This window comes from Galendromus occidentalis, unplaced genomic scaffold (assembly GCF_000255335.2).
Source record: "Galendromus occidentalis unplaced genomic scaffold, Mocc_1.1 scf7180000077547, whole genome shotgun sequence".
Lineage (NCBI taxonomy): Eukaryota > Metazoa > Arthropoda > Arachnida > Mesostigmata > Phytoseiidae > Galendromus > Galendromus occidentalis.
Genome location: NW_003805535.1, coordinates 1 through 55,099, shown reverse-complemented (window position 1 = coordinate 55,099; position 55,099 = coordinate 1). Strand labels below are relative to the sequence as shown.

General features: G+C 49.8%; 4 protein-coding genes and 1 pseudogene across 4 annotated transcripts; 3 read left to right on the top strand and 2 right to left on the bottom strand.

Annotated features, from left to right (window-relative positions):
• The first annotated feature begins 6,497 nt into the window (after positions 1 to 6,497).
• LOC100909187 (gastric triacylglycerol lipase-like) lies at positions 6,498 to 8,995 on the top strand. The gene is made up of 7 exons (XM_003748633.2): positions 6,498 to 6,614; positions 6,737 to 7,059; positions 7,267 to 7,417; positions 7,517 to 7,627; positions 7,748 to 7,930; positions 8,012 to 8,167; positions 8,666 to 8,995. Exons 1-7 carry the CDS (start codon positions 6,498 to 6,500, stop codon positions 8,993 to 8,995), a joined length of 1,371 nt encoding a protein of 456 aa, XP_003748681.2.
• Positions 8,996 to 13,179: 4,184 nt separating this feature from the next.
• On the bottom strand, positions 13,180 to 17,885 carry LOC100909043 (lipase member J). The gene is made up of 8 exons (XM_029112938.1): positions 17,812 to 17,885; positions 17,582 to 17,655; positions 15,858 to 16,183; positions 15,022 to 15,172; positions 14,549 to 14,662; positions 13,911 to 14,078; positions 13,621 to 13,776; positions 13,180 to 13,524 (listed from the first exon to the last, which is right to left on the bottom strand). Exons 2-8 carry the CDS (start codon positions 17,582 to 17,584, stop codon positions 13,180 to 13,182), a joined length of 1,263 nt encoding a protein of 420 aa, XP_028968771.1. The 5' UTR covers positions 17,585 to 17,655; positions 17,812 to 17,885.
• A 2,524-nt stretch (positions 17,886 to 20,409) lies between these two features.
• LOC114828510 (uncharacterized) lies at positions 20,410 to 21,476 on the top strand (annotated as a pseudogene).
• A 16,523-nt stretch (positions 21,477 to 37,999) lies between these two features.
• LOC100908899 (52 kDa repressor of the inhibitor of the protein kinase-like) lies at positions 38,000 to 40,420 on the top strand. Its single transcript, XM_003748631.2, has one exon. The coding sequence runs from the start codon at positions 38,000 to 38,002 to the stop codon at positions 40,418 to 40,420; it is 2,421 nt and encodes an 806-aa protein (XP_003748679.1).
• Positions 40,421 to 46,058: 5,638 nt separating this feature from the next.
• LOC100908757 (cytochrome P450 3A5) lies at positions 46,059 to 48,749 on the bottom strand. Its single transcript, XM_029112937.1, has 8 exons — positions 48,647 to 48,749; positions 48,250 to 48,517; positions 48,016 to 48,138; positions 47,655 to 47,892; positions 47,405 to 47,547; positions 47,066 to 47,292; positions 46,737 to 46,934; positions 46,059 to 46,654 (listed from the first exon to the last, which is right to left on the bottom strand). The coding sequence occupies exons 1-8, from the start codon at positions 48,700 to 48,702 to the stop codon at positions 46,267 to 46,269; spliced, it is 1,641 nt and encodes a 546-aa protein (XP_028968770.1). The 5' UTR covers positions 48,703 to 48,749; the 3' UTR covers positions 46,059 to 46,266.
• Between the last annotated feature and the right edge of the window lie 6,350 nt (positions 48,750 to 55,099).

Below are 55,099 nucleotides of genomic sequence, written 5' to 3'. Positions count from 1 at the left end.
GATTGTATTGTGTGTGTGTGTTGACGGCTCGATGTCTCCGCCGGCCGGTTTCTTGACTGTTGACGGTGGCGCCGTGAGCGGGAGGAATCGGTATGATTGATCCGCGCCGTGCCGAGTGTGTGTTTGTTATCTAAGTGCGCGGCCCAACTTCCTGTGGATTTATTCTTATCTCTCCTGGAGATATAATCGATGCTGATATGATAATAATACACCGAATAATATGGATATGAATAAATATGGATCCTTGATCCGAAGTTCCCCAATAAGTCTCTCTGGTCTCTCTGAGGAAATAGTTGAATGGATTATGGGAAATTAGAATCTGTTGGGAAAGATAGTGTGCTGTGAGTGTAGTGTATGCGCAATGGACCTGGTCCGTTCGTCACAACGCCTATTCAGTCAGGGAGTTGAGTGTTTCTCGGCCTGGTACGCGGAGGAGGAGATCAGTGGCTGCCTGTGCCGTCTCACGAGTAGGAAAGCTCCGCGAAGGGGCGAAGGGGGGGGGTGAATCTTATAGCATGTGCTGCTCTTGATAGAACCGCGAGCTCGTGGGTCCCAAGTTCATAATTGCTCGAGCGATTTCAATGAATGAATTCGAACAACGCTCTGAGGAGCTGCGTCAATCGATTCCTAATCGTTGAAATGATGAACCTCGCTGCCGGCTGGCTCACCGCCCGTCGACCGCCTCCACGATAAATTTCGTCTCAACGACCCATGTAGCACTCGAGCATGACATCTTGGAGTGCAAGAAAATTATTTGAGCCCTGGATTGTCCCGGAGTCCCCGGATGACCGTTCGGCCGTTGGCCTGCAGCATTCAGTTGATCCCAGGAGATGTGGTTTGTATCTCTGAAAAGGGTATCCACGACCTTTTTGTCTGTCTACCCGCCCGCCGAGTGCGTCTTATCAACAAGCACGGACACCTAATCCCGACCACCATGAAGATCAGCGGTTTATTCTCTCAGACCCTCTCTCTCGAGGCTTCGATATCCTGAGCGGGAGTGAGTATCTTAAGGGAGCGTTTCCCAAAAAGATTGAGCGGCATGAGAGTCAGTTCCGCCGCGCTGTAAGGAAATTCTGATTCGACGCCCCGAAATAGTGAGGCTCTAATCATCGCGCAACGATCAGCGGGGCTTAGAAAGCCTAACATGGCTCGTATCGAGCGTTGCATCTGTCGTTAATTCTTATACGAGATCGCTTGCGCGCGTGCGACAATGGTCGTGTTGTATATGTTGTTGGCCTGCCTGCTGATGACTGTTATTGTACCTGCAGTGATCAAAGAACTTCATCGGACTCTCAAACGTCGGAGCTACTCGAGTGTTCCACCAAATGATCGACTCTTTCATATCGAGAGGGCTGAGATCATGGAACTCGGTGCCATTCCAAGCAGTGAGCTGAAACAGCATGAATACGATTTTGAGAACGCCCTCAAATCCGACGTCTAAAAAGCCCGCACAAGGCCTATCTTCTGAGTTCTGAGTGAGTGCATGTTTCCGGAGAAGCTCGACTAAGCAGACTGTTCACAGCTCGGTTCTCGTGGACATGGGAAGGCCCTGATCGACTTGACTTTATCACATAAGGCACTCCGATTGAATCGCAGGGGACTCTGAGAAATGTGAGAAACTCTCCGGAGATTCTCTGACTCGCCTCCTCATCTCGGGAGCTTGTAATAAAACTCAAGTTGAGGTGCTTCTCCATCACTGAACGGTCTTCGTGATCCAGATTGTTCTCAAACTTCATTGATGTGAGTCAGAGATTTCAACTCGGAGGTTCGCTGCCCGCTCCGGTATTCCCAGCGATCTATCGATGTAGGACAGGGGAAATCTCGGTCTGCGAGGCAAGTTCATCTTGCTCGAGCTTTTCCGCGAATAAATACATAAAACTGCTACATGCTCATGAGTCATGACACTCTCCTTAGTGGACGTGAAGCGTCTATCCTATGATCTTTCGTAATGCTCAACAATCGAGTAACGATAATTTTCTCGTGCTTTCACTTTCTCGTGCGAGCCGTCACTGTCTTGAGATCCCGAACGAACCACAACCGATCACCTACGCTCCAACTGTGCCCGAATTCGTTCTCGAGAAAGACCGCCCGAAGTATGCAGTTGCCATTTTCCAAGCTTGTGCACGTCGGGGAATTGGGACATAGTCGGGACTGAGCTCTTCTTCGCTCGCAGTGAATTCTATCAGAGTCGTTCCGGATGACCCTTACCTATTGGCAACCAGAAGGACCATATCCGTCAGTTCTGAGGTATTCTCTCTGGCATCACGTCTGCGCTTTCTAGTATGCAGCGCGACCTTTGAAGTTTTCGCTACCTTGCCGGCCGGCTTGCTGAGCTCTCCATACCGCGTTTACAACGTTGTAGATTTGACACCTTCGGCCGCATGTTGAACACTGAGGAGCGAGTGAAACAAAAGATAAGGATGACAAAAAAATGCCTCTTACTCCTTCGTTGTCACGGAGTCATTCATTTTCTTCCGGAATGAAACCTTTTCCGGAGCCTCGGACCCTAATCCACAAGCGGTACGGAAGCGCCGGGGAACGGACTTTACTTGTGAGTCGAATCAGCGTTGAAAATCATTGTTGAAAGGCGATAGATGCATATTTATTGAGTCACCACGATTATCATCAGTGTGATTGGAAATCGGGTCGTGAGGGCTCCGAACATCCTCAGTTCTCAATCTTCCTTCAAGCTGACCACTATGAGAATGTGTACGATGGGAATCCTTCAATTTCGTTTGCAGCCATCCTCCAAGTGCAACTCCGACAGATACTGCGGGATCGTCGTCCGGAAATAGTGGGTCTTCGAAGGCCCAAGACTTTCCTCGACGCGGTCTAATCTCGCGATGGTCGAATCGTATATTCAGCAGCGAGAGTCCCATACCCAGAGAGTATCGTGGTGACTCAAACGAAGCCCGTCGATTACTTCGGAGTCCGATGTCTTGAGTTTGAAATCGGCTAGAACTTGCCTCGCGGTCGCCTCGCCCTCGGATATGTCATTCGCGGTGATATGCATCACAAGAGGCACTCCAACTTTCTCGGAGTCAAGAGCCGGAGGTTTGGTCTGAAACCATCGATATACTTCCTCAAGATATCCTCGATGAGCTGCATGCTATATGCATGTGATTCATGATTAATAAGCCTCCAGTCCCCGAGGAACTGAGGGGCCGAAGTCCACTACCTGGTTGTACTCCGCGAGGTTGCAGAATCCGCTTCTTGGGGCAAGGTCGTAACCCATCTTGATCCAAGTGTCTCTTCCATATTGAAGAGCGTAGAGATAGCCGTTCATCATTGTCACTCCCACTGGATATTTCGAGAAGTACAGTGCAATTCTCGCCTTCAACGAGAGCATCTCCATTTTTAACACATGAAGCTGAGCTCAGCTGTGGCATTTCTCTACACGAGCTTCCTCACCGATTCTGCCTCCCCCCGATCGCTCTCATTGAGACGATATCCTGGGACACCCAGCACGAGGTTACAAAGCCATCACCGATCTTCTGAAGGGATTACCACGGAATCTGTCCGAGGCTCGAGTCTGGAAGAACAGGTTTGCGGCGAGCGCACAGGCTTCGGGGCTAGGCGACATGCGCTGCTCTGAAAGAATTTCGCAGCCACATTGACTCCGTCGTTCCGGGCGGCGAACAAGCGAGCTCCGAAGAGAGGTTCATAAAATGGCTGCGATCAGGGATTTATATGTCGTATCGATTCAGAATGAAAAATTCGCGAAAAAACTCGAGTCATTCGATCATAGACGGAGCCTAGCGATCCGTCCCACGTGAGATAGACCGGCCGGCTTGATAGACAAGCGAGAGACGGGGAGGCAGATCCTTGCAGCTCGAATGGAATCGGATAAGATTGGATTGTTCGTTCATAAAACAAGTGGAATCTTTGAAGCACGCGGTTGTCAAGAATCAGGTTCCAAGGCGAAGATTATCGCCTTTCGTTGAAGAGGTAGTGGCACAGCAAACTCGCCCGGATTGGAACGCTAGATATTCTGCCTGTAGGCTAGTGCATCTTCGGAGCTATCGATTTCAGGAAACGCCTTGCCTGATCAATTGGAATAGAGCAATTCCTTGGAATGCATCCAATTATTGGAGTCGATATGTGTGGAAATTAGACTGAGTCTGCCTAGGGACCTGGAGCACTTTCTTGAGAAGGCTCTGGCTCGGTCCGATATTCACTCTACATCAGATACAAACCCAAACAGACATCCGAGCCAGTGTCTTCACCACAGAGAAGAGCGAGCGGATAGTGCGAGAGGTGTCCTTCCCGAATTGAATTACAGGAGCAATCGCGGTGAAAGTATTTATCTGCAAACCATCGATGACACAGGAGAAGATTCACGGATCCATGCTGATCCTCCTTCCGTGCTGAGACTGGAGTCCTGGTATTCGATGGGCTGCTAAAGCTAAAGCAATCATGTCGGGGGAAGGATCAGAACTAACCTTTTCATCATAGGCGTGATTCTCGGAGAGAAAAGCGAATTGTATCGTGGCTCCCATCGATTGGCCGATTAGGTGGACCTCATCTTGCATAGTGGTTTCCAAGAAAGCAGGTACATCGTATTCTGCCATGTATTGCCACCTCGAATAATCTCATGTTCAATAATTCAATCCACTTCGCCAATTGCTAGCTTCCGTCCTACCTCGTATGGTTGCATTTGGCAGAAATCTAGACACGACACTCGATCTTCCGAATCCTAATTCCCCTGAACCAGTAGAAAATCCGTATTCGGCACGCGAAAATCCCTCCCGAGAACCGGAATCCACTCATGGGTCACGTGGCCTCGTAGTAGTCCTTCGGACCCGGCTTTTAGCGAAACGGTCATTCTTCCTCTTGCGATTCCTGAATTTATTCGCTCCGTAGTTGACATCCCAAACATCATAACCTCGGTCGACGAGAGTGAAGGCGAGACTCTCATTCCGGGAGTTGGCCATGTAGTCGAAAGAAGAGCAACCGAAGCCGTGCGAGAGATACACCGGCGTCGATAGCGTCGAGTTGAACACTCTCATGTTCCTCACTCTATGGGCTTCCAGTTTCCAGCCATCGACCGTGAGAGCGGGAAGCACGTCCATTCTCATTCCGTGCATGGTGGCGTAGCTGGACTGCCAACACACGGAAAAATTCAGGATACACAACTTCCGAATCGCGAGCTGTCCGGATGGCCTATCACAGAATTTGACGCACTGCTCGAGATCGAGAACTCTCAGTCCGGAATTCTGAACGGTCCAATGAGACAAACGTATGTTGGTGCATCATGGTACTGACACGCATCCGACCATTGAGATTGTCTACGGACGGGGTCCCGCCGTATTGCCAGAAGTTTATCATAAATTGTGAAACTCCGCAGCGTCACGTGAAGCACCAGCGACAGACAAGCTGAGAGTGAACAGTGTTACTTGCGCCTCCGCAGGATCTCGTGGGTTTAGCTCGAACAAATCTTCGTACACGATCCTAGCTCGGAATCTCACATTTTCGAGCGATCCGGAGCACTCTGCAGGTTGCACCGTCCCGACCACTCTCTCGGATACGCTGCGACCAACCTTCACAGGCGCCACGCTCGCGGAGCATCGAGTTAGTGTTGGGAGTCCCACAGTAGTTAATTTTTGCCGGATCGCATGCACCGGAGACGCGGACAATCACAGACAATGGACAGGCATTTGAGCTGTTGCCCCATACCGGATGACCCTGCTCTTGACATTGAAAAAAAATCTATGCGATCGATTCCCAATCATGAAAAGTATGGAATCGAGTCGGTTTTCCCCGAGAAGAGAGGAAACTCTGGGCCGTATGGTATGTGATCTCGGATGCTAGCTGGTTTCAAATATCTGGTCCCCAACATCCCCAAGCTCCTCGTTCTCGACAGACCTCGCGGCACTGTTCAGCCTCAGCCATACCAGGCTCACTGGAGTGGAGTCGGAATGGTGGAGCAAGAGAGCAGACGTCAGTCCCGGATTACTCCAATCGCCTGCGATAAGATCGAAGGACTCAAAAGAGGAAACTGCTACAGCAGGTCCACGCTCATGTTTCCTGTTTTGAGACTTTTTTTCGGGCTTTAATTCTTCGGGGCGCCTTTTCGAGAGCGTCGTTTTCCCTTTCGGCTGGATATGTATGAGCTCGGAACTCGAGTCGGAACAGCATGCTTTTCGCGGGTGCGGTTTGAAGTACTCAAGTAGTGGCGCCCCCTGGGCGCGCGAACTCCGCTCTCTCCACGGAACCCAGGTGAGCACCCCCTCGGATTGCCCTATAAAATCTATTGGTGAATTCCATCAATCTGACGTATGGCCCTTATCTCTCGAAATTCTATTCGATCCGTAGAGGATCATGGGGCCTCACCGCATGTGATGGACCCTTGGAAACACCATCGCGTGTTCTGGAGCGCCCTCGAGAGCTGATCGGAAAACCATTTTTAAAGGATCCAAAATTTAGGTGTTGAAGGAAGCCACTCGCCCCGAAGAGTCCCATCGGACCGAGTGGATCGTTCCCACGGGACTCGCGGAATGTTCGTCAAACTCTCAATTGGCATCATCGGAGCCTGGACTCTCATATGGTCGGTGAAGACATTGAAAGGCATGTCCCTAGAGGAGGATATAGCCGCTCTACGCGCTGATGATTTGGTAAATTAATCCGAGTGAGCTGATCCGTCCTGTATCGGCTGCATCGGGTGGGGACTTGATTCTCCCCACCTGGATTACAGAGTCGACAGATGAGAAAAAAGTTGAGGAAAATCTGAATTTAGGAAACCTTCGTTGCCCTCCGTGGTATGCACTTGGAGAGACATACGGTAATCACGATCGATCATTGGCGGCTCGAAATTCATCGGATCAGGAACAAGCACATCTATAACGAGACGCTATCCTCGCCGGTGATGCTTTCGCACGGCTTCGGGGCCTCGTCCGTGGACTTCATGGTGAATCTTCGGAATGAAAGCTTGGCATTCATCTTGGCTGACTCTGGATTCGACGTCTGGGCTGTGAATTATCGTGCGAACAGATTCAGCAACATGAAATCCGTCGATGGAAAGCTGCGGGTGCCGAATTCCGAGGATTTCTATCGCGTCACGTGAGTTAGAATGAAGTCAGTCTCCCATCATCCAATCTCATCCTCTCATTTAGATTCTCTATTACTCAAGGATCTTAGTCGGTCGAGTCCGGTTGAGATCAAGAAAGAACGTGAAGATCTATGGTGGTTCGCTGTATCATCGCAGCTTCCCACAATGTTCACAGTAGGCGAGAGTAGAATGATTGAGCATTCTGGTGTTCCCAAAAGGTGGCAGTACATGGCCGAGAGGGATGTTCCAGTAATCCTCGATAAAATCCTGGGCCACACCAAGCAAAACCGGATACACATCATAGGACAATCGATGGGCTCCACGGTGCTTTCCGCGTTTCTCTCGGAAAATCATGCTTATGATGGCAAAGTATAGAATGCAGCAAGTCTCCTCCCGAGCGATAGACGTTTGATATTTGAATCCTTGCTTATCGGGGTTTCATTCGATCCCGCGATATTCCTTCCCCAGATCGGACACTTGGTTGCGATATCGCCCGTCATGAGATTTGGAGAGGACACTTCGTCCTACATCAAGACGCTTTTCCGGATGACGCGCGCCCTACCGAAAGTAGCTAAAGGCGTAAGAAGCAATCATGATGCGGACTACGTACAAAGAGGCATCGAAATACGACTCGGGACTTCGAGCGTTATTCCGAGTGATCTGCGGAATAATTCGGGTTCTTGGTCTCATCCCTTGCAGCCGCTCTTTCCGCTGGTGTTCGGAGAGCCGCTGTATCCAGTGACGAGCAGGATAACTCCTCTGACAGACTACTGGCGGACCGCAACGTGTCGCTTGATTCCATCTCTTTGCCGGTACATATCTGATTTCCTCTTCCAAACCGACTTCAAATCGACAATCGCGGGAGACCCGCACTTGAAGAAGGTAAAAGAGATCGGATTTAGGAGAGGTGTGTTCGGTTGGCAAGCCATCCTGAAACTTCAGCTGCCTTACATCTACTCGTAGGAACGTATGTCTCTGTACTTGATGAAGTTTCCTTCCGGAGCAACGATGATGAATCTATACCATTTCGCTATGCAATTCGGTAGAAGCCCCTGGACCAAAATGGACTACCGGAAGATTCCGTCGACGGGAATAAGCAATCGGGGCGAATACTCTAGGGTATGTCTCCCGTGCTGATTGAAAGAACCTATGCCGCAGGGATGGAATAAGTGACCGTTCCAGGATCGATTAGCTACCGTAAATATTCCAGTACAAGCCCCTCTCCAACAGTAGCCCGTCTCCAATAGAAGCCCCTCGGTGGGATTCTCGAGTTGTAGAGAAGCCCCTTTCCAACGGAAGCCAGTCTCGGACAGGAGTCCCTTCAGGGGCATGAAATCAAACCGGGAAGTTCTGCTCCAGACCATACCTTCAGATTTCACGAGAAATCCAGCTTTTTGAAGTCCCTTATTCCCAATCACCGTCATTGCACGACCGCGCGTAGAGTCATGAGGGGCTCCCCCGTAATAGAAGCCCCTCTGCAATAGAAGCCCATCTCTATGTAAGCCCCTCTGCGCAGGGGTTTAGAATGATACAAGCCCGGGCTCGTATCGGAATATTTACGGTAATCCAATCGAGCTTGGGACAAAATTCTGTATAACTTCTTTCATCATTCTGCAGGACGCACCTCCAGCTTACGACTTTTCAGCCATCAATGTCTCGATATCCGCTCACTTCGTCAAAAATGACGTATTCTTCGGATCGCGAACTGCGAAGTCGATCGTAAATATGCTGGATCTGCGTGAACGAGACGTTCAGTTCGTAGACGGGAATGGCCTGAACCACATCGACACCGTGTGGGGCTGGGATGCCCGATGCTTCCTTTACGACGATATTATCGAGAGGCTCAACCGAGCTGAGCTTTCGAGAAGCCTGAGCCACAGGATCTATCGGACACAGCGGGTGGAGACCCACTTGCGATCCTTGGATTTTGAGAAAGCATGCTCTTGAAGAGGTCAACTTATTGAATGACTCCTCTCGCCACGCTTCCCTTTGATACTCCATTCGGAGAGATCTCTGTTCCTAAAGGGGTGAATCAACGAGAGTAGGTAGTAATAAATCAAGGGATGCATCCATGAAGGATGAGGGCCAGCTAGACACATTATCAACTAACTTTTCTCGGTTCGGTATTTTCTCTGAAATGACTCCCCACTATCAGTGTACCAGAGATATATCTCTAGTTATTTAGTTACCTGCCAATCGGTCAGCATCATCGAGAACCCATTTCTCGGGAGGTAGGCGACTCCCCTGCGACCCGCTCAGGAACGCAGGAGCCGGAACATGTTTCAACCCAAGTCTCTTCTCGGCCCGGCTCATCGCTCGTTGCAGCCCCATGAAATCAAGTTTGTCATCGAACCCAATGAAATCCCCCTATACAATAAAGCAGTAATTTCGGTTCGTCACCGTAGCGAAAATGGGAGTTATCAGCGTGTCAAAGGACTCCAAATTACTCCTTGACGATGCAGAATCATTCCTGCTGGCGTAAGAAGCAATTTTCCACTTGATCAATCGCATCGTTCTCAAGTTATCCCGGAAAATTAGCAAGTTTTCCTCCGGTGTGCGCAGGATGTTTTTCCTCTCCACTAGCTCTCTCCGCATGATGCCCCGACCGTTCCGCCAAGGCGCGAGTCGAAAGACGACGCAGCAGCCTACTGAGTGAGCATGATCGGGGTGATCAGAGGATGGAGAGCGTACCAATAAGTTGCATTCCCTCCAGCCTCAGAAGCTCATTTACTCCTGGAGGTCGCGAGTCAGCATCGCATGAGAATAATGTTGTCATTCACGGTGTCCCGACCGCCCGAGTCTGCGAAACTATGAGGACCGCTCGCTTTGCATTACCCGATGAGCCGATAGCTCCGAGATCGAACGCAGAGCTCTCCAGAATATACTCAAATGATATTACGACTGCTCCGGCGACAATCGCCCGGATCGAATGACGGCGGACTGCGCGCATTCTTCAAGAGATTCAGCGACAAGTACGAGAAATCTAAGCAGTGGCTGTCCGTGATATGGGCTTTCTGTCGACAACTCTCGGCAAACTCTCAGAGGCTTACGGAGCATCTCATCCGGCTCGCGGGCTAAAATGCCCGCGTGCCGGAATTTCATGGCTGGTCAAGCATGGAGGCATAGAGCTTCCGGGCAATCAGGCTTATCTAAGAAAAGTTCGAAGGCTTCATTTTTCATTTTGAAGCGACTCCTTGGTTCGAGGTTCTAGGTGGGAAACCTCGCCACGCTCGCTCTTTCTCGCCATGTGAATCGTGGAGACATAGCTGTGAAGAATCAAGGGAAACCCCGAGGGAGACATCAAATCAAGGTCTGAGCCATGGCATCAAGTTAGTCCGTCTCGGGTATCAGGGAGCTATGGTGAGCCGCGCCATTGCTTCAGGCAGAGGCGCGCACAGGGAGGGGTGGCCTTTGCCCCCCTCTAGAATTCATCGGCCGAAACGCTGAACGATGGTTCCCTGGGAGGCGCGTCACCATTCCGATCCTCACTGTCTCCTCTAATAACATACTATTGCCGTACAAGCCCCAAACTCTTCTCGGGTCTCGAGTATCGACGTCATGAAGAATGGATGAGCAACTGCAGCTGCAGGAGTTCTGGCCCGAAGTTTTCTAGCATCGGATAACTTGGCTTCTGCGGTCATGCGGTAGTCTCGCTCGACTGTCATCTGAGAGAGTGAAACGGGACTCATATTCTGTTGCTCTTTTTCCTGCACATCTTCCCTGAAAACTTGGGAAATCGTCGACGTTGGGAAACGTCGGGATTTCGGCCCGTTCGTAGCCTTTCGTATAGGTATTCGCTTTCATATGTACTATGTGGCAGGTCTGATCCCGAAGCTGCAGAGTTCGGGTGAAAGCTGACTTTACACCTGTCAGTACGTTCTCTTTGGAATTTTCCTACGACCCGGCTCCAGACGGCTTAGATATCGGGGCCTGAAGACTCCTGACTAGAACTTGCCATAGGCATTAACAATCATCAATGACCAGTTTGGTTTATAATTTACAATCACCACAACAACCTGGAACTCCTTCTGGGCGTCAATGCTCAAAGATACTTAAGCCAGCCTTGAAGGTATACGATTCTAGAAATACTTGGGGAAGGAGTTCCTCAATCAGATTTCCTGCCTTATCCCGGCATGTCTTGTCGCGAGAGAGCTCCGATAATAGTTTTTCTTGCAATCCGGATGAAAATCGTAGTGATTCTAGAATGCATGTATCCCGAGAGGAGAATCCGGGGACGTTGCGTTTTTTCGGGATCCTATGGCGTACGGGGCCAGCGGCTTGTTCTTAGGAAGTCGAATGATTAAACTCGGTGAAATAGTATCCTGGTGTCGAAGTCGTCTAATCATATCAACCGAATCGGCTCGTTCGAATCAAAGTAGGTTGTGTAACATACCGAACCAGATGTCAGTCTCTCTCAGGCGGGGTGAGCGATCTCCTCTCTGGAGGAGTACCGGCCATCCTTATTGAAATCGTATTGCTGCGATTCCTTCCTCGAATGCATACGCTGCTCCGGATTGCCTCAATTTCAGACTTGCTGGATACTCGATTCCATCGACGGAGCTGTGACGCCGACGTTCAGAGAAAGAATGCTGTCGTTCCTCAGTGTAGTGTGTTACTTCAGCCAGAGCGCTCTCTTCACTCCATGGTATATGATTAAGGCATCCCTGCCCGGGAGATTACTTGCCTTCGATTTTTGTGAGAATCCTCTCCGATGAACGGTCAAGTTTTTCTGCAAGTCCCCTAATCGTAGCCTGAGATTTCCTTCGATGAAGTACGATTGATCGATCGACAGTTGGTAGATTCGATGCATACATTGGATGATGTTCGGGGTCAGCAAGGGTTTTCGAATCGCGGAATCGTCCAAACTATCATATATCCGTCAGATTTCATAAAAAGAAGGGATCTCGAAGTTCGTCTATTCACCCAACGAATCGACCATTGTGGGGCCACAGGTGTTTACCGCTAATCTGAGAGCTCACCTCGTTTCAGTCATGCGAAATGCGGCTACACCGATAATAACCAGACATACTGGAGTGACTTCCGAATTTGGAAAGGGCTTGAGCGTGTGGCACTTCAACCGCGCGGGGTCGACTATCGGTATTCGCTTGTGTTCGTCAAAGAAGCGCGGGCTCCCGTGAGCGTGATTCCGAATAATCGTTGAGCACATCCCTCTCCTGAGCGACAGACTTGATTTTTGGTCCAATGAATGGCTCAATTGAGCTCGAAATCGCCCGATCCTGTTGCGTGCCTGCATCAAATTAACTTTTCTTCTCTTCCAGGAAGGAAATGCGACGATATCCGATCCCCATGCGGAAATGATCGATTGTCGATTGACCGATGAGGGCAAGTGGCTCAAGGTGGTACCCGCTATGAATTTGAGTGCTTGCAGAAGCTGCGCGGGTTTTCCGTCGAAGACTTCCATCAAAGCGTACCTTGCTAGGTACAGGAAGCCGAAAAACCATGAATCGGACACTGTCGTAAGCCGAATCGGGACTGGTCACACCGAAATATTCTGCACGAGCTCCTGATTAGAGCTAAATGATCTCATTTATCCTCAGCCTATGGCTGCTCCCGATCTCGGCTGGCGTATGTGTTGAATAAGCACCGGTTTTGAATGAAATAAATCACGGTGAAGGAGAACAAATGTGTGGAGTGTGCGCTTTACCATTGATCCTGGTGATATGCATTTGATTGTTTATTGAATTAGTTCGGAGGCTGAGGGAAAACCGGACGCGCGAGCTCATAAGATCTCGAAGAGCGAACAAGTCACTTTAGGATTTGAGATGATCGTTTGAGCTGAACCGAATAATCTGTCCGGAGCTTGCCCGACCGGATGAGACGACTTTTGTTGTGAGGGAGGCTCCCAATAAGCTCAAGCCCGATTGAAAACCAGCTCCGAGAGCGATATTCGCGGAATTTATTGAATATTGCGGATAGAAAGCTCCTCTGTCATACTGCCAAATCGGAGGATGGTCCGAAGAAAATTTCCGTCCTCATGGTGATTAGAGGTGAACGCTCGAAAGATGAGTGAACTCTGCGAGCTATCTGGCACGGAACCTGCCCACGGGCCTAGACCAGAATTTCACTGCTAGGACGGGATTGTTTGAGAACGATATCGCAGCAAATGAGCTTCACGATTCGCCGCTAGCGACGATCTGATCACAGTTATTCTCCAGATTCAAACTTTCTACATATGCGACCGCTCTTCCGCGGTACTCGATCCTCTCTTGACCGCGGGTCATTTCTATGTTATTAAATCTTTCGACGATGTCATCGAATATCCAGCACCGGCTGTCCCAGCCCCAGATCACATCGAGATGGGTGAAATCGTTTACGAGCTTATAATTTTCCGGCTCGATGTTGAGATAGTCAATTACTTTCTTCGCCGTTTGAACCCCCGAGATCATGTCGTTGGTGGTGAAAATCACGCTGTAGTTTACTCGCACGCCGCCGATATCGTACACTGGAGGCTCATCCTGGAGCGAGAAAGAATGTTAAACATTGCTCCTTCTCACCGATGGCTGGCTCGGACCCTCGAGAAAGACTAGCAGAGCTCGAGGGAAAACACTCACGCTCCCGTACTCGTCGATGTTTCGGATTCCGCTCTGAGGAATTGATCTGAAGTCAAGCTTCGCCAAATTCCCCCGAGAATATCCTTGAGTGAAGTGGTACGCAGTCATCAGAGTAAAGCCGCTAGGGATCATTGAGCTCCGGATACCATTCCTCAACTGAAAAAACAAAATGGATTTGGAATACATATGCCGATGGGGAATCGATATGACTCGCCGATTAAAGGAAAGCCAGCACCTGTGCATGACATCTGCTGGCCTGGAGTCGTTGGGTCCCGAAGTTTACCACTCACCGAAGCAAGGTGACTATATCCTAGACCAGGCTGCGTGATTATGACCATGTTGAGGAAGGCTTGGCAGAGCAGCGGGAACATTTGACATTCAGTGGAGGATGTCGAGTCAAAATCCGAGAGCGAAGCCGTCGAGAGTATTTGCCGCCCGAAGAATGTCGTGAAGACGCTCTGAAGAATGGCTCAAGGCTTTTCAAATTTGCTGGTCGAATCTCTTTAATATGTACCTCCGAATACCCCCAAATGAAAGAAAGGGGTCCTCCTGGGATAGGACGCTCATATGAATATATTGAATCTCGCAAAATCGTCGACATGGGACCGTGAAGTTTGAATTCGAGAGTTGCGGAATGACCCCAGCTGATCAAGACGCTCTTTTCTTAGATATGGGATGCTTTTTTGCGTCGAAATACAGCCTGGATGTCCCTGCTTTTTCTTTGGAGATATACTAGAAATTCGACGCTTCGCACGTATAAGGACGAGAGTTCCTGACGAGTATCCCAGGTGCGAGAGTCTTGAAACCATATGGAGGATCTTATATCTTGCTTATCCCGTCGGCAGCTTATGTATTAGGGCTCAGCAGCTTATCCGATGAGCTATGCTCGAGATGAGGGTTAAGAAATTCGACGGAAGTGATGACTAACCTTCGCGGACATCAAGAAAGTTATTGCGGGAGCGATGCTGAACAGAGTTCGCGTCTTGAAAGAAGCATCAGGACCCGTTCTCAACACTGGGGCGAGCGCGACGAAATGTAGGATCTGCGACACAGAAGCTGTGAGTTATGGCTCGAGACAAGCAGCTCGGAAGAAAGTTCCAAGAAACCGGGGCCACGGCGGAAACTGACAGCTTTCCTAGGAGTCTCGTCGATATTCGGTGGAGAGTCGCACATTGGTACCCGGTATCGCGCGTTCCTGTCGGAGGATCGAGAGACCACATCCGGGAGCAGCCGGCCGGGAGGCTGCAGCGATGACCGCTCCACGAGCGCTTATCTGTTCCCATACCTTTTTCGGACGTTTGGGGAAATGAACGGGACAGATAGGTCCCCCCTCTCAGCTACGCTCGCTGCCCTTATGAAAATTTTGGATCGGAGATCGGTCAGGATTTCAAGTCTGCATACCTTGTCATCGTATTTGTGATTTTCCGATAGCATAGCGAACATCGAGGTGCCGCCCATAGAATATCCGACAGCGTAGATCGCATCTTGCTCAGTTTCTTCGAGAATTTTATCAACCACGGCCGGAATATCCCTCTCAGCCATGTATTGAAACCTGGAAAGCGACAAGGGGTGTTGACCTTCAGAGAGATCCTAAGGCTGCAGTCCTTATATCTCACGTGATATTAAATGTCCGAAGAAGCGAAATAATTTTACGATGCGAAGTAGACATTCTTGGAAGATCTAGAGACCATAATGTTCAGGGAGGTATCGAGCATGTGTATGTACATAATATGTACGTGGGTGAACGGTCCCACGAGAGGCAATCTTGTTCTGGCTGATGCCTGAGCGGGTTCATTGCCTCCCTGCTAAGCGTGCGGTAGCCAAGAGGAAGGTTTTTAGCGTTTGATTCTTGAATGCCGGAACCCTCGAAGTGCCGCGCGAATGATACAGTCAAGAGTCGCCCCAAACGAAGGAAGCACTCCGGAGATTATATTCTACATGGAATGAATATCCGGGTACGCGAGAGAGAAACATTGATGATTCTGATGGACGATTCACAACAATGCAACCTCTGGTTGAGCCACCACCTGGGGCCTGGGGTTCCCGACTGTGTTCGAAAAAGTGAGCATTGTGATGGAGGGCTAATAAATAATCGAGCCGTAAATCAACAAAATATAGCACATTCGGGAATATTATATTCAAGATTCGGTGCTCAGAGATCTGGTCCGCTCTATGGAACACAATAGCTGATAGTCAAACTCAGGTCGCAGGTATGGGGAGGGGCTTGCAGAACTTACGATACTCGGAGATAATCTTCCGGGGTTGGCGGAGTAATCGTACGGTCAGATGTCATTTTCCGATTGCTGAAGCGATTCGCTCGAAAGTTGATCATCCACACGTCGTAGCCCTGATCCGCCAGCAAAAAGCCGAGGCTCTCGTTTCGACGATTACTTAAATAGTCGAAGGAGGCGGCTGCGAAGCCGTGGCAGAGCAGGACCGGCGTCGAGAGCTTCGGGTCGAAAATCTCCATGTTCTGCACCCGATGGACCCCGAGCAACCAACCATCCGACGTCAACACGTCATAGGATGTGAGATTCGCACCATGTAGAGCCGCATACGTCCCCTGGAGCAACAATGTACGTACTTGAATATCGAATCCATATTTGACGGGTACGAGTATTTCTCTCTCCACCTGCAATCCTGAGGAACTGAATATTCCAGATGGTTCGAGCTTATTTGAAAGAGAAGTATTCCGAGCTGCGTGATTCCTTTATCCATATCCATACCATATATATTATAACCATATACAGGGTGGGGCAGTATATTCTCCCGATTTTGTTTTCCTCATAAAATCCGAACCAAGAGGGATAGCGAAGTTCTATTTGCGGCAACATGACCGGGGGGACTTGCCCTTTCTGGAAAAGAAACCCTTTGGTCCGCTATTCTTCATCTGGCAGACTAGAATTGGCGAGATAGTGAAATAACGGTCTTCCTGCTGAAAACAATATCAGAGATCAAAAGTCGTCGGCAATGGGGAATGACTGAATCTGAGTTTTGAGAGACGAATTCCGAAGCAGAGCGAGCATTTCGAATATGGTCCCATTTTTTCGAGGTGACTCCGCGAATCTTTGAACATTGAAGCTTGACATTTTTGTGCAAGCTATGACCGACATTTGCTTTCAAGCAAAATTTCCTGTGGAGATTTCGATTGAGAATCAGTTGAGAGCGAAGTGAAGTGACTAGCGAATCAGCTCCATCATGATTGGGACACCCGTTTGCGAAGCTTTCGTGGTGAATCTTCTCAAACTTTGGAGGAGTGATCTCATGCTAGGCCATTCCGTCATTGTCAACGAGCTTGAATATCTTTTTCAGTGGTAAGACTATTATTTCATTATCTCGCCAATTCTTGTCCGCCAGATGGGGGGTATCGGACCGCAAAGGACAAGTTTGTTTTATGAGGAAAACAAAATGGGGAAAATACACTGCCCTACCCTGTATAAACGCCGCGCGACTGTCACGTTGAGGTCTATGGCAGCTAGCCGGAGGAGGGGTTCAATCGGTACCAAACTCCGACCAGGCATCGGAGTGGTCCTCATGACACCGCAGGCCGAGTTGCGTGGAGTACTATGACGTCATCTAATCGCCCTCGCCACACCGCAGTGTTGTCGCCGCTCGCCGTAGCTCAATAGTGGTTCGTTCTAGGAAACATTCCCTCTTGCTCAGTCGCTCGAATTCATTCCCCAATCTGTTTTCCGGCAGAGGGAAGAAATCATATCCACACTCAATTTATAAACCGGCCCCATCGCTCAAAAGCCTATCACAGCTCGAACTTCCTCCCGAAATCTATATGTAGCCTTCGGAAAGGTTCTACTCGCCGCGCCATCGCGCTCTGACGCGATCGATGCCCGTGCTTCAACGGTCGTTCCCATGTGGTGCGTCGGCGTCGCGAAGCGCGCACATCCGCTCCTGTCGCTGACTCCGTGCTCCTCTTCATCTCTGTGAATTACGTCCCTACACTCACCATCCCATCCTGCAGTGCATTCAGCTCATCGTCGACAGAAAAACATGACACAGCGATCGAGATTGGAACAATCACTGGAAGGAGAACGTGATCCTCAGGAAATCATGGAACCCACAGCGCTTCCGACACCCACAATACGTATCCCGACGCCCATAATACCAAGGACAGCGCGGAGCATCGCAGATGACGGCTACTCTGAGCTGACAGGAAAGGCTAATGAAGAAACTCACCTCGTAGAATTATTGTGGAACGATTCTACATAATGTCCAGCACCTGGAAGAGCGGCTCCGTGGCTCTAGGCGCTCTGTCCCGATCTGGGACCGTCAACGCCGTCGTCAGAGCAGCGCGGCAGCTTACATATGGCCTAGTCACCAATGTCCGTGAACTGCTCCGGATATGTGTGTGGATCAGGAAGAAAAGTGTGAGAGTTCTGTGAGAATGTTATTCAGATACGTTGCGTGATTCTTCGAGGAGTCTCCGTGGGACCTACATTGGGCGGCCCGACCCCCGGGGGATCGAGAGTGCGGTGAAGGTCTCCTGTGTTGCTCAAAGTCATCATATACCGAGATAATCCAAACATGAGTTCAGCTTCCGAAAAATAATACCGTTGTGACAGCCGAGTTCTAACTGGAACTCATTAGCATGTTCCTTGTCAATTCACCCATAAAATGGTCTGCCTTCTGGTCAGCAGTCGCGGTCTGAAAATCTCCTAAACCCGTCTGGAACGAAGTTTGAACTTCCGCAGCTGCTGATTGGCACTGGGCACTCACTCAAGACTCGTTACTTCTCCCCGACATCTCAGGTCTACTGCCGCTGATGGGAGACTTTCACAGAGCATTAATTGCGAGATCAGAATCATTGTAACCGGAAGCGAGTGACGACCGGCCGTTCAACCAATTTTTTTCCATGGAGGACGCATACTGCTAGACTCACGCCTCCGGGAATGCAGAGCGTCCAAGGAATCGGTGACCAACTCTTTCTGCCTCATCAACTTACACACATACGCTAAATTACGTACGTGATTGTTGCCCTGACCCTCCAAACAAAGAAACTTCCCGAACTCCAATAGCTCAATGAGGTTGACCAGGAAATTTTGTCCAAAATATTTCCGGGGTCTGATACCCGTTTTGTTCCGACGCCGGCTCAGATACTCTTCACACAATGTAAAGTTCTATCGACTTTGAGACGGAAGTGGAGCATCGCAATACAACCCACCTGAGGGAGGTCCAAGGGGGTTCTATCACTATCACAATCGGATTTTTCTCGGTAGATATGAAAACCAAGAAATTTGAAGGAATTCGAAGAAATTCGAAGGGTTCTGAGGGTACAGTAAGCTCAACCTTCGGAGGAGCCCCTGAGCTTCGGATCGACGTGGGTCCATGTCTTTCTTCTCTTATCACGTTGAAGTCTATCAGCTTTGCTCCGCGAATGACGCCATCGCAATCCGTCTATGGAACTGATGGGCAAAGGACGGTTCATGGCAATTCGAATTATGTGGGAGGCTGTTATTTTCAAAAGCCTCGGAGTACTCCGGAGGAAACAGAGACATCCGTGAGCTCGGCCTCCAAAAGAGCTTCAGAGCTCTCCTCTGGACATCTGTTGGAATCTTTAGGAAGTAGGCGGGATCGGTCTCAGCGGTCGCCGAATTTCCGGCGCAAAACGCTGCTTTGGCTTTCGATCAGCAATACTGATAGCTCAGAATATGCGCAAGGACACATAAGATCTGGCGAACATTTGACGATGCCGGTGGGCGATTCATGCACTATGCCTGAAGAGGGGACAACGTCGACTCGAGCTCCCCCTCCCTTGGGCGCCGAGTCTGAATTTGAACGTCTCAAGGTAGCCTCTTCAGAAGCGTCGAAGCGGATTGAAGAATATCCATATCCATCCATAACAAATTTCGTCAGGGCATCCGAGCGCTCTCCATGGCGCCTCAGGCCATAAATAGGTTCTGAGGGGTTGCATCACGGTGCTCGAATTTGCCCCCAGAAAAGCGGAACATGACGTCATCGAGTGCCCCTCGCCACACCACAGTGCTGCCGCCGCGTTCCGTGATTCCAGTTGCGGTCAGTCCCTGAAAGCGTTTCCCTTCCCACGCATGATTCACCGCCGCGGCCAAAACCGTCGCAGATTCAAGCTTCGCCGCCGCGCACTCTAGAATGACCGCGAGCATTCCCGTCGCCGCGGCAAAATGCGTCGTTGTTTCAAGCTTCCGCCGTTGCGCTTTTAAGGTTGACCGCGGATGATCGCGGAGCATATGGTTCCTACCTTATTTTCCCTCGACACACTCCTTTGTATATCGTCCGCTCGCCGGGCATCCTCTATTACTTTTTCAGGACATTAGAAGAGCTTCCAAGTTTCCAACACGCAGTCAGATTCGAGGCCTAAATGAATTCCTAACGGTTAAGCGAGCGCTCCCGACTCCAAGAATATTTTACTGTTCAGTGCGCCCTAGGGTGTCTGTATTTTTCTGTTCCGTAGTCCTCGAAGAGTTCAGCCAATGGATTCAGCGATCGAAGAACCGATCGCCTCTCGAACTCGCTCAGCTTCGCGTTCTTTTCTGATTCAGGGAGCATTGAGGCAACGTCAACACAGAGGTACACTATCAGCGGAGAACCGTGAACGGATTCGCGAAGCTGATCGCATGCAACATCGACAGAGAAGACGTCAACCGACAATCTTACCAGCACCGCACGCATGGACCTTGCGAGAGACCACTCTTTTTTACCTGGGGCCGATGAGAACACTCTGTGCGTCATGCCGCGCGTCTCACTTCCAAGCGAATCCCCGGCACCCGGACACTCCGTGAATGCTGTGACACAGGCCGAATGGCCTTGCGACTTTTTGAGAATAATTCGGAAGAACTGAGACTTCTTTTCCTGCCTGCGCACTCGGATGATATGGAATTCAGAAACCGTCACAAAAATTTCCACGAGAACATCCAAAACTTCAATTCTGCATTGGCTCTGGCTTCTGTGGGGGCTCGACCCGCGCCGCCCAGAGGACGGGGAGCTTTCTGTTACAGAATCCATGATCAAAATCATCGTGTAGGAGCTTTACATCCAGAACCCGACAACGCGCGACTCTACGGTCGAATCTACATCCTGGATAAAGAGCAGGCTACCGACTTGCGTCTTCAACAGAACAGCCAGTGTCATTCGAATACCATGAGGACTTCGAGTTCTCTGTTGATGGCTGTCAATCCTTACGCGAGAGCGTTCAAAATGTTGAGCGAAATCTAAGCAGCAGAAAATCAACTCGCGCCCCGGGAGCAATGACCTTTTCCGGAACTAACTATGCGCTTCGAGGAGGCAACTTCCCATGGTCTAGGAAGTCGTCCGTACGATTTGCCGACTGCAAACGATATCGCGGTCGTTTGACCTTACTGAGCACGACTACGTTCCTCCGCAGAGAAGCTTGGCTGTGCATCGGAGGAGCGGTACGCTGACACACATATCTTTTCTCGATGACCGATGCGATAGGCTCGCTTACCCATGATTTCTCGCCGCTGGCCAATCGTGTGGGCATCCGAACTTGATGAACTCGGAGGAAACAAGAGGATCACGCAGAAATATTTCTATTCTTGTTTGTTGTCCTTGCGGAATAACGAGTTTATTCCATTGGTATATGGAAGAGAACTCCTGCCACAATTTGTCGTAGACGCGTTTTTGTCAAGATCGAGCAGAATCCACTCAACTACCATAGAACTCATCCGAGAGAGCTCCGCATCGTCACTTATAGTGGATTGAGTGATCATTTCCACGATGACGTGCCGGGACCCTCAGGGAGACGAATCGTTCTCCCATCTTCGTTCATCGGGAGCCCCCGGAATATGCAGCAGAGCTACCAAGACGCGATGGCCCTCGAGGCGACGAGGGATCTCCGTGCCAATTGAGTGAGCAGCTTCGTCCAAGGCTGGGAAAGCCGAGAGCACGACGGCCGCTCCAATCAACTTTCTTCGACTGATTTCGACGACAGTGACGTCGATCGGAAGTTCGGAATATATTGACCTCGAGTTGTGCCTGTTCTTGGTTTTCTCTGGTCATTTCTTAAGATAATCTTACAGAACCATAAATAAGCCATACAAATTCTGCGTCTCACACAAATCACTGCCGTGACAGAGCTACTTTATCGCCATGTCGATCTCAAGATGCATAGGAGGTGATGTTGCGCAAGAGAGAGTGTTAATGAGCATGCGCGCGATCACGAGCCTCTTCGTAGGAGAGATGTATGCCACCGATAGTTCACATCTCTTGTGAATGTTGAGCAAGCGTTACGAGTCGTCCATCTAGCTAGTTATTATAAGGAATCCAAATTCCAATCGATTTGTGATCGTGCTGGTCAGCTCCGTCATGCTGTATTGACGAATCGGTGATCCAGTGGTGACAGCGATTCCACAACATTGAAATTGCGTTCTCCACGGAACTCCGTGATTAACTTCCGACCGGAATTCGCGGGCTTGCTGTGGGTAAGTTCAGATCTCTTCAAAATGTTCACATCTGACATGCGTGACAGCGGCTATACATATCGAGTATAACTCTTCACTGAGTGTGTGAGCGAGTCTGATTCTCGACCTTCTTTCGCCGATCCACTATCCCGCATGTGTGGTGAATTAACGGTCTCGTCTTCTCGCCGCGCTGCTTCTCGAACTATCGGACCTAATTCAATCTCGCTCGGGATTCGAGAAGCGCGGCCGAATCGGTGGAAACTGTCTGATGACTATACGTGAAGTCGCCGTTCCGGACGCTGAGAGATGAGGTCAGAGCAAGTTAGTCTGGCGCGGGAGAACAACTCCACTTCAATACCACGAAGAGCGCTATCGTGGCGCTATTCAATGATGAGAATCGGGGACAGCCGACTCCTATGTACTTCCAGGAAAGCTTCACAAGCGTTTATAGGTATGAATATCAGAGGAAGCTCGGTGTACTATGATATAGTGCCTTGCATGAAATGCAAGGGTAGCCTTCAAGACTCCGCTTCGCTCCGGAGGAGCTCCGTGGTTCTGCGCAAGGGGGAGTGCTGGGGGCGATCTGCAGTGGCCCGATGAGGCCCTGGAGAAGTCCGCTGGAGGAACTGCGCAGGTTTCTACAAAAATCACGGTCGAAGAGAAGCCCAGGGAAGTCCTGCTCAAAGTGTTTCTCTAGCGCCAGGATCATACGGAATCCATCATGCAAAGTCGGCCTGACCGAATTGACCGGCTTAGCGCGACTTCGAGGAGCGCAAGATTTTACGCTCACAAGGAGCACTGTAGATGCGAGAACGGCTGACGGAGCATGGATGGGAGTAGAGCCTTAGGGGTGGAGAATCGTCCGGGTGACGTACATATCTCTTCCCAGATTCCGCCGTGCTCGAGGTCTTGCAGAGATTCTGGCCTCGTCATGGCCTCTTCTCAATGACCCAGCTGCTCCGTGTCAGGCTGAGGGCCAGAGAAGATCTCTGCTCCCGAGTTCCAAACGAATTGAGAGATCCTGGCGTCAGCACTGTGGTCCCTTCTTTCTCGTCGTCGTTCTAATCTTTTCCAGCCCAGAGCCTGAAGATCCGATTCCCAGAGATCAGAGACCGAGATCCCGGTCTCTCGAAAGGGAAGCGAGGAATCTAGTCTGGAGACACCCTTTGGTACGACTGGAGAGCTTCCATCGGAGAAGTCGCTGGGGAAGTTGCGAATGTCCGATCCCCTTCATTGCGGCTCTCTTACCCTAAGACCATTCCTTCTCCTGGACTTCGGTGGTGAAATCAAGCGGGCGGACGGAAACCTTTCGTTTTAAGGTGTAGGTTGTCAATGATGGATCTGAACTGAACCATGACTAGGAAATAGTTCAGGAGGTGGGAAGCCATCTGAAATTAAGGACCGAATCGGAACAACACCTCCAGAATCGATTAGTCCGAAGAAATACTGCGATTGCGAGCGATCTTCGCGGATTACTGATTTCTCCTCCACCTCTTCCTCACCAACTCACCGAGAGAAGGGCCGATAGCCTGAACTCGAGCATGGAGAGCGCGCACGCGGGATGAGCCAAGTTCGCCAGGAGTAGATCAACTTCTCGGAAGAGCTTTTTAGTCAACCGGTTCTTTATCCGTAGACCTCGTATATCGAAACGTATCTCTTTCAACTGGAAGAACGGTTTCCCGGCTTGGCTTTGTCCAGAAATCAGATCGATGGCGAGAAATGATGTTGAGAAATGAGCGAATGAGGAATCCGGGAGACGATCAAGCGAGATCACAGTCACCCCCTACTGATCAGTGTGGGGCAAATTTTCGCCGTGATTATGATTATGATTTTACCGTAATCATACGCATGCGTATGATTATGACCTTAATCATACGCTTGAGTATGATTATGACCGTAATCATAATCACACGTGTGATTTTGATTATAATCATAGTCATAATCACAGAAATCACCGTAATCACACGCTTTCGTATGATTATAATCATAATCATACGTGTGATTATGATTATAATCATACGCACTCGTGTGATTACGGCCATAATCATACGCATGTCTGTGATTATAATCATAATCACACGTATGATTATGATTATAATCATACGAATGCGTGTGATTACGGTGATTCCTGTGATTATGACTATGATTATAATCATAATCACACGTGTGATTAAGAATGTAATCATACGAATGCGTGTGATTACGGTGATTTCTGTGATTATGACTATGATTATAATCATAATCACACGTGTGATTATGATTAGTAATCATACGAATGCGTGTGATTACGGTGATTTCTGTGATTATGACTATGATTATAATCAAAATCACACGTGTGATTATGATTACGGTAAAATCATAATCATAATCACGGCGAAAATTTGCCCCACACTGCTACTGATTACGAACCTTCACTTCGAGATTATTGGAGACAACCAGAGTCACCGAGAGATACAATAAAAAGAGAAGTGCGAGAAACCATTGATGCAGGTCGTCTCGATCGGTAGGGAACAGAACATTAGTGATCAGATTTCGGAAAAGCAAGCCGAGAGAGAGGAGCAAGGTTATGGCGAGAAGAGGAGAAATCGCATTGGAGAATGTAGCAAGAATTCCATGGTATGCTTCAATTATCTCCTGAAGAAAACGGGATGATTGGTTCACTGATGATTTGAATTATCCATGGTTGTCTAATTGAGCCCACTCATTGAAAACCAAGTTTCCGACAAACCTTCAACAAAGATTGCTGTCCCAGTCCGGGTTTCCGACTCATTGAGTCGAGTAAGTCGAAAATCGGCCGAGTACACTCATTCAAAGCGCCGTAAACGAAGGTCATCAGGATATACAGCAGCGCCTGCATAACAAACGCTTCGAGAAAGATGATCAAGGCGAAACCAAACATGATGTTTCCCAGCGCGGATGCGGCCAGGAGATCTTTCCTAGCGGTCTTGATCGAGGAGAATATCACCAAGAAAATTATGGGCAGAACGCCGATCGGAGCGATGAGAGCGATCCTTTGGCGGGGTCGCCCCAACCTATGGACAAGGACTCAATCGTTACTAAAGCCCGCAGGGGTTCCTCCTGTACGTATGTTCCTGGAAACGTGCACGATAATTCAGCCTCCCTTTCGAGGAAAAAGGCCGAACAATGGAAGTTGGGCTTACAAAATCCATAAAGCGTTGAGATCGTTGAATACTTTCACGAAGAGCTTCGTTCGTCGCGTTAGGCCAATTGCGTATGTCGCGAGTAAACACAAAAATAACTCTATCAGGAAGCATCCTGCAGAGTTCAGAGTTTCGTGGAAATCGCTAATTTCCTCGAGAAAGCGGATCGAGTGCCCGTAACAGAGAATTTCGATTGCCTTATACAGGAGACTGAGGGCTACGGCGAAGGGAATCAAAGAGAAAACGAAACGAGGTGCCTGGAAACGACCTTGATGCCACGTCACAGGATGAAGTCCAACAATCCGCGAAGTGAAAATGAGAAAGCCAGAGCCGGGAATCGCCGGAGCTCCCTCTGGCAAGTTCGTGAACATTCCTCGAACAGAGTCTGTGGGTTCGAAGCTTGAGCGTAGGCTCCTGTCCGACGAATCCGCTAATAGTGGACGGCTCGGCTCACTTTGCGGAGGTTCGATCTAGAGCTGGTCACGACGTCGCGTCTCTACAGGTTTGATGACTGATTCTCCGATAAAAGCTTCGCTCCGAGTTCCGACCTCGGCTTTGTGAGCGTGAATAGCGTGTGACTCATGCCGGAATGCCGTATGTATCACGAAGCCGTATATGTTCGCCAAGATTCCAGATGTCTCGTTGTCCGTGAATCGAGCGGTCATCAACTCTCTCCCTAGAGAATCGTTGCCCCGTCCCCCCTCGGCACGCCACTGGAAGCCAGATTTTGCCCTCTCGTTGACGCTCATTTGGCTCAAAGGGTCTCTACATGGCTCGGATGGTGTAGGCCGTATAGCCAGTTTATGAGAAATCCGTCGGACGGCAAAGTCAGCGGCAAGAGATACCATCTTCCGAGAAACTGGATTACGTCTTCCGCCGCAAATAATACTGATGTTTGTCTGATGTTTGACGTTTGGTTTATTGCATAGGAACTGCTTGTGAAGGAACAGCTTAAGTTCTCCAGACGTATCTACATAAAAGTAGTAACACTACCCAACAATAGACTTGACTGACAGACTGACACGATGGGGGACGCGGCTCGAAGCCGGATGCTTTTGCCTCCGTCGTGAATAGTCTGGACGGATCTCAAGCAACCAGTATCCAGCTAAGGCAAGAGCTTCTGCAGAAGTCCTCTGTAGGAGGAAACCCCTCCCTCATTGCGGCTCATCCACACAGTCTCCCTAAGAGTATCGGAAAACTTGAGGCTTCGGCCTTCCCGCTGGCTGGAAGCACCGGATTGTTCGACGGTGCTATCACAAGACTCAACGAAATGCCAGGCCCAATGGGAAAACGTATCCCCAAAAAATACGCGATTTCGTCGTGTCTGGAAACGAAGGCCCCAGTCGAATGGAGGCAGTTGCAGAAGTTCCACGAGAAGGGTCATCTGCTCGGGTTCGCAACGGTTTGGAGCTCTCAGTTGCTCCTTGAAATTCGCCCCCATAAGCTCTGTGGACGTCGGAAGAAGTTCTCCTCGACCAAGCTACGTTCTCACCGGTCGTCGGCAGGGCTCTTCATTCGGAAATTTGAGGATGCACCCCGTAATATTCTGCAATAAGTCAAACTCCTCGAGAATAAACTTACAATGCAAAGTTGTTTGAGCCTAGAATTCCGACTCTTCCAACGCCAAATGATCGTCTTCTTTAGTGCTTATTTTGCATTTTTTTCGCATATTCCGCCTCTTTCTCGTGAATATTCGTTATAATCTTCCTTGTGAATCTTATTTCAGGTATTTTCAATGCTTGAATTGACGCACCCTAGTCATCACGGTTTCCAACTCACTACGCTGTATCTCAAGGAATTGATGAAAATTCAAGTTTCCGGCCCGACGTGAGATGTCTCTTACTCAGGGTCCCGATCCGTCCGGGTCCAACTCATCGCTCCGATCAACTTCGCTCTCGATATTATGCTTGTCTTGTACAGGAGCTCATTTTTCGCGATGAGATAGACAGTAAAGTTTAATTGATCCCTCTCCACCACCCGAGCCCTAGAGCGGGGACCCACGCTGATACTCAGAATCAGCGTCTCAATATTCAGATTCTCGAAACGAGATCAACTCCTCAAGCAGCTGAGTAGTGTTCGAAGTTGATGAGAAAGCGAGACAGAACCGTTCTGAAGTGAGGCTGCACGTCGGGAGAATGAGGTTCTATTCCTTTGTCGTCCCTCGTCATTCACCTCCTTCAGTTCCCCGGCAGCACATAGATCCGGATTACGATCCTTAGACGATTTTCAACAATTATGGGGTAGATTCAATTCTTCGACAAATCGAGCTACCTCCCGGCGATAATTCTGTCTGGCGGTAGTCGAGGAAGCTTCGATGGCGTCGAAGTCTTCGATTATATCGTCGAAGCAAACACATCTGGTAGAGGCTCCATTCGCCACTTCATGATGCGTGTATGTTCCGATATCGTACATTTTCTCGACACGCAAAGCCGCCGCGACCTGCAGTTGGTCTTCGTACGAGAGGAACATGTCGTTCTTCGAGACCGTCATCGAGATTGGCACTCGGACGTCGGAAAAATTGTACCGCGGTGGCTCATCCTTCAATGGAGAGAATTTTGCACTTCTTGATTTTTGCCTTTGACACGCTGATGCTCCTTAATTGGGAAAAGCCGGAGAACTTACACTTCCGTAGAGATCTCGATTCCTCAGACCGGTGAACGGATACAAATCGTAATCTGTTCCAGCGTAATAACCTTGTTTCCACTGCTGGTACGCTGAGAACACTTCCATCAGACTCGTTCCAGCTGGGTACATGCTCCATCTCAAAGCTTCCCTTGACTGAGGGTACAAGAGGAACGTCAGCTACCGACTGCCTGTCCCGGAGGGTCACTCACATCTTTTATCTAGTGAGCCCGAATCAGATTCCCGATGTCTAGGTTTGGAATGACTAAGCAAGTCATTCTTGGACGCATCATTAATCATTATGATCACGCAGCTCAGGGCCATACCAAGTTGACTTGGCCGTCCGTTGCGGAAATCGCCGCCTGGTCCATGGCGGTTCGACACGGCATCGGAAAAAAGTAGCAAGAAACTATTTTCACGATACGCAGGCAGTCACGAAGGACAGATCCCTTGGAGTCCAAGATTTGCATCCCTGTGATCATTCTGAGAATCTATAGGGAGGAAAATTTTCCTCTTCAGACTTCCTGCTCGGGACATTCTCACTTCAAGGTTCGAAAAAAACATCTCGGGGGTCGGGATCAGTCCTTTGTCGAGAAACTTACGGGAGGAGGGAGGAGCAAGACAAATTCGATGAGGAACTTCACCTTGGCGAAGAAGGTTATCTGTATGGCTGGCTGGAGGAAAACGACGGTGTTGATCTGCGGGCGAGTCAAATCATGTTAGCGGCACGGGTATGAGGGCCCTCCCGCGTTTTACGCCATGTGATGATCAAAGTTGTAACGATTGAGAAGACATTTACTCTATCATCGTAGGTATGATTAGTCGACAGGTAGGCCAAAAGAGCCTGGGGTCCACCGGAGTGGCCGATCAGGTTTATATTCTGCTCCTTACGCTCGGAAAGAATGAAATCCATGGTGGTCGTCAAGTCGTAATCAGCCATCGCTGAAAACCTGAAACCAAAATGGCTCGAACTGAGTATGATTCGCAAGTCCTCATTCTGATATCGGATATCAACATCGAATCATTTCCAAGACTTCGTTCCAAGGGTCATTCGATAAGCGCGACCTGTCATCGTAATCGAAAATCTGTGCTCAAGCGATGGTAGGAAGTGAGTGAAGGAATTGAAGGACAGGAGAAATGTCATACGTGATCTTGTAGTAATCCTCAGCTGTCGGTTCTCGCAGCGACCCGTTCACTCTCAGCTTGTTGCTGTACGTGTTGGCTCTGCGATTAAAAATCCAGACATCGTACCCTCGATCCGCCAGCAGGAAAGCCAGGCTCTCGTTTCTCAACTGACTCAGCCAATAATTAGTGCTCCCGATCGCTCCATGGAGCAGTAACACTGGCGTCGAGAGGCTTTCGTTGTATATTTCCATGTCACGTAGTCGATGGAGTCTGAGCGCCCACAGGTCTTGCGTGACTGTTTCATATTCCGTCAGGCGAAATCCGTGATATTTCGCGTATCCTACCTGGTCGTAAATTCCAATCAAATTCGATGGCGATCTACCTCAATCATGCGAGATATCAACACTTTTGATACGAGCGATTTGGGCTCTCGAAGGATATTCAGGCGGCATACGACTACCGACTTCGGTATTCCCTGTCGGGTACTGCAATACCCTTCTCATGTCGGGAGGATCCTCCATCGATTGTCGGCAAGAACTTTCCAAGATTTGCACGCTGATTCTCAGGCCCAACGATAACTCCGGCTCAATCGCTTGACCGGGATCCAAAACCCGAGCATGGGCATCGGTGGAGGACGAATAGACAAGGCTCAGGAGTCCCAGCCATCCTTCCATTGGTTTCCTCATGATTATTCGTTTCCAACAAACTCACCAGGTCATGGGTGAAGAGGTATGTCTCTCGGATCAAGTTCCCGCACCCCGAGGATGACATGAACATCGCCAACAACACTGCAAGCGACAAGGCTCATTGTATTGAGCGCCATGACCACGCGACGCGGGCTGCGAGGACCGTCCGCGAAGATCTCTTTTTGGGCCCCGTAGTCGCAGGGAACGATTGCGCCGGGCCGAAGGAATCGTGCGGCTCACCTTGGCATGTTCGGAAAGCAAGCTCGAGGGTTCGGCGGACACATTTTCGAGCAGCTCAGGGGCTCGACGACAGAGTTCGTAAGGCGTTCCAAGCCCCACTCTTCGACATGAGCCGAATCTCGCGTTCCCTCTGTCTCTTAGAAATAGCACGGGGTCGTTCGCCTTCACCGAACCCCAGAGTTCTGCGAGTTCCGTGAGGAGACCAGCATCCTCCACAGGACATTCGGCGCTTGAAATTAAGGCCTGCAGATCAGTCACTTACGGCGGTTCCACCGCGCATCCCCGATCATCGTTTCCCCCAATATTGGTCCCCCAATTATCGGTCCCCAGATGATCGTTTCCTCTAATGTCGGTCCCCCGATCAACTTTTCCCTCAGGATCGGTCCATTAATCCCATCAATCATTCCCTCGATCGGATCCGTCAATTCGGACGTCTCTGCCAGTGTCGGTTAGCATGGAAAGCTTGACGCTGTACTTCGTCACTTGCTTCTGGAGACTTTTTATTATTCCAGAGAGGTTGACATCGATTTCCCGGACGATTCGATTGAAGCCTCGATGCCAGCCTTCTATGTGGTTTGTGGTTCGAGCTCCGAAGTTCCTATAGTGTTTTCATGAACCCTGCGGATCTACTGCGTCGTTTTCCAGCGACGTCTCTAATGACACTAATGACTGTGAGAAGGCGGCATTGAGCTAGCCATGCGCAGGATACTCTGCGCTTCGCTATTCGGCATCGATTTCCCCGGCGAGCCTTTCACGTTGTTCATCAGGAAGGAGCTGATTGCGCCAAGGGCGCCTGTGCCGCTTCAATTCTCGAACGGAAGAGCTCTTATACAAGGAAGAGATCCGTTGCCACAGAGTGCGCCCTTGCCCGGGAATTATACCGATCCCAAGTCGGTTCAGTGAGCCGCTTATGACATCACTGAGCTCACATGGCTCGACTTCGAGCTTCATCTCTCCGAGCGACGATGCGAAAGAATCAGCTCACGGGCTGATTTTCGGCAGTACCTGACCAGGCCGACAAAGAGACAGTAAAGCATGCGGCCTTTGGCGGCCCAGCCTGCAAGCAGACGCACCGCTCCGATAATAATCTCATGCTCTGATGTCATGTCAAACGAAGCTCGCCCATCCGCTTATTCGAGAGACCAATGAGAGGCCGTGCCGGTCGGCCATCATGTCGACTGGGAGCCGGATGTCACTTGGACAAAGATGGCGGCACATCATACGGATTCCGGGATTTCGCGAAAAAAGATCTACCTCTTAAGCCGCAATAGATGACTCCTAGAATCCAGCGGCCGTCAGTGATTTCATGAAGCTGGGTGAGAAATTGTGATGATACCAGAGACGGAGTACCAGTCTGAAGATTGAACTCCGAGAGAGGTGAAACTCGTCACATGACATCCGCGGCTTCCTTCGTCACTGTTCACCAAAGCTAGCCCAGCGAGGTGTTCCACGTCAAAAGCTCCATAATGGCCGAATCGGCTCTCGGAAGCCAAGCGCTCCGTGGCGTGGAACATAGGAGACAGGAGGCTGACGTAGTTTCGATCACCCATAACTTTGCGCAGAATTTTCTTTTTGGGATGTGGCGTGAAAAATAGGAATGGAATTGGAATAAACAAAGAATGTCTGGTGTATCCCTCGCAATCTCTACGTATTCGTGTTATACGATCACTGAGCCCCACAGATGAGAGCTGATCGTCGCTTGCCTGTATTGAATCTTGGTAGCTTAGTTCGTCATAGGTAGAGCTAGAAGCTCCAGGCAATCGAAACTCGCGAGGTCTGGTGAAGAAGCAGAAAGGCACTTAACAACGCAATATTGGAACTTTAGATCGGCAATGGGCACTGGAAGGAGAGCAAAACAGCAAAGGTCCTTTCAAATCTCTCATCTGACGATTACTCGAAAGTCCAGCTTGCCGTCACGGATCGAGTCTCCGCGGATCAGATTCATGAAGAACACTGAGTTTCCTCATTTGAGTGCTTCCGAGCGTCACCATTGGTCAGGGCACTCCACTGCGGGACCACTGAGAATTCAGAGATGAGGGATCGAAAACATGCAGAGAAGTCTGCTCAAGGGCCCCTGATATACGGAATGTCTACGATATTGGAGACCACAGTGCTCGGGTCGCAACGAGTAAGAGAAGTTAATTATTGGTAGTGAAGAGACATCGACTCTCGACGTCCGTCGGCGTCGTCGCTCACTAGCGTAGGATAGGTGAAGGGTTATCGCTGTGAGCAAGTCAAGCTTAGAACTTGGGTCAGTCGTCGAGCCTCAATGGCTCTCTTGATGATGATGATCGTTTCCAGCCCTCCTTTCCATTCTCTCGAATTATATCTTTAACCTCTACCCCCTAAGCAGAGGTCGTTAAAGAGGTGTTCGAGGAAGGCGAAAGAGGCGAGATGCCTATCGAAAATGGATCCTAGGCAAAGGCACAGAAATCATGTGGGGATTTGGAATAGGCATCCCCAGGCATTCTAGGCCTGAAAGTCCTAGCTACAGGAGAAAGCATTGCGCGAGAAGCATCCCGGTCTGGAGAACAGCTCAGCGAGAAAACTGCTCGTAACTCACGAGCTATTTCACTCGTCGAGCTCAGAATCTGTTTCGGCGGTCTTCTCGCAGCCTCGCGGTTGAGGTAGCTTCGCGCGATCGATGAGATAATTCGCATTGAGACGCATGGGGAACTTATGCTCTGGAAAGGCACCGCACAGTGGGCCAAATGGCCAAATTAGGCGGACAAAAGTCGAGCTTGAAATTTGACACCCCACATAGCGTCGGAATCTCGTCGGAACATGGGAAGACGCGGGCAGCAATCCTTTCCGACTCCGCTTCGATCAAAAAAAGACAGCCAAAGTCGATGATTCATACGATTCTAGAAGAGCTTGTTTCCGCGATTCTTCTCATTTGTGTTTTGTTGCTTCGAAAGAGTATCGACAAAGATATCGGAATGGGAAAAGGAACTCGCCGTGAGTTGAAGTACTCTTTAAGTCCGCATTCAAGACGATTTGAGAGCGGGCGATCGGTGTTTATGGCCTTAAATAGAGTGTTTCTTCTGAACCTAATTTCCATAGAATCAGGAGGAAGTAGATTTTTCAATACAAGACATGCTCCCGTGTCCCCTCGCTGAAATTTTTTTTCAAAGTTCCGGCTCTGAACTCCCCAGAAAAGTTGTTGAGAGACCGCGCTTCGTAGCGCTTCTCGAGTTCTAATGCCCCAAACAGGGGGATCGTAAGACCTTCGAAGTAATTTGCTGTTTTCAGGAATCGAGATTTCTGTGCCGCGGGTTCAATTTTCCGATGTTTGGCGTCAGTGTTCGGATGAAAAGGGTCCAGATTCACTTATACGATGGATTTTTTTCGCAATGCGTGGACAGCGTGGAAGAGTGCCATTGATCAATTGACGAGATTTGAGGCATGAAGTCAGTCGTATTATTTCGGAGCTTCGCAAGAAGCACAAGAAATGCCGTCGAGGCCGCGATGAACTCGTTTGTTTGTTTCGTTGATACTTTAGCATCAATGAATCCGGGCAAGCATCTCATCGTTGTGATAGACAGTAGTGTCTTGTTGTCTCTTTCTCAAAAAGGCGCCAGACCAGCTCCTGGCTTCCCTGTTGAGAAATTCCGAGCTCCGACCCAAGGCATCGAACACAAGAGCTAGATCATATGAGAAGTTTGTCAAGGGGGAGAGAGGGAGTATTCCATTCGCATGATTTCGTTTCACGAGCTCCGGTTCCGTGATACGCGGGGTTTGTGATGAGCGGAGCTCCTAATTCGTGGATCTCGAGCTTCGGAACATCGAATTAGACACTCAGCGTCGGATTCGAAGTGTAAAATAATTTTTCCACGTAATTTGGCCATTTGGCCCACTGTGCACCGTACATACCGATTCTCTGACATGGGACCATGCTCCCCGTCCCAATTTCTCCGATCACTGGTTAGACTTGATCTACCTTCTAGGATTCTTCGCACGAAACAGAGCAGATTCTCTCCTCGTCGTCAGCAGCAATAATGAGGTCCGTATCCTCCGTATCGTCGGGCGACATTAGGGTATGACTGGAGACTTGGGACACAGCTCATGAGTATATGCAAACCAGAGCGAAGCATCCGAGAAGGCTGACCTCGAGCAGGTTACAGCTGCGGAAAGCATTCGCCATTGACAACCTCGGCTTAGCTCCAGACAGGGCCTTTAAAAATATTCCTGATACAACTGAATCAACCACAGCAATTTTTCCTCCAGGGACGGCCTCGGTGGCTGTGGCAAGAGCAATTCGATCCGGAGCTCCGGAGAATTCCTGAATCCAGATCTCAACCTCAACTCGAACAATGAGAGAGATGCGGTGTTCTGGCTGAAACAGTGAAGGAAATCGCAAAGCTTCCGGAGCATCGAGGCTATCGCGAATTTTGAAACAACTCCGAAAGGCTCAAAATTGGACCTGACAGTTATATCTGAATACTTCATTCTCGATTCCAGCTACTTGCATCTGTCCACGAGGATGAGACTTGATAGTGCTCACAATCCGACTGAGGTGCACGTGAACAATATTCCGCGTATTTTCTTCCGCGGAGAAACTGAAATCACGTCTCGTGCTTATCAGGTGGAGATCGAAAAGTTTGTCAGAAATTCTTCCTCCACGAAGCGCCCAAGGTACCTAATATTTCATTAATGCTATCAAATTCATTGAATAATCTTGTCATGGAGATGGTGTCCAATCCTTATCAACCTATGCCAGCGAGGCCATCGGCATTCGGTAATGATCCGAGGACCGCTGCCGCATTTCCCCCTTCACCTCAATGAATATCCTCTGTAGGAGGAACTCTTCAGCTCTCTTGTCCCCTAATGACAATTTGATTCGGTTTCCCAAAACCCAGAGGAAGGCCTCTAAAGCGGAGCGCCCCATTTGGGCGCGACCGTTTGGGCGCGACCGTTTAGGCGCGGCTGTTTGGGCGCGACCCATTTGGGCGCAGAGCCGTTTAGGCGCGAGCCATTTGGGAGCAGAGCCGTTGGGGCGCGAGCCATTTGGGCGCAGAATTGTTTGCTCGCGGAAGTCTTCGCGGAAGACAATCTGGATTACGACTAGACGGAAACGCCGAAAATACTTCCCCGTAGGCTCCCGAGAGCGAATCATGAGTTCTGAGTGGATCCATCTGCGTATGAAGATTATCATGCTCTTGGCGAAGAAAAAAAATGAGCTCGATACGAACACGGACGGCATCGGAGGTGCAACCTATTCTTTAACCTAGGTCTTTGAATTCTCCGCTCATACCATACTATTCGGGATGAGCGAGTCTCTAGGCTTATCTATACGTATTGACATTTGGACGCGCGAGGCCTAGACGTGTCCCGTTACTCTGACTCCGGCGATTCAGGGGCAGTCTGTGGTCCGCTGTTCGATGCCTGCATCCTGAAATTCCGTGCCAGCCCACGCAAGTAGTCCACCGTGGTCCTCTGACCGAATTCTCTCACAATTTTGAGAATTCGCTCATCGGCGGAGACGTACCAAATGGGCCGCGCCCAAACAGCCGCGCCTAAACGGTCGCGCCCAAATGGGGCGCTCCGTATGCTAGATAGGTGCTAGATAGATGCTAGAGGTCACAATCCAGAACCGAAGCGCAGTAAGTTCAGTCAAACGGCTCGCGCCCAAGCGGCTCGCGCCCAAACGGCCCGCGCCCCAACGGCTCGCGCCCAAACGGCTCGGCGCCCAAACGGCCCTGCGCCCAAATGGCCCGCGCCCAAACAGCCGCGCCCAAACGGTCGCGCCCAAACGGCTGCGCCCAAATGGGGTGCACCGCCTCTAAAGACTCGCCTATGACTCCCAGCGTTTCGATGGCGACCGGCTCAACGAATAAAGGAGTTTCGAGCTCCTCATATTTCGAAAACTCTGTTTTCTCTGCCAGTTTGGCCACCTCACCCGCAGCACGGACCGCGAGCGACCGGTGTGATGGGGCCAACTGCACACCTCCGGAAGAATTCCGGTCTTCCGGTCAGCATGGCCGAGGGATGCTCAATTACAAAACAGCTGAGAGAACAGTTGGTAGGAAATCTGCGAGTTCTTTGATGTGAACGGTCTGATTCCGCGGAAATTCGGTCACAGGCTCGGACTGATGCTTATCGTCTCTCTACAGCAGAAGGCTAGGTAAAAGGACTCTAACACGTGCCAGGGAATCGGATTATGATAATCTCCGATGGTTCATGCCATCGCTGGCGGAGCCGAGTTTTCTATGAGGAGGGGGCGTTTCTGGCTCCGTGTGCTTGGATGTATCGATTCTAGGGAGACTGGGGGTATTGGGTATCGAAATCGAAACGCTCGAGAATGATCAGTGATCTCAAAGGCTGGGAATTCGTCATGGTTACGTAGTCGCGGCTCCCTATCCCCGAAGCCGTGATTCCTAACCGTCAACCTCGCGATGTTCACCCGATGGCTCCATCGCGGTATTCTTTCAGACTTCTGCGACCTTTTGTTCTGATTTGCTATGACGGCGTTTCCTCGTGAGATGTCTAAGGCGCTTCATCAGACCATGGAGGAATCATCGATTGACCGTGGAGTCTTGGAAAAAATATCGGGGATCTCGATAACGCGAACGAGCAACGAAGTGTGCGAGTATGTGCAAGATGTGGCGACTGTTGGGAATAATTAGGTGAGGTAGGTCGTCGAGCTCTCGATGGTGACGTTGCGATCGTTCGAAGTTCGAGGATCTGGAGGTCCGTGGACCTCCCAGAGAGCCGGAATTCGATGAGCTTGGTGGATATCGGGGTAAAACTGTGAGAAACGTTCTCTTTTTCAATACCTGTATTCCGAATTTTTTTCTCCGGTCGCGGGGCTCATTCCCAGAGTTAGGAATTTCACGCGGCAAAATATCGCTGGAATCGCGGACTGTGGGGGTGAGAAAACTCGGAATTCGCGGGAAACCCCGAGATCCCCTTGGAGTCTCGAAAAATCGCAATATTTGCTCCGGATTCGCGGCGAGAGTGGAGAAAATTTTCCTGGATAGTTTCTGCAAGCTCGGCCCATTCCTAGGATCCCGAGGCTGATCGAATACTTCCGAAAGCACATTATAAAGCTTGATAGAGACATGGATCCAAAATAATGGATGCCTAGAGCTCGATAGTTTCACTCAATTGGCATAAAACAAACGATTCTCGAAAACTGGTGGGGTCGCCATTTACGGACGATGTAAGTACGGAATCGTTCGCCCAGCCGACTCCTATTAAATCTCGATGCGCAGACATTGTATGTACGTTTTACTGAAATTCTCACTAATGATTAGAGTTCCTAAATTCCGGACATTTCATATCTATCCAATCCGCAAGAGCGAAGACGGACGATCACATCGACGAGGGAATCGCCTCTGATGAGTTTTCCCTGTCGCCGGACGATGTGGGAAAGACTAGAATAAGGATGCCGCAATCGAATCTATCCTTATTCGAGAGTCGGAAAATGAAAATGTCCGAAATTTAGGAACTCTGCTAATGATGAATGGGTCGAGCTCGCGGCAGCCCACATTTCCTGTGGAAGCTCGTTCACGGATATTACTGCTTTTTCCATGCATCATCGAAATCTGTCGTCGAGCGAGCACAAATCTGTTCTTATAATTTTGTTATAATTGCTGTATGAAATCTAAGGTCAAAAGTACGTTTTTATCAAAATTTCTCGAATCGGAGAACGGAATCCAGCACAGATGAGTGCCGCCCACCTCTACAACAAGAACTTGAACATGCTCGGAGTTGATCTTCACTTGAGATCCCCCGAGATGTAAAGCTTCGCCGAGATCAGCTAGTTCAGTTTTCGTTCTTATCACAAACCTATCTTCTGTGGTTTTCTAAAACCACGATCACGGCCAGAAATTGCCATCGGGCCCAGTGGCGGATCCAGGGGGGGGGCCAAGGGGGCCATGGCCCCCCCCGAGAGCCTAAGGTATACATACTATATCGGTTGAGAATGGTCTCAATTGACGACCAATTCCGGCAGTCTGCCCCGGAAAGCTTCATATATCCTTTGAATCGATAACTTTCGCGTCCGAGAAGAGCCCCGCAGACTCACACCTATGTGCAACGACGACATCTAAAATTGTGTTTACGTTCAAGACACGCACCTCGCGTTATCTGCGGTCCAAAGCGAAATCAGTGTTCGAATTCATCGTGATGAAAGATGAAGAGACAAGAAAAGCTCACAAATTTCTTCTCCACGGAACCGGGAACTGTGGCCGAGGGAGACCTACAGACGTCCTCGACTCAACAAGACGGAGCGGAATCTCCGCCTATAATTGAAACCTTGGACGAGTGCGATTCGAATGCGTCTCCGGCCGTGAAGAAGCCGCGGTTGGCATTCGATCCCATGGATATTGGCCGCTTCGTTCGGAAGAGTTCCTCTCTACATGCTCCTTTGACGGAGGAGGAGCGGTTCAAAGCGCTGACAGATTGCTGGAAACCCGATGAGCACTATCAGTTCCCGAAAGTTCTGGAGTCGACTCGCACTCGTGCTTTCCAGCATCATTATCTCGTGAAATGGCCGTGGTTAGCCTATAGCGAAATGCATGGCGGAGGGGCTTTCTGCAAATACTGCGTCCTGTTTGCGAGAGAAACGTCGGATCAGAGAGGGCCCAACTTCCTCGGTGTTCTGGTCGCGAAACCTCTCAACAAGTATAAGAAGGCCTTGGATATTCTGAAGAACCATGAGCGTTGCCAATATCATTGCGAGGCTAAAGGAAAAGCTGAGAAATTCCTCGATTGGTACAACGATAAGGTCGGCCACGACCTCAGGAACCGATTGTTAGCCGCACGAGAAGAGCAGGTGAAGAAGAATCGACAAGGATTGGTACCTATAATCAGAACGATTCTTCTCTGCGGGAAGCAAAATATACCACTTCGAGGTCACAGAGATGATGGGTCTCTTAGCGCCGTCGACGGAAATAATAATGACGGCAACTTCAGAGCTCTGTTGCGGTATCGACTCGATGCCGGGGATCGGCTTCTGGAAGAACACCTCAACAGCGCCAAGAAGAACGCGACATACGTTAGTCATACGTTCCAAAACGAGATCATCTCAACGATTGGGAAGATCATACGACGGAGAATTGTCGCCGAGGTCAAGGTCGCCAAGTTCTTCGCCGTGCTAGCTGACGAATCGAGGGACGTGGGGAAGACCGATCAACTGACCGTGTGTCTTCGTTATGTTGGCGGCGAAGATAATCAGCACGTTGTCAAAGAAGTCTTCCTCAAATTTTCTGATGTGGAAGAGAAGACAGGGTCTGGGTTGGCCCGCAGCATACTCGGTGTTCTTCAAGAAGAAGGACTAGACATCCGGAACCTCAGAGGTCAGGGTTATGATGGCTGTAGTGCGATGAGAGGGTCAAACAAGGGTGCGCAAGCCGAGATAAAAGCCGTCGTTCCTCAAGCGCTCTACTTCCATTGTGCGTCTCATTGTTTGAATTTGGCTTTGGTGCACTCCAGCGAGCTCGCCGCGATCCGATTGGTAGCTGGCTCAGTGGCGAATGTATGTGCATTCTTTTCGAACTCTTCAAAACGAACGAGAATTCTACAAGATCAGATCGAACGCTCGAACTCATCGAATTCCAGAAAAAAGAGACTCAAAACATTGTGTATGACGCGTTGGGTGGAGAGCCACCAGGCTTTCATAGCTTTCAAGGAGCTTCTTATACCGATCGTGCAGTCGTTGCTGGAGCTGGAGCAAGAAGTTGGTGAAACCGGAGCTCGCTCCTACGAACTTCTGAGCGCGATTTGTAAATGCCAGTTCGTGACGTCTTTATTCATCATCGAGAGTTTCTCATCTCTTTTTTTGCCCTTGTCCGTGAAACTTCAAGCGAAGGAGCTTGATATTTTCGCGGCACTTGACTTAGTGGACAACGTACTCCTTGTCTTGAGGCGGAGGCGAGAAGCTGCGATCGATGGATTCCAACAAATTTTGGCAGAGGTTACAGAGGTTTGCGACTCCCTCGAAATTGATATCAGAATGCCACGCATATGTGAAAGACAGCTCAACAGGGAGAATCATCCCGCAGATTCAAGTGAAGAGTATTTTCGAGTGACGAGTTACATTCCGTACCTCGACAGCTTGATCGATGGGTTTATCTCACTGTTCGCGGATGCGAGACAGGGCGCCCTGAAGGTCCAGTGTTTGATACCCAAATTTGCAGTGAGAAGCTCTGTCACGGATCTGCATCCAGCGATCGAGTTTTACGAGTCCGATCTAAGCTGTAGTGTTAACGTCGCAAAAGCCGAATTCGAAAGGTGGCGCGCGAAGTGGATGGAAGTCCCGCAAAACGGAGTGCCTGCAAGCGCCATAGATGCACTGAATCACTGCCCCGCAGCTGATTTTCCCAAAATCAATATCCTCTTGAGAATACTCGCTACATACCCAGTAACCACCGCTTCCGCAGAACGTACTTTCAGCAGTCTTAGATTGCTGAAGACGTATTTGAGATCTGTGATGGGCGAGGCTCGCCTGAATGGATTAGCCTCGATGAGCATCCTACGGGGCATCGACGTCGATCCCGAGGAGGTCATCGACTCCTTAGCTTCGAATGCGAGGAAGCTAGATTTTGTCTTGTAGCTGAATCGAGCGAAGCTTTGTGCTCGCTTTTTTATCACCTGATCGTTGTGCCATATAAGTTAAACTTCATTTCACGTGATTGTAATGCGTGAATCCAGCTTGACTGGATGAATCTAGTTCTAGGGCTGAGTGAAACTTGAACAGTCGAGCCATATGACCGAATAAATGTGCTGCTCGGGAAGCAGTTCATAATATAAACTCCTAAAGTTATATTAAGCTATTAAAGTTTAAATAATATGCTCCCAACTCATCCATCCACGACCAGACGGGGCTTTGGCCCCCCCCGAGAGAAAATCCTGGATCCGCCCCTGATCGGGCCAGATCGGAAATCAAGGAAAGCACAGATCACCGTTTTAGACTCGGTATTTTTCATCAAGTAGCTCATTTGTGATGATCGTCAACGGGTCATTTCTCGATAGAGAATACCTTGTCCCTGATTCTCAGGAAAATTGATCGTGTTGCTAGATGGATATAATCGACGTGAAGCAAAATTGAAGCCGAAACCACAGAGTTTTCAGCGAAAGCGACTCTCACACTACCCGGATTGACGTCTTGGTGTGCATGAGGCATCTTACTGCTGGAGGCGAAAAAAACAAGTACCCATTTATACATCAAAGATTCTATTCAGTCTTTTTCGACTTCATTGCGTGAATCGTGTCTGTTAGGTCCTCCTCGCCCTCTATCTATTCTGGTCTCAATGAAAAGGCTGATACTGATAATAATCCGTGCTCGCTTGTTCGGCCGTGGAAACCCACGCTCATTGCGGGAGCATCCCGTTCCCGATGGTTCACATCGCATCTGAGATGTATAGAATTTCAAGAATCTATCTCTTCCCATGCTAATCGAACAGGTGACGGAGGTCGGACCCATCCTTGTGGGTAGGCGATTCGGGAGCGATAGTCTATTCGACGATTCGCTAGGTTTCTCGCCCCATGCCCGCTGGCGTCGTAGAAAAGCCCACAGCGGTGCAAGGGCTGATTTTCACGTTCCATTCCGTCTAATCGTAAGAGCCAATCTTCGGATAGTTCGGAGTTCGGATATAAAGAAGGTTTTGGCAGGTCCCTTCAAGTCCCCCATAGGGAAGTTCTACTGTGGATTCATTGCTGTGCATATTACAGGTTGAAGTTGGCCTCGCTCATGCGGGTGAATTACTGACATGCAACCCAGACCAAGCCGAGCCGAGGTGGTTCAAGTACGAGCCATCGAGTATGGAGTCACCGAAACCGGAAAAGCAGGTTACATTAGCCGTTCTTTCGTTAGGCTGCAGAGCGGCCCTCCGCGTACGGCTCGGTTCCTGGTATATTCGGGAAAAAATTCCATTCGCCATCAACTTGTCTGCATCAGGAATAAGACTCTGAATACCTCGGAAATCCGGTGGAGCGCGAATGCAAAGTAAGTCACGTGTATCATACGTGGAAAAAATGATCTTCAGTGCTTTGCCAGCCTTTCTCTTGTAGGGCGCAGCGTCTGTCACAAGAATAAGCACCTTTTCGTGGGCCACAGATGCTCAGGGCATTCATAAAGGCCTGAGCAACGGTAGAGCAGTTTTTCCGTCGCAAATCCTCCGCGTGCTGTAGGAAGCTTCTGTTTTCCGCCGCTGCGAGAGTGTCGATTACTGTGTGAGCCACGCATCTCCCGGTGGCATCAGTGCTTTTTTTTAGTTTGTTTATATGTTTATTTCGGAACTGCGAGCACGGCGGCTCAAGATCTCGATGAAATAATTCTTAACACATAATTAATGGGTCACAACAATGCTCTACTACGGGCGCATTCTAGGAAATGGGCCTTGATATTCCGATGAACTCTCTGGCCGAACTGAGGATGCGAAGCTCTTGGGGGAGAGACTGCCAGACACCTGGGAGGCGCGAAAACAGAGCATGGCTGTCGAGAGCAGTTCTGGTCGCGGGTACATCGAACGTAGTGGGACGTCGGGACGGGCGGAGCGGGATCCTTGCCTCAAGCGGAAATCGAGTGTCCCGCGAGACTCTGCCGAATGCGCACCCATGCGCCAGCGAAGCTATCGAGAGAAGGGAGAGCATCTCGACGGTAAGGAGGTCATGAACCGCGTACAGGTCAGAGACCGACTCGGACCGTCTCCTACCGAGGACTGCCCTCAGAGCGTCATTCTGAATGATCTGAGCGGACTGAACAGTGCCTTTATAACCAGCTCCCAACACTGATATCCCGTAGCAGAGGACGGACGGAAGAAAGAACGGTAGACCATTAGAAGACCCTCTAGAGGTGTGCCGAAGACGCGGAGACGTCGCAGAGCAGCAATGACTGCGTAACATTTCGGCGTGAGTTCGTCGACGTGTTTTCCCCATTTGAGTCTGCATTCAGGGTGATTCCCAGGCGTCAGGCACTTGGGACAACCCTATAGGCTGATCACAGAGATACAATTGGGGGACGTCAATGGAGCGACGAGACGAGTGGAAGAGTACACCAGACGTTTTGCCGGCAATAAGCTTGAGGCCAAAGTATCCGAAAGGCCTGATCACATCGTCAATCTAGGCGAGAGCCCCTCCCAGATCATTTTCGACCTGATCGGACCGGAAACGAGAGCTGAGCGTAGTGTAACCGCGTAGTGTCATCCCATAAGAACAATATGGGCGTCGACAAAACTGAGAGAGGCTCGGAGGATGTAGTTCACACATAGACAATAAACATGACAGGCCCGAAAACGGATCCCTGCGGGGCGCCAAGCTCGACAGTCTCCCAGGAGGATTGAACATCACCCACTCGCAGCGAATGGCGGCGTCCAGACACATAGGACGAGAACCAATCCTACGTAACCGAGCTGCAATCCGAGTGTCCGAGCATAAGTAGAAATGTTGCGCGATTCATACAGTCGAAAGCAGCCGCAACGTCAAGAAAATTCCTAGCGGGAGATCACCCTGATCGAGAGCGACGTGGCTCTTCGGAAACCGAACTGATTAGGGACGAAAAACCCAGCTCCCTTGAGATAAGTCTCGAGCCACGATTTCAAAACTTTTTCGAAAACCTTGGAGATCATGCCCACCAGCGAAATGGTTAGCCGAATACCGTTTGCCTCTGCGTTTGAAGAGCAAATGACCCCAGAGTCCTTGATGGTCTCGGGAAAGCTGCCGGAGACGACGGAGAGGTTGAACATCGCGGCGACGCAGTAGCGACCTAAGCTGCGACAGATACCAGAACAGCATCAGGAATGCCGCTGGCGCTAGGCGCCCAGCTCGCCTCTGGATCCAAGAATACCCCTAATTTCAGGGGGATCGACGTGACTGATGGAAAATCAGTCGATAGACGGGGGTTTCCACAGGTGATCAATAGGAGCCGGAATGTCGGGAGTTGGTTACAGAGAAGCGACTGACCTCGTTCCCACCGTAGCAAAATGCAGGATCCGGATGTTTGCGATTCTGTTTTGGTTGACGACAGAATTGCCGTCAATAGTGAGGGACGACGCCATGGCTCCGCGAGAAAATTCCTAAGCTTGGAGAATCTGGAGCGGAAGAACTCATTACGTGACATTCGGATTGCCAGGTAGAATCTGCTTAGACTTCGATAGTAAGCGGTTTTGCTGTCTGCGGATGGAGATCTCTCGTACCAACGAAACAATTTAACGACGTTGGCGCGTGCGCGCCGTCGTATTTCGCGAGGAGATGTCGCGAAATCTCCCGGAGGCCGCATCAACATCGGAGCACTCGAGAATCCCATCTGAGGTACTGGGTGACTTCAGAGAACGAGCGCATGTTGTGAGTTGTGAGCGCTATGGTGCCTGACGAGGCGTGGCCCGTGGGCCAGTGGAGTAGCAAGTCGGCGTTCGGGAAGGCCGGACAGTCTGAGTAGCACCGGAAAATGATCGGAAAAAATCGGCGTCCGCCACTCGAATGGAGCGACCTGTAGGAATCGTTCACAGCCCCTGACCGCTATGTGATAAAGACAAGTGCCAGAGATAGGTCAGGTAACCGCATTGACCAGCTGTCGGAAGCCATGGGAGCCGAGAAGTCGCGAGTAGTCGCCGCTGCGGGGAGCGGAGAGCAGATCAATTTCGGAGTCACCGGTCAGGATGCACGGAACGTCACCACAACTCGGGATGATCCCCTCGAGTTCGGCGAGTGAGCTGCCAGAGTGGGGGAAGTTCGCCGAATATAGACCAATGACACAATAGACACGAGATAATTTGCGGATGTGGGGACTCAAGATCTGGACACAGCCATCCGAAGAAGAACTAGATACCGTCTTCTATAGAAACCCAAATAGGTTTATTGGAAACACAGCGCCGAATGAATTCGAGCTTCTCCTCATATTCATTCTTCAGGTAGTGCAAGCGCAATGTCACGGACGATGGATCCTGCTGCCCACAGTACTTCTCGAGGAAACCACTGAACGTCTCGCTGTCTAACTTGCGATGCGGAGTTCCAGCAGATCGGAAGGAACGTGGAATCTACTTTGCTTCCCAGGCGCTTCTAGGAAGGGCCTTATCTGGATGAGACTCGCATATTTTGCAGAGTAGAACCGTCCCGGACGAGGAGAGCACGTCTCTCCCGAAAGATATCACGTACTCAGGCGTGAAGAGTACGACTTCGGCATCTTCGATTCTCTGCAGTCACCTGGGTCTCGTGTCGATCAATACCGGTCTGCATCTGCATGCAACCCGACTCCCCGGTAACAGTCAAACGAACTTGCTTGACGGTTCCGTCGCTACCAGCCGCGGTCTCAAAAGAGAGCTGCACTTCGAACAGGTGGTCGATAATACTGCTCACGAGCCTCTTGATTTTTTGATGTTCTACATCAATCGGAGACTTCGCCGCTCCCCCCTCCATTGCACAGGAGCTTTCCTTTGGGCAAATCTGAGCGAAAATTATATTTCCGACGCTCAAAACACTAAGCTGACGATCGAGAATAGCAGATATTCGTAGTTTTGCTTCCGATTGCTGAAAATTTTAGGGCCATCTCAGCAATATACTCTTCGTTCATTCATTTCGGTCGGAAATCCCCCGATATATGCCAGTTGTTGGGAAAAACCTCGAAAAATGCATCTTGCTCGAAAAGCCCTCGAAATATGCATTTTCATGCAACATATGCGAAATACATGGAGTGACGCACTCTAGTTATGACAAATCTCGCGCATGGTTAGACATCGGGTATTCCCTGAGCTTAGCCGGTTTCGTACCACCTTATCGGTAACAATGGATCCCATGCTGTCAGTTATTGACGAACTTGCAGCATAGCATCTCCAGAGTGAGTAGGAGCAGGAGCTCCCCGCTCCCAATGAGCTCCTCCGTGTTGAGCCTCATCGAGAATTGAATCTTCCTCCTGTCTGCGCGGTAGATCAATCTCCGGGAATTCGGGCCGGTTCGAATCCGTGCTTGGTTCTGCTTGCTGTTCTCGTGCGCATCGAAGACATAGCCAAGGGAATCATCAATCTACTCTGCGCAGGTCTACCCACCGGAGAGAGAAAGTAATGAAGCGAGACGAGGGAAGGCTCTCTCGAATCGACAACAATGACCCAATCGAACGGCAACACAATTTATGGCCGATTCTGTCCAATGCTGTTTGACAATGGGGAAGATATCGCCGCATCCACGTGAATCTCAACACCGAAGAATTCGCCCTCGAAATTCGATACTCATTCACTAGAGCTCCTTGGGAAAAGAGCGATGTCATTCGGAGATACAGGGCGTATAGAGTGATTGTCGACAGCACAAGCTCCCCGGAATAGCGCGATGTCATTGGGAGCCCCGAAGCGGACTTAGTGATTCTTGATTGCGAAAGCTACTGCGAGATATTATCTTAATTGAGCTCTCGATATTGGAGGCAAAAGGTGAGAATCGATCGGCTCGGATTCCCGGTGGTTTGACTGAATCTGATCAGAGTTTCTCCAGCTTGCAGGAGAGGGGATCCTTGACTCGCTGAAGATTCGGCAGAACATTGGTCGCGATGTTCGGATCATGATATGGTTCTCGATCTGAGGATAATCTGTATTGACTGAGGAGTTTAGCCAACGTTATTTTGATCTCCATTTGGGCGAATCGCATCCCTATGCAATTCCTAGGTCCGGCACCGAAGGGTTGCCATGCCCACGACATGGCCGACGTTTTGTTCTCTGGGAGGAATCTCTCGGGCTTGAAATCGTGGGGATCCTCGAAGACATCCGGATCGTAGTGCAGTTCGCGGACAGAAACTGCGATTCTGGCGTCTTTCGGAATTGTTATCGACCCGTACACCTTCTGAACTGCGCAAGCTCTCATCGTGAAACTGAAAATCAATAACGGAGTCATTAATGAGATGATTGAGAAAATAGTGAGACTCGGGATTCTTCTCGACTGAGGATGCCCACAAGTAAACCGGGGGATACAGTCGCAGACTCTCCTGGACGACCGCTTCTAAGTATTGGCAGCGCTGCAGTCGATCGAAATCGAACTCCTTCCCTTGCGCCGTGGCTTCGAGAAGTTCGCACCGAACTCTTTCCTGCACTTCGGGGAACCGCAGGAGCAACTTCGTGATGAAGGCGAGTGCTGAAGATGTCGTTTCGTACCTGGAGAAAACAGCGCTCATGGCATCCTTCTGATTTTGAATCGACGTGGAAAAATACAACTGTTTGTAGATATCATTATTGGATCAATTATGATTATTATTCGCCTGGAGCCGAATTTCGGAGATATTCACCCCGCGAGAAGGACGAGGAAAGCGTTATCGATGACTTCACCATCCGTGAGACCTCTCGATCCCTCGCCGGAGAAGGGACAGGCCGAGATTTTCCCTGGAACGGCTGTCGTATTTTCTCCCTCTCGATTTTCATCGGCTTCATCACCAGCTATTAGCGCATCGATGTTCGTTGGGGCCTCCCTCATTTGCGCGTCAATCATAAGCTGAAGCAGATCGTTCCTCCTGAGCTGGAATGGAGATATACGGCTGAGATTTCCCTAATTCACATATTTCCGACATCTCCTACTGAGAAGAAAAAAATCCATTTGGGCTGGATTCCGCTACCGCTCGCTGAGTCACCTCTGGTTTCTCTCGCCGCTGTTTCACTATCGTCGAGCACTGCTTCTTCAGAGCGGTAATCGGGTCGCTCCCCGAGTTTTCGCGGCTGTTCTTCAAGCGGAGAAAGATGGAGAGCAAGATAGCGGCCACGTCGACCAGTGAATCTGGAAAAATACAGATCGGTGAGGGTTGCTCCGAGGCGTCGGAAAATCTCAAGTTCCATGCTCGACGTCTCCACGTGGTCTAAGAAAACAAACCCATTCATGCTTACATAGTATCAGAGCCATGAAGGTCAAAGGGAAAGAGGTCATTATCTTGACTTGCTTCAAGAGTTTAGAATTCGCCACATCTTTCTGGACTCCGAAATCAACACCCATTCCTACTCGGCAGATCGTGTCCAAGGTCAAGGCTTGCAGCAGCTCGTAGATGTCACATTCTTTTCCTTCTATGAAACAGCTCCCGACATTTTCCATGAACAAATCGACGCTCGTGCACATCTCGGGCGCGATCTGGAAGATCAGTGTGACCTGACTCCGATGGGATTATCAGGGAAGGATATCTCCGTGTTGACATCTCGAAAATCAAGGACGGATTCCGAACAACCAATAACTCATTCTCGTTTCAAATCTGACCTGCTTCAATTTTTTCGAGGTGAAGGATGGTGTTAGAGTCGATCGAACGTCTTTCCATCGCTGGCCCCGAAGCAATATCAATGATTCATCGAAGCCGGTCCCTTTCGGTGGCCCCATCAAGTCCTGAAAAACATTCGATTGACTCATGCGTAAACGAACAAGCTTCACCATAAATGCAGGTGAGTCCAATCTGACAGGCTCCGCCCCTGTCGGTCAGGTGCTTCTTAAAAGGACGGAGAGTCGTTCTAGACTCACTGGACGATCCGCGAAGTCGTGGAAGTCTCTCAGAAGAATCGTTTTTAGAAGCTCCTGGTCCGAGATCAGCAGGATGGGAAGCGGTCCAAAAAAATATCCAACGATTGGACCGAACTCGGCGTGCCATTCTCTTTGCATGACCATGTGACCTCTCTTGTAGATTTCCCATAAGTTGCCCGAAAGTATCGAAGGCTTTGGTCCCGGTATATTGAACCGTTTGAAGAATTGCATCCCATCGTGTCGCTTCCTGAAATCAGTTTCCAGAACTCCGGTCGTGGGAGGGATCGCGGTTCCGGATTTTTCGACGAACAATTCTGGACTTCCGACAAAATTCAATGGAATTGCAATAACTATATAGAGTCGTCCAATAACTCACTTCAAGATGTAGATGAGAAGCAAAACAAGCACAATTATGGGGAGAAGATGGAACATTTTGTTCTGCTGGTTTCTCCTCTGCTTTTGTCGTGATTATTCCGAGCGGAGCTGTCGCGAGTGAAAAAGCATCGGCCTTCGAATGTGGAAAGGTATTCGTCCCTCTCCTTCCGACCTCCATGCAAGTGTTCTGTGGCTCACCGTCATCCTCTCGAGGAAAGTCACTCCTACATATCTGACACACTGAATCGAGCTGAAAACCGAAAAGTCGGAAACTATCTCTCTCGAGCTCACAGCGCGGCGGTCTCGAGCAGTACGGCACGGGCGAAGCGGATTGGGTCGGTGGCCAGAACCTTCGTCTCACTTATCGCATCTTCATGTAAGCAGCCGTCCGCGCGACTTTCGGTCGAGACGGACAGCTGAGCTCGCCTCATTCTGGAAAGACGCTGTAAAGGCAGAGAAACAAAATTTTTCACCAAAATCGACACTTTGCTGAAAAGTTCCGGTGACGATTCTTCACATACGTCCTACGATAGCTGACGCGAATGGTATCAGTCTTATATAGAAGGGACATGATCTTGAAATTTCGACGCCACGGCCCGTCGCTCGATATTCAGTGCCATAGAAGCTTGGAGGAATCGGAAATCTCCTCGGTGCCGTCGCGCGGGGCGGGTCGCTCGATTATCGGGATGAGGACGGATGAACCTCTGTTATCTCAGACTAGCCATGGGGGCGCCTCGCGCCCTCACGGCTGAATTGCCCGTACGCCGGATGCGATGCTCTCGAAGCTACGAGCGAGTTCGTCGAAAGTTGTCGACAGAAAACACAGATCACGGACAACCACTTCTTAGATTTCTCGTACTTGTCGCTGAATCCCTTGAAGAATGCGCGCAGTCCGCGCGTGAGTCTCTACGTTCTTTTTGTCGCAGTCGTTTGCGACGGAAACGGAGAAACTCCGATTGGAATTGGAGAAGATACATACATAAACGCAGAGTCGGACTCTCCCATTGCCACCATGGAGCAGGAAAAATGAAAACAGATGGGCATCATCTACCGGATACACTACATCCTAAAGACATATTCTCCTTGTGGAATCATTTTGGAAAGCATTACATTCGATTTCGTAGCTCTCGATTCTTATGGAAACGCTAAAGGAGCTGTCCTCATAACTTCACAGAGTCGGGCGCTCGGAATCCCACGTCTAATTCCCTCAACAAAATCCTGATACTTTCTGTTCTCGAGCTCGTAGCATAGGCGTCATCTTACCCAGAAACGCAGGGAAGAAGGTGCGCCATTCGGGTCCTCGCTGAAGAAAAGTTTCTTCTGACCCGCAAGACTTACACGGCCGGTGGGTGAATCATACGTACGGAATAATCCCATAAATCACAGCGGACGCGACAGAACGGGGCTGCGTATAATCGAGAATCTTGCTCTCGGCGAAGTCCCGCGAGGGGAACCGTCCCCCTAAGCGTTATTGTGTAGATTGGGTGCTGCGCATTCGTCTGAAATTCGCAGATAAGGCTCTCATCCGCCATGAAGATAGGAGGGCGACAAAGCACACCTCTGTGGCCGAGTTGCAGAATAGTCGATAAATAGCACTGTCTCCCACAAGATACTCATGCGGAAAGGCGGCACCCATCCACAAGACGATTCAATTGCATGCAGTGAACCGGCGCTCTGTGGCATCTTCTGCCATATCCGTACTCTGAGGTTCCGTGAGACGCTCTGATCACCGGGCCTGCGAGCTGTCTCATGTTCTGACTAAGGAGAGTCCGTCAACTACTCGGGTCAACTGTGAACAGGCGTGCACTCTGGATGGCGCTGCTGGAATGTGAACCACCGTGAACAAGCGGTGCAGCAGTGTAAATCTCTTCTCTTCGTTATCTTCCCCAGATGGAATAGTGTTATGGCGAAGTGCGGCGGGAAGATTCGTAGTGGTGCTGCGCACACCTTCCAACACTCCCCCTTGCGCAGAACCACGAAGATCCTTCGAAGTGGAGCGCGATCTCGAAGGCTCCCCCTTGCTTCAAAACCTGAGCTCCCATTCAAGGTGGACGAGGCACCCTCGAAGAAAATTCAACTTAGGTTCTACTTATCTGAAGTACTCCCATCGCTCGCGAAGTTCTCTGGCATTCCGCAGCACTCCGCGATCCAGTTTTGGTCTTGTATATATAATCGACGGGTAGTGACAGCTCGGTGTTCCGCTGACTTTGATCTCTGTCCTGACCCCGGCACGGTCGGATATTTCCAGCTCCCCGAGCCCCCATCCAGTTTTCTCGAATTCCCGACGCTTCCCGAGCAGCCTTTGTCCGCGCTCCGAGCGCCTCTAACGCTCCCAGCATCCTCATCTACGCTCTTAGCGTCCTCAACGCTCCCAGCGTTTCCATCTGCGCTCCCAGCGCTCTCAACGACGCTTCCAGCGTTTCCGTCGGCGTTCCGAAAGAGGCTGGCGGGCAATTGAGCCGTGCCTCAGCCATCGCTCGATACTCCATTCCAACATGCCTCAAATGGCATTGGTCTCCCATTTCGACCCTTCAGCTGATCTGAACCTGCCACACATGGCACGGGTTCATCATCTCGACCGACCATCTCATCACGACCAGCCAACGTATGGTCTTAGTTCAGTTGACTCATCTTGACCCGCCACAAATGGCATTGGTCCCTCGACGTCCTTACCCGCCATACCGAGCATTGGTCCTCCTCCGTCCCGACCCGCCACATTAGGCATTGGTCTTCCGTCGTCCTGACCTGCCACACATGGCATCGGCCCCTCATCCTGACCTGCCACACATGGCATCGGCCCCTCATCCTGACCTGCCACACATGGCATCGGCCCCTCATCCTGACCTGCCACACATGGCATCGGCCCCTCATCCTGACCTGCCACACATGGCATCGGCCTCTCATCCTGACCCGCACCCATGGCATTGGTCTCACCCGGACCCGCTACATCAAGCATCGGTCCTCTCAAGCTGTCCACCGGACCCGCTACCTTAAGCCTCGGTCCTCCTTCAGATTCTTGCCAAATGATTGACGAAACCCTGGTGTGCTCATCGAAGACAACATTCAGAGCTTTCTCGATACGAGATCTGTCTTTAGCTCTCATCGAGTCCAGCAGCAACCATCATCGACACGCTCTCTTGAATATCGTGTCGATCGCTTTCCAGCTAGTCGTGCATTCACGCCATGTTCATTCTCGGGATTCGTACAATCACAGTTCTACACTCCAGTAGATCTTTTTGAACACATATCAACCCAACACAGGTCTTCCTCGACCTTTGTCTCTCTCCCGTTTCGCCTGTCGCGGTGTTTTCCTCAATAGTCACTTGTTGGAAGATGTACTCATCCAGACGCGAAGACAGACGCGATTCTGAGTCCTCGTTGACCATTCCCCCGCCGGGCTCCTTTCCGTCACCACGCCGCGGTTTAGGAATTTTTTTTTTTTGTCACTCGGTTCACTTCTATTGATTTCGCATAGGCACTCGCACAGCCTTCGTCAACATTCTATCCTCAATGTTTCGACTCTTTCACACATGGTGGCCTGGACCCATAACCTGTTGGAATGTGAACCACCGTGAACAAGCGGTGCAGCAGTGTAAATCTCTTCTCTTCGTCATCTTCCCCAGATGGCGATGGTGTTATGGCGAAGTGCGGCGGGAAGATTCGTAGTGGTGCTGCGCACACCTTCCAACAGGCGCCCCCCCCTTCCCACTAGAGCGTCGAACATCTGGAAAAACGTTTCGCCTACTATGGAATTATTTGTATCCGAATAAGCTGGACTTTGAGAGTTCTCGGATCAGAATTCTGATCATCCACTAGATCAGTCTCCGGGGGTAGGAACGACGACATCCAGAGCTCATAACAATCTAAAAGTGCCACCACAGACTGAGAAACAGGTCTACTGAAAATTCTTCCTTTAATACTATAAATCATATCCCAATGAGAGAGCAGTTCCGATGAACGGGCAGTTTTCGGAGGATATATTCAATATGCGGGCAACCTCTGACAGACGGGCACTTTCCAATGAATAGCCCCCTCTGACTAAGGTAGGAATGCAGGTACATACCGAAGTCGTGCGGATAGCAGAACTTCTGCCGCGGCCCGTCCTCGTGACCATTCAGTGGGGTCGCGCTTCTTCTTTGAGTGATCCAACGTAGTACACCAATATGAGTGACCGAAATCAATCACGTGTTTGTTGACGGAAAATACAGACGGGTAGTATTTAATGAATGCACAGGATTTTGAACGGTGAGGCGATACTTGGTTCTGGGCTTCTTCACCCTCCAAGTGGTAAGTCCGACAATTGACCTACCTATAATCATGAATATTCCGGACTTATCTTACTGGGAAGCCTGTTTCGGTGTTGTTCTGGCGATCCTTCTGCGACGTTTGACGTCGTCTGTCTGTTCGAATGTCCCGTCCTGCGGTAACTCATACTCTCGCTTGAAGACACATCTCTTCCGTACGCTGACCACTCAAATTCTGATTCGGATTCCGAGCAGTGGCCTGTGGAATAAATCTTGAAATCATCTGCTAAGCCTGGTGACTCGACCCATTCGATTGCCGCTACATTAATTGTCTCTGCCTTCGTGGTCGAAGTACGCTTGGGAAAGGATCTCCTGCAATAGCAGATACATGCTTTTTCTGATTGACACGTTGCGTTGCGCTTCGATTCCGATCGCTTGTCGGTGTTTCTTGAATCGATATTTCTCTCCAGGCTTCGTCCGTATGTCTAAATAATGTTGTCTTGCTGATGCTTTGTCAGCTTTTATCGCTTCAACTTCGATTTTCTCTTCAGAAAACCAATGCGGGATTCCAGTGTTGTTTGCTCTTCTTTGTGATCACGAGTAATGCTCATCCCTGTTTCTGTTAGAGGAATGCAGTACTCACATCGAAGTACTGGGTGCAACATCCTCTCTCTTGCTGCAATTACGAGGAGAGTTCTGAGAGTATCCGACCGAGCTTTAGTTGCGAAGTGCGATTGGTTTCTTTTGGAAAGTATTCTCACTCCGGAAAAACTAAGTGCAGCTTTAGCTTGACGCCAAACCTGTGGGTTGCGTAGAACTACGTCAACGTGCTCGAGGGGACTCATTGCAAGAGCGCGATAAAGTCAATGACGCAAATTGATGATGGACTCATCTTCCAAATCTATAATTATTATCTGTGATTCATTCAAAATAGAAAAATATATAACTCCATCTATGATAATCGGATCGGGTTTTTGAAAGCTGAAGTTTGAAATCGTTTCGCGATGAATCCCGATTTGGGGTCTCCAAAGAGAAGTTCTAACTTATCTAAAGTCCCGATCCTGAGGACAAAGTCCGGCCGCACACTTTCGAAGCCAATGAGGTCCGATCCCGGAAGCAAAATCCAGGATCCTCAACGATATGTTCCCATTATCTCAAGTCTCGGTACGGGGAAAATACTCGGACGCACTCTTATGAAGCCGATGAAGTTCGGTCCCGCATGAGAATCCTGGGTCCCCATCCTTATGAACTTATGAGGTTCCGATCCAGACGATCAAGTCCGGTCGCACTCGAGCGAAGCCGAGAATTAATCGATGAAATCGTATCGCAATAAGGTTCAAATGCGGATGTGAGTCCCAATCGTTCATTCGGCGAATCAAGAAAATAGGACTACCTTGCTCAAAACCTTAAGAGTTCATCGGGCCTCTATGATTGATGAGGGAATGAGGGATTCGAGGAACTCTCAGCCGGCAGTAACAAGGGAAAGTCGAATATTGCGAGCCCTTGGCTGTATAGGATTGTTTTCGGCGTAAAAATCCTGCATGGCTAAGATTCAGCTTTCCGGCTTAAGAGCATCCGAATCGGTTCCGAGGCCGGATCCTGTCTATATGGTTCTAATCATCAGAATGATTCAGTTCGGTCGTGAGGTGACCACGCGGCGGCGCATACGCGGGTGTTCGCGGGATGTGTCGGGCGCGCCGAGAATTCGACTCGTCTTCAGCGTTGCGTCGGACACGATGTACCGATATCGATACCCCAATACCCAAATACACCCTGATATGTTCGTCGCCTTCGTACCACGATCGTCAGCTAAGTGGCACGATCGTTGCTTGCTCCGGCACCCTTGAGTACCACAATCCATCATCATGCACCACGTTCGGTTCCAATGTTCAATAATCTATCCATCCATCTATATATATAAAAACGTATGTCTGTCTGTTTGTCTGTTTGTCTGTTTGTCTGTTTGTCTGTTTGTCTGTTTGTCTGTTTGTCTGTTTGTCTGTTTGTCTGTTTGTCTGTTTGTCTGTTTGTCTGTTTGTCTGTTTGTCTGTTTGTCTGTTTGTCTGTTTGTCTGTTTGTCTGTTTGTCTGTTTGTCTGTTTGTCTGTTTGTCTGTTTGTCTGTTTGTCTGTTTGTCTGTTTGTCTGTTTGTCTGTTTGTCTGTTTGTCTGTTTGTCTGTTTGTCTGTTTGTCTGTTTGTCTGTTAGTCTG

Coding starts and splice junctions, on each gene's coding strand:
- LOC100908757 (XM_029112937.1), bottom strand. CDS start 48,702: ATGTTCCATCTTCTCCCCATAATTGTGCTTGTTTTGCTTCTCATCTAC. Junction 48,518..48,646: donor CTTCTCATCTACATCTTGAA/GTGAGTTATTGG, acceptor AACTGATTTCAG/GAAGCGACACGATGGGATGC. Junction 47,548..47,654: donor CTTCATGGCTCTGATACTAT/GTAAGCATGAAT, acceptor GTATTTTTCCAG/ATTCACTGGTCGACGTGGCC.
- LOC100908899 (XM_003748631.2), top strand. CDS start 38,000: ATGAAGAGACAAGAAAAGCTCACAAATTTCTTCTCCACGGAACCGGGA.
- LOC100909187 (XM_003748633.2), top strand. CDS start 6,498: ATGTTCGTCAAACTCTCAATTGGCATCATCGGAGCCTGGACTCTCATA. Junction 7,060..7,266: donor GAGGATTTCTATCGCGTCAC/GTGAGTTAGAAT, acceptor TGTTCCCAAAAG/GTGGCAGTACATGGCCGAGA. Junction 7,931..8,011: donor GAGACCCGCACTTGAAGAAG/GTAAAAGAGATC, acceptor ATCTACTCGTAG/GAACGTATGTCTCTGTACTT.
- LOC100909043 (XM_029112938.1), bottom strand. Junction 15,173..15,857: donor GAAGATTATCTCCGAGTATC/GTAAGTTCTGCA, acceptor GTCGCTTTCCAG/GTTTCAATACATGGCTGAGA. Junction 14,079..14,548: donor CTTTCTTGATGTCCGCGAAG/GTTAGTCATCAC, acceptor GCCATTCTTCAG/AGCGTCTTCACGACATTCTT.